General features: G+C 44.9%; 1 protein-coding gene and 1 long non-coding RNA gene across 4 annotated transcripts; one reads left to right on the forward strand and one right to left on the reverse strand.

The window, feature by feature from the left end:
- Positions 1 to 14,463: 14,463 nt before the first annotated feature.
- LOC132413556 (uncharacterized) lies at positions 14,464 to 35,694 on the forward strand. Its single transcript, XR_009516761.1, has 3 exons — positions 14,464 to 14,953; positions 34,080 to 34,302; positions 34,791 to 35,694. It is a non-coding gene; the product is annotated as an uncharacterized lncRNA (long non-coding RNA).
- An 8,327-nt stretch (positions 35,695 to 44,021) lies between these two features.
- HMGB1 (high mobility group box 1) lies at positions 44,022 to 49,736 on the reverse strand. Of its 3 annotated transcripts, none has more exons than XM_059995971.1 (5): positions 49,610 to 49,736; positions 46,717 to 46,880; positions 46,350 to 46,495; positions 45,689 to 45,863; positions 44,022 to 44,660 (listed from the first exon to the last, which is right to left on the reverse strand). In XM_059995971.1, exons 2-5 carry the CDS (start codon positions 46,864 to 46,866, stop codon positions 44,484 to 44,486), a joined length of 648 nt encoding a protein of 215 aa, XP_059851954.1. In that variant the 5' UTR covers positions 46,867 to 46,880; positions 49,610 to 49,736; the 3' UTR covers positions 44,022 to 44,483. The 3 variants fall into 3 exon arrangements, with proteins under 3 accessions (XP_059851954.1, XP_059851953.1, XP_059851951.1); XM_059995970.1 differs by lacking the exon at positions 49,610 to 49,736 and adding an exon at positions 48,929 to 49,074; XM_059995968.2 differs by lacking the exon at positions 49,610 to 49,736 and adding an exon at positions 47,120 to 47,816.
- Between the last annotated feature and the right edge of the window lie 22,092 nt (positions 49,737 to 71,828).

Here is a 71,828-nt window from a genome sequence, read left to right on the forward strand (position 1 = left end):
CAAAAATACATTTTGTACTTTTAAAACTTTTTATTTTGAACTAACTTTAGACTCACGGAACAGTTGCAAAAATAGTACAGAGATTTCCGTATATCCCTTTTTGTGATCTGAATGAGGTGTCCCCCGGAACCCCCAAATTCATATGTTGAAACCCTATTGCCCAATGTGATGGTATTACGAGATGAGGTTTGGGGAGGTGCTTAGGTCATGAGGGACCCTCATGAATGAAATTAGTACCTTATAAAAGAGGCTCGAGAGCTCCCTATCGCCCCTAAGACACAGCAAGAAGGCAGCATTTATGAACCAGGAAGCGGGCTGTCACCACAGACTCTGTCGGCACCATGATTTTGCATTTCCAACCTCCAAAATGGTAAGAAAGAAATGTCTGTTGTTATAAGCCACCCCGTCTGTGGCATTTTGTTATAGCAGACAGTACAGACTAAACGCTCCTCATCCACCTTCCCCGAGTGTTAACATCTTACAGACCCATACTGCAATTGTCGAACCCGTCACTCGCAAAGCCTACGGGGGTCCCTGAGGAAAATAAGATGGCATCTAGGTGATAAGGTCTAAACGCTTCTTTTGCGCTTAGTGTAGTTTCACTTGCCTGTAGGGGGCCACGTGCAGAGGCCTCGCACCCAATGAGTCGCATTACGGCTCCCAGCGTAGCACGGCCCCATCCGACACTTCAGCCGCAGGCCGTGTGCAAAAGCACCCCATAAGACACCGCGATTCAAGATGGCGCAGTCGGGCCGTGTGCAGAGAGGCTGCACCCAGCATAGGAACCGGAGCCGGAGCAGTACAGCTGCGCATGCGCCTGTCCTGCAATAACCCCGCCCCCTCCCTGCCGCCGGAGACCTTATAAAGCAGCCCCGCCCACGACCTGTCCCGGGAGCACATCCTCTAGAGCCTAAGATCCCACCTCCACGTTCCTCGATCACAGAATAAAATTTTCCACAGCATCTGAACTGAACTGGGTCTTGTTTTATTGGCTCAAACAACACCAGCCAGGAGAACCCTTGTTGGGGACCGATGTGAGACAGCCAATAACAAAACCGGGAAATTAATATCAGTGCAGTACTGTTATCCAAACTAAAGGCCCCAGTTTTCAACTAATGTCCCTTTTCTGCTCCGGGATCCTATCCAGGATCCCAAACTGCATTTAGTTATTTCTCCTCAGTCCCCTGAATCTGTGACAGCACCTCAGCCTGCTCTTGACTTTTATGATCTTGACGCTTTTGAAGAATATTGATCAGTTTTTTTGTCAAGTCTCTCAATTTTGGTTTCTCTGATGTTTTTTCAAGTTGCCCGAACGTTATACATTTTTGGCAAGAATGACACAGAAATGATGTTGTACTCCCCCCCCCCCCAAAAAAACATATCAAACAGAAGTTTCACGAAACCCTATCTTTGCTATGTAAGATACACGCTGACATTTTCTATTACTGTTTGAAATGCTGGTTTCACAACCTTATTGCTTCACAACCGTCTAATGGGTCAGAAAACATCGCCCTAGGCCAGCTCATGTCTGAGCCCTTCTCCTCCCACTGGTTCTTTCTTGAACCTCTTCCCTTTCCCTGCCTCCGTGGCACCGCACTGACTGAGTTTTCTTTCTTCCTCACTGACCAGCTCTTTCCTCTTCCCTGTAAGTTTTGGACTTTTCGTCCCACCCCCATCCCCGTGTCCTAGATGGTGGTGATGCGTGTACAACACTGTGAATGTTCTACCTGAACATATGTCACTAGACTTATTTCCTCTGTGAGCTGACCCACTCCTTCCATTGCGGCTCCACACAGGTGAGCCCACCCCTGCTCTCCCACCTGTGTTTCAGGCTCTGCCTTCCCGCTGCCTCCAGGAATTTCCACGTGGGTGTCCTGCCCTCACATCAACGGGACCAAAATAACATTTACTCAGCACTCTCTCCCTCACAGACTGGATCCCCTTCCCTCCAGCCTATGCCTGTCAGCGTTACACCCTCATTCCTGCTTACTTATTGGCAAGAAGCCCGGCTTTCACTGTCTGGCACCGGGACTGCCACCCAGCCGGCTCCTTTATTCTCCATTTCCTAATCCAGGGGTTCTCAAACTTTAGGGAACACCACAATCACCTAGAGGGCTTGTTAAAAACTGATTGCTGGGGCCCACCCCCAGAGACCGTAATTCAGTGTCTAGGGTGGGACCCCCAAATTTGCATTTCTAACGAGTTCCCAGGAGAGGGGGTGCCGCTTTGAGAACCACGTTCTAACCATCCCAAGTAGGAATTCCAGACTCATTTGGCACTTCCGGGACTGCAGGGAACCATTGGCGGCGCGCACTATTCCACCTGCCCAGCCCAGCCAGGAGCAGCCCACCCTAAGCCACTGTTTTCTCGACATGGAAGGCCTAATCCATCCCCTTGCCTTGCAAGGACTCAAATCTCCCTCATTCTGAGGGGATTCGCTCCAGACCAGCAGCCCCAAGATTTTTTTCTTCTCCAGCCTTCGTGGAGTTGTTTCTCTTAGGACTCGGTGGCAAGGAAAGTGGCGATTACAATCGCAAGGTTAGTCCTGCCTCTCCAACTAGGTCCCAGGCTCATAGTAAGTCGTTCTTCCTCTGTGCTCACTTCAGTTTGTTTGCTTCTCTCATTGTGATTTCGAGTACATCCCGTTTTCACCTTGCACACCCTCCCATACACGCGCAGGCACACGCACGTACACACACACACACAGAGGTACAGGCACTGGTTTAGGGCTCTGCCTGAAGCAGAGCGTGGGCAACTGCTTGCCCGAGAGCCGTCTGGCTAGCCTCCGTGAACTTGAAAGAAACCGAGTGAGGCCTTGCCCTGCCTTTCAAGGACCCGCTGATTGCGGACGGCGGCTCTCGGGTTCTCTCCGCCCGGGAGCTCTGGGAACAGTCGGTGCGAGGGGCCTGGGTGGCGGGAGACGTCGACAGGAACCGAGGGAGGGGGACATTTGGCCAGCCCTACACGGGAACAGATGTCTTTTAAAATCTTTCGGAGGGCGTCCAAAGAAGAGATCACGTTGAGCCCTTGGAGGTGGAATCAAGACCTGGCTCGCGAAGGACACAAACGTCCCGTGCCGCGCGGACCCTCCCCAGCTCGCCGGCTAGCTGGCTCCCGGGGCGCAGCCTGCTCGGCGAAGGGCGGGAGCCGCAGTGCCGCGTCCCGCCGGCAGGGGTCTCCGTCCTGGCTCCGGAGCCTATTAGGAACTCACCAAATGGAGGCGTGGGGGAGGGAGCGCGGCGGGGCGGCGAGCCGCGCCTCCCACTGCCGCCGCCGCCGCAGTTCTTCAGTCCTCACCTTTGAGACACTTGGTGGCCGCGCGGATCCGGCAGGAGTCGGAGGAGTGGCCTTGTCACGTGGGGGAGGAAATGCCTTCCTCGCCTCCCAACCTGCCGGCTCTGGTTCTGGGACTTTTCTGGCGTGATGAGCGAGGCCGGGAACGCCCGCTCACCTCGGCAACCCCAGGCCGGCGGTCCGTGCAGGACCGTGACCCTGGGAGGTTTCGTCCCAGGTTTCTCCTCACCTTCCCAGAGAGCGGTAGGAAAAGGGCTGCTACCCCAACATGTTTGCCCTTCAGGGCGATTCCGTTTCCTAACGTGCCTCTTTTGAAAGAGGTCCATTTAGTCTGTAATAACAGCAGCCGAGTAGGCACAAGTCGGGCCGGTAGCGATCACTTGATTGTTTTAACAAGTGTTCGTGGGTCATCTCCGGGTGCCAGGCACTGTACCCCGAGATTCAACGGTGAGCAAGGACTCAGACCCTGTCCTCACTACCCGGACCGCCAAAGAACTGAGTTTTCAGGTAACCAGATGGGCTTCTGGTGCCCATTACTTGAACACCCAAGACCACATGGAGGAAGAAAACCCTCCCTCAAACCCAAGCGCGCAGTCTGTGCCACCGTTCGAAGCGGGTTAGTGCAGGCTTGCGTTAACTTTTTGGACCTTTTCACTTCATTTAACAGTAACGTGCAAAAAACCTTCACTGACGGCTGCGTTCCTTCGGGGCTGGGCCGAGCTAGGTGCTGGGGATACAATGGTGAACAAGATGTGTCCCTGTCCTGGGGAGCGCGCAGCCCAGTGCAGGCAGTAGGCGGGTAAAGCATAAACAAGAAATTGCAGTGTGGCTGGGACCCTGGTCCGCTAGTTGTCTGGATTCAACTGATTTATTCTATAGGGCACAAGAGGAACCAGGAGAGAGAGAGGTCCTGCCCACACTGCTGGGTGAGACCCAAAGGCCAGCCCCAATGATGTAGAGTCCCTTAGGAAAGCCACCCTCTGGTGCCGATGCCCAGGGAAACATCAGTCGTCCTATATCCCAGGACCAAGTAACAGGAGCATCCTCGTTTCTGACCCTGGGGTTGCTCTGGCTTCACTGATCTCATTTCCCTTCAAATTCACTTCCTGGGAAGTTCCTCAGGAACTAGTATTCAGCAACCACATACTCCGCTTCCCATCTCATGAAACCGTGCTCTAGAATCTGGCTGATGCTGGGAGAGAAAGAAGGTTCACTCTTTATTTATTTATATTTTTAAATTGATTTGTTTGTTTGTTTTTTGGCTGCACCCCGCGGCCTGTGGGATCCTAGTTCCCAGACCAGGGACTGAACCCCGGGCCCTCTGCACTGAGAGCACACAGAGCCCTAACCACTGGACCGCCAAGGTTCACTCTTTATATAGCTTTCACATAGCTCAGTTTCTGCTGCTGTTGTTTTAATGTGCTGAAATGATGTTTGGGCTCTCTTGTTCGCCTTTTGAAATAAGTTTTAAAAATTCAGACTTCCAGGAAAGACTTTCTTTTCTACATATTAGGTTAACAGAACACTAGCTGTGTGGTTCCAACCTCCGACGTTTCTAGGCAGCAAAAATCTCATCGCGTAGCCAGAGAAACAGTCACAAATTCCCATGACACACTTTCAGGCCGTATCTCTCTGCTCTGGGCCTGCTTCAGGACTGTGGGAGTAAGGCAGTGCTGCAGAGATTAGCTAGGAGGCACTTGGAATCCCTCCACACTGATATTTTGTGCTTTTTCCCCCGAGTGAGGAACACAGAGGCCTCTACAAGCACTGTTATGTTTTTTTGTTTGTTTTAATTTATAAAAATACACAGACCTCTATGTTCTCTGAGCTCTGTGTTAATACACAACATTTAGTGCTATAAAAAAGAAAACTGCCTTGGTGAAAAAGCAAAGCAGAGTCTTGTTTACTCACACCAGGATAATTGCTGCCTGACTACCTAAAGTGCCCAAGCAGTTACAAAGGGATAATTCACTTCCTTTCTCCGCTGTTGAGTGCTAAAATCATTCTCCTTGGGAGAGATGCCATGTCTTATCTAGAAAGATACTCAGAAAGCAATGTTTATAATTATCTATAAGGGTGGTAAGCACATCAGACACGTGAATAAGAAAAATTAGGTACATTCTGATCATTCTTAGGATGCTCTCAGAGAATGACACACATTTCCCATGAAATCAAAGTCTTTCTCCTCTAAATCTCACATATTCTGTTCTGTGTTTCTGAAAATGGGCATCATTTCTACAAATTGAATCCCATTATCACATGCAAAACACTAAAAATGTGTTCACATAGAAAAACTATTTCAGTAGACTAAATTCAAAATTGTTTTAACGAGAAAGAGGTGGGCTGACCTGCCACAATCTCACAAAATTTGGGAATGGAAAAAAAGTCTTCAGGATTAGCGAATTCAACTTCCAAACAATATCCCTGGCAAGTAGCCTCCTCATACCTGAGGACACACGCCTAGTGGCAGGGATGCTCCCAGAGGCCCACCCTTTCCAACTCTCGGAAACAGTTCTTTACCCGGAGCCTGAGATTCCTGAAGCTCCCTTACTCAGCGCCCACTCGCCACTCTAGCCTGGCCACATGGGAAAAGCCTCGTCCACAGAGTAGCTCCTTCAGTGTCTGAGTAGCTCTCAGAGGTTTTACTCTTGTAGGTTTGCAATAGGGCCTCATTGTACTCACTGAGTCTGCTAAAAATTGCTCATTGGGCTTCCCTGGTGGCGCAGTGGTTGAGAGTCCACCTGCCGATGCAGGGGACACGGGTTTGTGCCCCGGTCCGGGAGGATCCCACGTGCCGCGGAGCGGCTGTGTCCGTGAGCCATGGCCGCTGAGCCTGCGCGTCCAGAGCCTGTGCTCCGCAATAAAAACACTGAAGGAAAAGCAAGTTCAGAGACTGGGAAAGGGGAGTGCTTCTCCCCTCAGTTGGGAGGCAAGGGAGCCCTAATGGAGGAGATGACATTTGAGCAAAGACCTGAGTGAATTGAGGTGATGAGCCATGTGAATGTGGGGAGGGGGGGGAGTGAAGGCCCTGCAATGATACATGTGTGATGTTTGAGGAATATCAGGGAGGTCAGCAAGACAGTAAGGGGAAGTGAGACAGTAAGTAGGAGGTGAGGTTTGAGAGGCAGCCAGGAGTCCTGTGGCCTCGACAGGGCCTCGCTCTGCAGGGTTGAGAGCAGGGATGTGATGTGATCTCAAGACCCTTCCCATCCTAGTTGCTGCCTTCTCTATTTTTCTGGCTGGCCAAAGTCTCTGTAAAAGGTGGTAACGCAGACTTGCCTCCAATATTCCAGGTGAGGCCTAACTTGCACAGTACAGCAGGACCATCCCCTCCTTTATTCTGGACAGAATGTTCCTATTAATACAATCTGAGACCTCTGAGATGGCGTTTTAGGAAGCAATTTATTGAGTTTGCTGTTTTCTTTTGCACATTATACTTGTTCTTTCTCTTTCTTTCTTCCCTCCATCCCAACTTGTTTTTCTTTTTCTTTTCTTCCCTCCCTCCTTTCTTTCTCTATTTTCTTCCTTCCTTCCTTCCTTTCTTCCTTCCTCCCTTCCTTCCTTCCATTTTTCCTTCCTTTCTCTTTCTTTCTTCCTTTCTTCACACTGTACTCTTAAACCACATGCCCCACCTGAGTTTCTTCCCCACCCTCACCCTCATCCCCCCCCTCCCCCGTCCTAATACCTACTGATACCATGGCGCTTAAGGAAACATCCTAGTGCCAAGTGGGAGCCTACTCTGAACAAGGTCTTTATAGACACATTTTTGTATTTGCCTCATTCTGGTTCCATTTAACATGTCAGGTTCCAAACATCCTAGACTTGTGTGGATGGCTTTTGGGTGCCCAGTGGTGGATACTTTCCTCTTAAATTCTGTCTTACTAGACTGGGTACATTGTTTCAGTTTTTTAAAATATTTTTGGACCCTGGTTCTAGCATCTTAATGTATAAGCTATTCCTCCCATCTTTGCCATCAACAGATTTCTTCAGGATGTCACTTATAACAGCATTGTATAGAGGGCAGCTGAAGATAGAGCCCTGTGGCAAGTCAATAGAGACCTCCGTCAAAGTTGGAATGGATCCGTTACCAAGACTTTTGGGAACCAGCTTCAAATCACTCTAATTTGCCCTATATCTACCCTACATCTCTTCATTAATCAACGAGGACACAATAAAAGATTTTTGTCTAAGATACTAAGACGTACACGCACCGTCTTGACCTTCCAGCCCAACCATGCTATAAAACAAAGAAATGAACTTACACCTCACAGTTCTTATTTGCTTTGCCACTTCTCTTAACAACTCTGGACTTTTCCTCCTGGCCTGAGGCTCACCTAACATCAGACACAGGCCATACCTAGAAGCTTGCTTCCTTCTTTTTTACTGTAACTGTACACTGTAGTTTTGTCTTCCTAAATGCATTATACATGTTACTGAAAAGCTGTGATCATCTGAATCATATTCTAAGTATACAATGAACAGTTCATTCCATCAATAAAGGTATTGATCATTCCCTTGATAAGTCCAATATTTCCAAAAAGGAAACTCTTTTTGAAATACAAGTATAATACTTTCTAATATAGATTTTTGTTTACCTATACTGAATTTTCTCAAAACGTATCATACCTTCCAAGACAATAATAACAGACCAGGGCTGCTGTAACTTGAATCACCCGTAAATCCAATACCTGGCACATGGTGTCCTCCTGCAAGGAAATTCTTTAGTCTCAAATCTTCAGACTCAGTAAAATAAATAGTATTTCTATTAATTGGTAGTTCATGTGAAGATAAACAAAAGCAGTTTCCATCTGGTTTTACATTGATCCTGAATTCTTTTCAAGTCAACCTTGTGCCCCTTTTGCAAACTAGATCACAAATCTCTACGAGGGCAGGGGTCATGTTTGTCTCGGCCTTTACTGCCTTCACAGAGTCAGGCACCACACCTGGAACATATATAACAAGGGCTCAATAAATGTTTCGTGAACAGATAAAATGAGCAATAAACAAATGTATGTTGACAAAAATCATACTTTATTCATAAAATGATTTTAGTTTTGCCAAGGATCAAATAGAGACATGCCCAATGCCTTCTAAAATGGAATTTTGGGGGCAAAAATCACCATCTCAGGTACATAAATAATAATAAGATTCTCGATAGCGATTCTCGCACATTCTGGTCTCAGGACTCCTTTAACACTGTTAAAAGTTATTGAGAACCCCAGAGTTTTTGCTTATATAGGATATATCCATCAACACTTACCATATTAAAAATTAAAACAAAAATTTTATATTTATTAATTCATTTAAAATAATAGCATTGACTCAAAATAGATCAACATAATGAATGTTTTGTGAAAATACATTTTACATAACAAAAATAAATTAGTGAGAAGAGTGATATTATTTTAAATTTCTGTAAATCTTTTGAATGTCTAGCTTAGTATAAGACAGCTGGATTCTCATACCTGATTTTGCATTCAATCTGTGGGCATGTTACATGACATGTAGCCTTTAGAACAGGGGTCCCCAAACCCTGGGCCAGGCTGCACAGCGGAGGTGAGCGGCCTGCGAGCGAAGCTTCATCTGTATTCACAGCGGCTCCCCATTGGTCGCATTACCGCCTGAGCTCCTCGCCCTGTCAGCATTATGGTGAGTTGTATAATTATTTCATTATATATTACAAGGCAATAATAATAGGAATAAAGTGCACAATAAATGTAATGTGCTTGAATCATCCCCAAACCATCCACCCCCCACCGGTCCGTGGAAAAATTGTCCTCCACGAAACCGGTCCTTGGTGCCAAAAAGGTTGGGGACAGCTGCTCTAGAAAACTCCACTGTGTACTCATAAGAATGAGACTAAAAGAGGCAAACAGTGTCTTGATATTATTATGAAAATAGTTTTGACCTATGGAACCCCCTTGAAAGGGTTTTGAGGACCCCAGGAGGCCCTGGACTATATTTTGAGATCCACAATTCTAGATGTTTCCACTATTCTAGATGTTTCCATCTAGATGTGATTCTAGATGCTTAAATAATAATAGCCACTCAATTCATAAATTTTCTTCTTTCTCTTGAATATTAGAAAGTTCAGAGCCAAGCTGAGTAATCAGTTCAGGCCAGGAATCAGAGTTTGTCCATCTCTGCCACTCTGCTCAACTGCAACCTGTTTGCTACTTGACTTTTACATCTTTTTAATGTTAATGGTTTTTTGTCATATTTCTTCTGTTTTTATTAGAATTTGCTCCAATCCTTTCTGGAAGTAGGTTGGATGTTTTAAAATGTAGGTATGGACTTCACTGGTGGTGCAGTGGTTAAGAATCTGCCTGCCAATGCAGGGGACACGGGTTAGAGCCCTGGTCTGGGAAGAGCCCACATGCCGCGGAGCAACTAAGCCCGTGTGCCACAACTACTGAGCCCGCGCACCTAGAGCCCGTGCTCCGCAACAAGAGAAGCCACGACAATGAGAAGCCCGCGCACCGCAACGAAGAGTAGCCCCTGCTCGCTGCAACTAGAGAAAGCCCGCACGCAGCAACGAAGACCCAAACGCAGCCAAAAATAATAAATAAATTAAAAAGAAAAAAATGCATTTTTAAAAAGTACTATTAAAAACAACAATAAATAAAAATGTAGGTATGTGTACGTGTATGTATATATTGGGTTGGCCAAAAAGTTCGTTTGGGGCTTTTGTAACATTGTGCGGAAAACCCCGAATGAACTTTTTGCCCAACCCAATATATACATATGCACATACCTATATATATCAACCATACAAATTTAATATTACACCTTTATTTCGTTCTCAGTATCTATCCAGCTACCACCCTTCAACAGGATGAAAATATATATGATAACCACATAAAAGATTAAGACATTCCTCAGGTTGATTGAATGGGCTTTCTTAGAGCCCAGAGGACAGGGGTTGAACTGCAAGGAAACAGCTCTCTAAAAAGACAGAGTTACATGATAGAGAATTAGTCACTCAAGAATTTAGGCAAATTAAGTCTCTAGAGTGTCTGATTTATCCCAGACTCCCACCTGCACCTACCACTTTTCTATACCCATGGCTAATTGGATCAAAGCTTAGGATAGTCACCCTTGGGAAATGTCTGCCCACCGCACTTCATTCTCCTGTCAGGGAGAACCGCCCCTCAGTCTGTCTTGGGGCACCCTACCTGCGGCCACCTTGTTTGGATCAGGTTGTGCACCTGCCTCAGGCTGGGCCAACCACATCCTCCCTCCTGGGAATTCGGTGTTGGGCTGAGGACGGCCAGTCGCCTGGCTAATCTCTGCAGGAGAGGAGATGTTAACGTGGTAATCACAGCAGATCATCTCCCACCCAGTCTAGCTGCCCACCAAGAAGAAGAAAGTCGATTGCAGAGCGAGAGACAGGAAGCAGAGACGAAGCTGGAGAGGGGTCCTGCCCGGGTGCCTGTCAGCCATCCGTCCGGACTTGGTGACGCACGGCTTCATCTACACACTTCAGCCAACTCACGTGGGTGACTTGCAACCCAAAGGTCTTAACTGAGGCAAAGACAAAGCCAGAAGCATCTGTGGGTTTTTCTTGACAGCCGGGTCCCTTAAAGGATCCTGGAGAGCACTGCAGGTCCTAAATACACATGCGCTCTTTGAAGGCTTCTACTGGGCAAAAACATCTTTCCATCCAAGGCCAATGAGATTAGGAAATGGCATTTCCTCCAGCTTTACATTCCCGGAGGGCAAATGTACAGATGACTGGAGTTGGCAATTGACTCTGTGGGTTAGTATTTGCTGAGGGTACACACCCAGGGACTCGAGCGACAGAATCCCCAGGCGCCAGACGGGAGGCTGTCTGTTTTGCTTCCAACCACCTGCCTGTGGTTCCTCTCAATCAGCACTCACCAGAGCCCTGACCCTCAGTGACCGGCAGGATGACCCACTTTTTAAAATGCCAGTTTTTAGCAGCTGGAAACGATAAACGTAGAGGGAGGTGAAGATGCCGGAGGATGGATTTCTCTCTGCCTGTTTTCAAAAGGTGAAAGATGCCCTGGGACTGGGGAACAGCAAGGATGTCGTGCAACAGTCGCAGAATGCTGGTGCAACTCCTGCCTCGGAGCCGCTGTGGGACCATCCGTTAGTCCACACACCTCCCTGGGCCTCGGCTTTTAGAGTCGCGAAACGAGGAGGTAGAAGTAGATGGTCTTTATATCCCTTTCATCTTCCACTTTCTATAATCTTTGTAAGCTGGAAAGATTTACACATAACTTCATCTTGATTTTATTACTTGTAGTTCATCTTCTTGTGACAGAGTCGGCAGCAGAGCCGTTGTGGAGAAGTAAGTGGCTCGCTCGCTCTCTCCGGGATGATTTAAGAGGTGCTGAAAACCCCGAGTACCTCCCTCACTGTTTTGCTCCAGCAAAGGCCTGAAGCTTCCCTGTCCCAGAGCCAGCCCTGGCATCCAAGTGCTGTCTGTCGATGGTCGTGGTGAAAAGGCAAACACCTACATTGCCCACTGTTCACGGAGCAGAGTAACCTGGACTTGCCTCTGGATTCCCTAGGAATGGGATCCAGCAGAGGCACAATGGCCGGGAAGGGTCTGGGGCCCAGGGCACGGCGGTGGCGGACACGCCCGGGCAGTCAAGGGTACAGGGGAGCCCAGGAGCAGCAAAGGCTCCAAGGCCAGATAAGGAAGCAGCTCTGAGGCAACATTACTTGCAAAGGGAGGTGGGTTGTCAGATTCATTTGACTCCCCTGATTCTCTTCTCCTCTTCAGGGTGCCTGGCAAGAAGCAGGAGATTCTCTGACCACCCTCCAGGGGTCCCTCCTCAACACAAGGAAAGCCTGCCCGCAGGCCCCCATGGGCTGTCATGAAAAAAGACTAGGGCAGCTGTCCACCTGGAGGCAATAGCCCGATTCTGCTGTGGAGCAGCTGCCCAGATCCACCGACGCCCCTCACATTGCCGGGGCGCACGCTACTGCCACAGCCAGCCTGGGCACCAGCTCCCTGCCCAAGGAGCCACAGGCCCACCACAGCACCCACCCACCCCAAAACAAGGCTTGGGTGTCAGGTTGTACCAATCCTCATATCTGGTGGCTTCAGCTCTTAGCCTGGAGAAAAGGAGAAAGGATAATCAGGAGAACTTCCTAGTGATCCTGTGGGGGATTTGGTCAATATGGGAGCTGCGTGAAGCTTAGGAATAAATGCACCATCAGCTAGCACCCTGAGGTATTATTCCACAACACAGCATCTTAAACACCGATTCCCCTGCACTGTATTGAAACATGTGTCAAACATGTTCCCTCGGACTTTCTTGGAAGGCTAGACTTGTCAAATCTTTACCTCGTTTTTGGGGTGACGGTTAGGGTGTGTTCTGGTGACTGATGAATGTGTAGATATTAAGTAGAAGTAAAAATAGCAACTGAAGCCCAAACCATCCTTAGTGGTATCTTGAAATCTTCTGAAAAGAAACTACTATCCAAGAACCTAAGTGAACCAGGTGTGTTTTGTATTTGTTGGGGATAAACAGGAAAGGGGCACACATACTTGGGGGACCACAAATGTCCCATCACCATCACTACCCATCTCCTTAGTCTCCAGAGTAAACAGTTTGTAAAATACCAAAGGGGCCAAAATCCCAGTTTTTCCCAGGGGTTCTTCATGGCCCAGCAGAACTTTCTGGGTATGTTGCAAGAGTGCGATTAAACCTTCAAGTTTAACTTCCCTTGCTGGTCTCCCCGCCCTCTCTATCGTAGATTTCCTTTGTAGAAGAATGGGAATTGGGGGATTTAAAAACTCTTATTAGATAGTCCAGCAATTTTGCACCGGGGATATGGGCCTAGGGCCCAGGGAATCTCCCTAATAAGCCACAGGGAGACTCGGGTTCACTGGAAACAACAGCTCCTTAAGCACACTCCCTCTGGAGAAAGTCTAGGAATTCAGATTCCTGCTAATGAAAGGCCTCCTCAACGTCCTGAGGGGTAGAGATGCACTGTCCCTTGTGAAATACAAGTCCCCACTGTCCCTGTTATGTCCCTTGTGAAATACAAGTCTGGAGGAATTCTGAGCACATACCTACCTGCAAATCTACCTGCCTGTGCTCCACACAAGGCATGGATTCAATCGGTGCTGAAGCTGAGCCATTTGTCTGAACCAGCAAATACTAGGCCACAGTAGAATAGGGGTTTGGAGTCAGAGAGATGTAGGCTTGAGTCCTGGGTCGGCCACTAAGAGCTGTGTGGCGGTGGCCGAGTCACCTAGCCTGTCCCTGCCTCAGTGCCCTCATGTGCAAATGGGAATAAAACAGACTCACGCGATCCGATCTGGATCTACTGAGTCTGAAGAAGTGGGAAACAAGACTGTGTGGCCTCTTTTCGGGCAGCAGAAATACCACACACTTCTTTGCCTGGGACTCCGTTGTCCGGCCCCTTGTCTTTGCACCCACCTACCTCTGCGCGGAATCCGACGATGCAGTTCCGCCCTAAAGGACCCTCCATCCCCAGCCCACCGGCGCCAACTTGCTCCCCGGCTCTCGCGCCTCCCCCTCGCCTCTCTCCCTCTCGGGCCCATTCGGCTCCCTCATTCTCTTCTCTAAAACAAAAAGTACTGCCGCTCATTAATCCGTGCTGAACTTCAAGGGCAGAATCGTCGTGAAAGTGAGCAGACAAGCGGAGGGCGCTGCCACCCGCCCCTGTGTGAATGCCGCGCTGACGGGCGCTGACGGGCCGGGCCCGAGGGCGGCCCGGGCGCTGGAGCTGCCAGCAAACTTTCCCGTCTGAATTCCAGATCGAGAGCCTGGGAACCACACTCTGCCCAGACGTGTGTGCGACGCCGAAACCAGGGAGCCGCCCGCAGCCCTGGGGGCCGGGGGAGGGGAGAGAAGGGGAAAGGGATGGGGTGGGAGGAGGCGGAGGAAGAAGGAGGTGGGAGGTGAGAGGAGGCGGGGGAAGGGAAGAGTGGGGGGAAGTTGGAGACAGGGAGGTAGGAGGAGTGGGGGAGGGGCGGGGTGGGGCAAGGAGGAGGTGGGAGAAGGAATTGGTGGGTGGGTGGGTGAGAGGGAGAGAGGGGAGGAGGGGACGAGAGGAGGAGGAGGTGGGGGGATGGGGAGGGGCGGGGCAGAGGGGGAAGGGAGGTAGGAGGGTTGGGGGGGGAGGGCGGAGGAAGGAGGAAGTGCGGGGTAAGAGGAGGGGGAGGGCGCGGAGCCCTGACGGCGGCCGGAGGACCGGCGGGCGCTGACTGCGACCACCGCTCTCGGGCAGCGGACGCGCTGCTTTGGAAGATGAGGTCAGCACCGCGGAGCTTTCCTGAAACACACCCCCCACCCCCCTAAAAAAGAAAAAAACAAGCGCAGCCCGCCCCGCCCTGGCCTGGGCAGCAGCGGCGGCGGGGGCAGCAGCACGCCGGCCGGTGGGCGCGAGGCGCGGGGGGCGCGGGGCGCGAGGGGCGCTCCCCGTGGCCGCGGCCGCTCAGTCCGGGATCTGGGCTCCGTCAGACTTCCGGGAGAGAGGAGGTTTTTCTTCTCCAAAATCCACCAGACTCCTTTGATGCGCTTTTGTTTTACAGTGGAAAACTACAATAAAAAAAACATAGCCATGAAAATAAGTGAGATTAAAACCTGCCGGCTTCACTTCCTGGAGGCTTTTTGTTGGGTCTTGAAACTAGGAGTCTTTGCGGGTCATCCTTGTAAGTGCCTTTTTAATCCGTTCACACTGATGCTTGTGCGTCTATACTGCGTTTAACATTCATTATTAGACGGGTGACGCTGTGACATTGTGTTCAGTTGATTTGATGATTTCTGCTTTGGTCGGTTGACGTTGCCTCACTTGATAACACGACATAAATGCATACACGTTGCAAAAAGAAACCCTGTCTTAAAATAGAGATGAAAATATTCCCTAAGGCGCTGCCAATACCAAAAGAGTGAAGTGTTATTTAGACCGTGGAAGTGTTAGAAACAACAGTAATTCATTGGCTGGTTCATAGTCCTGCGTAACTTAACATTTTAAATCATTAAATAATAGGGGTAAAACCCCGATTAGTTGTTCTAAACTTCCTGTTTCCGAACGTGTATCATTACATCATATGAAGCGAATCGCATTATCAGCTCGGTAAGTGAGAGAGAATTTCTGCTCTGAAACAGAGCAGTTTTAATGCTTAAGTACCAAGAAGTTCTTCTTAGGAAATCTCCAAATGCAGTCAATTAATATTAAACAGATGCAGGGACTTCCCTGGTGGTCCAGTAAAGACTACCCGCTCCCAATGCAGGGGGCCAGGGTTCGATCCCTGGTCAGGGAACTAAATCCCGCATGCCGCAACTAAGACCCGGCACAGCCAAATAAATAAATATTAAAAAATAAAATTAAATTAAAAAAATAAAGCAGACGCAGTAGGGGGTGCATACTAAAACTGAAGGCTCTTCCCCCCGGAGAATTTACTCCATTTTCCTTTAAAATGAGCCAGCGAATCATTAACTTTAAATTGGCCAATGCCAATGGAAGATCACGCCAAAACCAGAATGAGGCATCCCAACATGGTAAGTAAACAGAAAGGCCCAATTCAGTTTACAAAAATTTGGCCTTCAGGCTGTGTCTCGTACACCTGCACGCAGTCAAAGACGATGTGATGCACATTTTACCACATTAAACCAGCAGCAGTGATAGGGTGTACCTTCACGTAAACAGGATGCACAGACGCACGTTTCACGGAACTATTAATATCCCAGTTACTCCATGTAGCTTAAGTCTCTGGGAGGGAGCTCCAGACCAGAGGTTGTAGACTGGCGCTGCATGGGCCCGTCCTTGTTTTCCAGACCTGTTTGTTTGCCCTTTGAAGTGTGTTTTAAACTTTTGAATTCGTTAGCTATATTTAAAAATCAGGCGACTTCCCTGGTGGTGCAGTGGTTAAGAATCTGCCTGCCAATGCAGGAGACACGGGTTCGAGCCCTGGGCCGGGAAGATCCCACATGCCGCGGAGCAACTAAGCCCACGAGCCACAACTACTGACCCTCGCGTCGCAACGACTGAAGCCCGGGCACCTAGAGCCTGTGCTCCGCAACCAGAGAAGCTACCACAGTGAGAAGCCCGTGCACCGCAACGAAGAGTAGCCCCTGCTCACAGCAACTACAGAAAGCCCACGCTCAGCAATTAAGACCCAATGCAGCCAAAAATAAACAAATACATTTTTTAAAATAAATAAAATGAAAAATAAAAATCAGGATATTTCACAGGGAAAGCTGGACTTTTGGCTTCTCTTCTTTGGCTGCATTGGGTCTTTGTTGCTGCTCACGGGCTTTCTCTAGTTGCGGCGAGCGGGGCCTACTCTTCATTGCGGTGCGCCCGCTTCTCATTGCGGTGGCTTTTCTCGTTGCGGAGCACGGGCTCTAGGCACGCGGGCTTCAATAGTTCTGGCTCTGGGCTCTAGAGCACAGGCTCAGTAGTTGTGGCGCATGGGCTTAGTTGCTCCGCGGCATGTGGGATCTTCCCGGACCAGGGATCGAACATGGTCTCCTGCACTGGCAGGCGGATTCTTAACCACTGCACCGCCAGGCAAGTCCCTTGGGCTCTCTTTGAAATCTGAGAAGACTTGGAGCAGAGCGGCAGTGTCAGTTGTAACGGTCTACACCTCCCCTGTTGTCCTCTTAAGGTATTTGTCTGTCCTATGCGCAAGTTTTCTGCCCCAGACAAATCACTTCATCTGGTGTTTGGCCTTTTTATAAGGATTATTAAAGTCACAGATGGTTTAGACACTCTCTGTCTAGACCTAATGCATGTATAATTAAAACCTCAAATCTTGATTTCCAGAAATTCACCTTGACAGATTCAACCAGTGAGAAACTGAGTCTGCGTACATTCCCTAAAGACAGGCGCTATGGAATGTCCGGATTCCCTCCATTCTGCATTTGCCCAAGATGCAGCAAGACATAGGGGTGCCTGTGGTCTCAGGAATTAAGCAGACCTGGTTTGGATTCCCACTAGGTACTTGCTGTGCAGTGTTAGGCAAGTTATTTACTATCCTTGAGCTTGTTTCCTTAAAAATAGATATAATAAAACTACCCCTTTGAATTATTGAATATTAAGTAGTTATATGTGAAAAGCATGTTAAACAGTCCCTGGTCCTTAGGAACCACCCAAAATATTAATTTCTCATGCCCTTGGGATTTCAGTTACTAATGCGGATATTTGAGAGAGAATTCTTACTAGATCTTTTTTCTTGTCTGCGAAATCCTACTTTAGTAGAATCCAAACTTTGGTGTGTGTAAGAGACTTACCTGGATACTTGATTACAGTGCTAGTTTCTGGGTCCCTCTTCTAAGGTATAGGAAGTCTCAAGTAGGGCCCTGGGGTTTGACATTTTAACATTTAATTCTGGGGCACGAGTCCTCAGCCCTCACTCTGACAGTCCCCGTTCCAGACTTGGCCCTGGTCATTCAAGGGAGTGAGGCAGAGACAGAGGAAGGCCTGCGCCGAGTCCCAGGCTGGTCCTGGCAGCTTGCTGATCCCAAGGCTGGACTGGATGCCTCCCTGGATCCCCATGGCCAGTTCCTGGATCCACAGGCATTTACTGAGCACCTGCTGGAAAGTGCCCTGAGCGGGTGCCAGGCACGCAAAGTCAGGCCTGGCATTTGGGTCCCAGTTTCTGCCTTTCCTACCGTCCAGCATTTAATACCGTACCAAATGGCTGTATTCCCAAAGACACTCCTTGATCTCATCAGCGCCCCTCTCCCCCCACCCCCCCACCCGGAACCATGCTTTCCCAAGTCACACTGCAGCGACTTCTGCATTATACAAGGACACTTAGCATAGCACTGCTTAGGTGCTCATTAGATATATGTGGAATTTAATTTCCTTGGACAAATATGTCTTCTGAAACTTAGTTTATGTTCATTCACTCATCAAATATTTATAAGCCAGGAACTGTTCCAGAAGCTGGGGATAACTGTCATGAACAAAATGTAAAAATCTCTGCCCACGTGGAACTTCTATTCCAGTTGGGGAAGAAAGGCCATATCAACAACCTGCTTTGAATTCTTGTATATTGGGTTGTTATCTCTACCCGGACATTTGCTGCAATCTTGTTTGCTCTAACTGCTACCTCAGTTACCTGCCAAATGGCCTTCTTTCCCAACCCTGGTCTACACAACCCTTACTCAGCGGCGATTCTATCTGAGGCCAAAGAGCAAACCAGTTATCTTACTGGTTTGAAGAAGTGTCTGCATATCTCCTCTAGGCTTTAACCAAGATCAGCCATTCATTTCCAAATGACAGAAGCTTCCACAATAAATGCAACTTGTAGATTCTCGTACAGAATATTAGGGAGAAGACTTGATAGGAACCGAGTGACTCTGCTGTCCCACTGTTTGGTCCTGTTATAATATTGCTTTTCTTTTTAAGCTTCTTAGCTATTAAGCCAAATATAAAAGTAACTCTGACTACTTTGCATTCATATTCTGTAGCTTCATTTGAGTAGACTTCTAATAATTTATCAGTAATATAATCTTACCTTTAAATATGTGATTTTGTGGGGTACATTTTGCTGCGTTCTTACTGAGCGCTTTGTATTTTTCTGGGTCTAATACTTGTTATAGAGAAATACAAGACCAATTGTGTTATAAAAATGAGAGAGGATTTCAGTATTCCAAGTAGTCTACAAAGTGAGTTACACCTGAAAATTCAGGTAAAGAAGTATAATTTTTTTTTTTTTTTTTGCGGTACACGGGCCTCTCACTGCTGTGGCCTCTCCCGTCGCGGAGCACAGGCTCTGGACGTGCAGGCTCAGCGGCCATGGCTCACGGGCCCAGCCGCTCCGCGGCATGTGGGATCTTCCCGGACCGGGGCACGAACCCGTGTCCCCTGCATCGGCAGGCGGACTCTCAACCACTGCGCCATCAGGGAAGCCCTAAGGAAGTATAATTTTAACTTCTTCTCTAAAGGGGTAACTTTTCGTGAAAATGCCCCTAAATGTATTATTTCTGTCTCTTTGCATGTGTATATTTTTATATCTGACCTCACACTATGATCATCTTTGGCTCTCAGTTGCATACGTTCGATCATTTCCTGAGTCTATATGACTTCCTGTTGAGAAATATGAACTGGGTCAATGGAAAGTCTTTGGGAAACAAACTCAGACACCCAGGATTCCCCTTTGTCCTGTGAAATGCAAGATAAGCAATTTGATTTGGACATAATATCATTCTTTAGTCAGGCAACTGATGAATAAGCAGGTAGAATTAAAACATGCTGGACCATGGACGGTCACGCTAGCGAGTGGGCCAGTTGCTGTGCTTCGCACAATTTCAGACTGCTCCGTCAGAACTTCAGTTGAGAGTCTGTGTATATGCACTATTGAAAGTGGCCATTAGGGACGTCCCTGGTGGTCCAGTGGTTAAGACTTGGCCTTCCAATGCAGGGGGTGCAGGTTTGATCCCTGGTTGGGGAGCTAAGATCCCACATGCCTCACGCCCAAAAAACAAAACATAAAACAGAAGCCATATTGTAACAAATTCAATAAAGACTTTAAAAATGTTCCAAATGAAAAAAAAAAAATCTTAAAAGAAAGTGGGCATTAAGAGATGCAACTACGGGCTTCCCTGGTGGTGCAGTGGTTGAGAGTCTGCCTGCCGATGCAGGGGACACGGGTTTGTGCCCTGGTCCAGGAAGATCCCACATGCTGCGGAGCAGCTGGGCCCGTGAGCCATGGCCGCTGAGCCTGAGTGTCTGGAGCCTGTGCTCCGCAATGCGAGAGACCACAGCAGTGAGAGGCCCATGGACCGCAAAAAAAAAAAAAAAAAAAGAGATGCAACTACCCATCAGAACTGTTGGAGTTTTAAAGCCATGAGATCTGGCTACTCAGAATTCAGACTGTGTGTTAATATCAGGATATTAACACACAGTTGGACCAGAACCGGAAGTTTACTTAGAGAAACTGAAAGGAAAGAAATTATATGCTCCATGCCTTTCTAGTCCTTTTTTCCCCAACCAGGAGTGAGGGTTGAGAGGGAAGGTGGGATAAGGGTGAAAATTTGGAACCTGGGCCTACGCAAGCCACAATAATAATTGTGAGAAGTCCACTTTTGTTTTAATTGACGTTTCCCCTCACTGAACTGACATTTAGTGATTGAAATATCTGGAATGCACACCATAACTTGGGTGTCTTTACTTTAGGCTAAAGGTGCAGACAGCAGAAGGTAGGGCACAGGGGTCAGATGAAATTGGTAAAGGGAAAAAACAAATGCGAATTTCACAGGCAAAAGAGGTAGCTTCTCCAACTCTAGGCTGTGCTGGGCTGCTCTAAAGTGCAGCATCTTTCATCAAGCCTAGGCCTTCGTTCCCCTCAGTGACACTGTCACGTGCTCCCCGTCAGCCTTTCAGTAAGATCTTTAACAAGCGCACAGGGACCCCTGCACTTCCGTTTAGTAATTGGTGGTAGGATTTCTCCTGTAGTATAGATACGCACAGATTTGTTCACTCTCCTGCTTTTATGATGTTATTTTAGAAATTGAGCTGTCAAAGGTTGTGTTTGAACACTTTTTGAATCAGCACTCTAACTGAGGGATCAAAAGGCTTAAGCTCATGCTTTTTAATAACTGAAACCACTGTCTATAATTTTTCATATCTAAAATCTATAGATGCTAATATCAGCCTAGCTTCTTTTACTTTCAACTCGTAAAGAAAGTTTTCCTTCTTTTAAAATTTATTTATTTGTTTATTTTTGGCTGCATTGGGTCTTCGTTGCTGTGCACGGGCTTCCTCTAGTTGCGGCGAGCGGGGGCTACTCTTCGTTGTGGTGCACGGGCTTCTCATTGCACTGGCTTCTCTTGTTGCGGAGCACGGGCTCTAGGCACGAGGGGTCAGTAGTTGTGGCTCGTGGGCTGTAGAGCGCAGGCTCAGCAGTTGTGGCGCAGGGGCTTAGTTGCTCCTGTGGCATGTGGGATCTTCCCGGACCAGTGATTGAACCCGTGCCCCCTGCATTTGCAGGCGGATTCTTAACCACTGCACCACCAGGGAAGTCCCTCTCCTTCTTCTTAAGTTCCCTTTTTTACATCCAGTGGGACCAGCTCTTGTGATTATCGTCAGCAGAAAGCGATATACCACAGTGGGCAACATGAAATCGCCAAGTTGTCAAGAATTCTAGGGATTTTCTTTCTTCTCTAGTCATTGTCACAGCCAATGTCTTCTTGAAAGATGTATCTTCATTTCATTGCCACATTAGGTGGCTAAGAGTTTTCTGGTCAATTTGGTAAACTTTAGACTATCTTAGAATTTAATTAGCTCAATAAAGTGGCCAAAGGAACCTACAGATGACCACATGTACAAATATATATGAAATCAACGATACAGGCTGACTGGGGTAGGTGGGCCAGTCCTCCTGTTACTCTGGGGATGTGTGTGTGAGCTGTTTCGTTTTTGTTTTGGAGGGTGAGGGCTACTGGTGTGGGTAAATTTCCAAACTCCCCAAGAGAACATAATCAGAAAACACACAGCAGGCACGGAGAGGAGTCACACAACTGGATGAAAAGGGAACTAGAAGGAGATCGGATTGTTAAAGGAACTAGAATTGTTTCACATGCAAAGCATGAGGCAGGGGCAAGAGAACTGGAAGAACCAAGGTGGTTCCAACCAACTTCTACGATTATTCTATTGAATCGGAGAAAATATGAGCTTCAACCACAGCTGAACCTAAAAAGGGGAAACTTTTCGTTTAGCACCAATCATTGCCATGCATTGATTAATAACATTAGCTGGCGTAAGGGTAGCGTGGAAGAAGCTTGTTCGGTCACCCACTGTACTCCCTTCAGCCTCTACCATTTTGTCTCCAGTACAAGCATCTAGGTAAAGACAGAAAAAAGTGGCTATTTGGAAAGTCAGCTTTCACCCAAACATACGAAATTTTTTAAGTGTTTTATTTTATTTTAAATTTTTAAAAATTAATTAGTTAATTTATTTTTTGGCCGCGTTGGGTCTTCATTGCTGTGCACGGGCTTTCTCTAGTTGCAGTGAGCAGAGGCTACTCTTCATTGCAGTGCGCTGGCTTCTCATTGTGGTGGCTTCTCTTGTTGCGGAGCACGGGCTCTAGGCCCGCGGGCTTCGGTAGTTGTGGCACGTGGGCTCAGTAGTTGTGGCTCGCGGGCTGTAGAGCACAGGCTCAGTAGTTGTGGCACACAGGCTTAGTTGCTCCACGGCATGTGGGATCTTCCCAGACTAGGGATCGAATCTGTGTCCCCTGCATTGGCAGGCAGATTCTTAACCACTGTGCCACCAGGGAAGTCCCAAGAAAAATTTTAAAATGTCAAGTGGGCTTAGATGTTGGTCTTGCCACTCGGGGGCATTTTTCTTGCAGTTGGGATGGGGGTGGGACAGTCATGAGGGCCCTCACCTGCTCCATGAAATCCACTTCAAAAGCTGAAGCTATCTTTCAAATAGACTTTTCTAGCTTCCTAATAACCCAACTGTAGATTTATCATGAGATAAATTTTCTACAAACTTTTCTGAATAGTTTTATTTTCACTTCGTGGTCTTGGGAGCAGTGAGTAGACACTAAATGATTTCCCCCCTTCATCTACATGTCGACCATTTAGAAACACAGACTAAGAGACTTCCAAAATGAATACATAGCTCCTGCTGTTTAAATAGCCAACCTTCAAACTGATTCAGGAACCACCCAGGCAGGCACTCTGGGTCCCCGTGTGACTCCGGACATGTCGCTGACCTCTCTTCAGGCTGAAGTGAAGTTAATGTTTTTCCCTCCCATCAACTCACAGCGGTGCTTTGGGGATAGAAAACTGGATGTGGCAAAGTCCAGGGCAGATTTGTAAATGCCACCGGCAAAACTAGGTGAAAGGCACTTGTCCTTTGTGCAATGCAGCTGCCGTGTAAGAGACCCAGGGCTCACTGTCTTCCTGGCTTGGGAACACACAGATCCGTCTTTCTAGAATTCAAAACGGAAGGTGGCATGACACGGTGGAAGTTTTTTTGTTGTTTTTTTTTCCTTTAATTAATTAATTAATTTATTTATTTTTGGCTGCATTGCAGTGGCTACCAGAGGTGAATGGAAAAGTTTAAAGGGCGTTTGGGTTTCTGTTGGGTTGGTTGGTTTTTTGGCCTCGCCAGTGTAGCCAGATCATTTGGGAGACATAATTTAGAAAGCGCCAATGCCTTTCTCCAGATTAAGGTTCTCTTCGATTCCCATGGAAACTTCGGAGAAACAGACATTTAATTTGCTTATTATTCTTTCATGAATTTATCCAGCAAACTTCACGGAGCGCCTACGATGTCCAAAGGCACTGCATTTAGTGCGGGACATACAGCACAGAGGAGACCAGAACCCGAGTTCAGGAGCCTCCAGCCTGTTCTCCAGGTTCTGCAGGTGTGGTTTCAGGCAAATTTGCCTAACTGGACCCTCCATTCTGAACATCAGAATCAGAGACAAGGGATTTCTTGAACTTATCAATAACCAATGCTCACCAACCATGCTGTCTAGATACAAGAGATTCCTGTGACTTATTTTCAAAGACTTCATTTAAAAATATACTTGGAAAACAAAACAGCAGACTTTTTAATTCTAAAATGAGGTGGTGTTACTTGGCACCTGTATATGTTTGTGTATTTACAACAGCAGAGCAGGAAAGGGGAGGTTGAGGGGAGGCCTGCTGGGGCCGCTTCAGTTCATCATCTTAGAATCGTAATCCCTCTTCTCTGCATTTGAGAGGCTTAGGAGGCCGTCACCCACGAGAGGCCAAGGAAGCATCCAGCTGTAATGGCTTCACACGGTGTAATCAGACAGACTTGTTTTTTCAGAGGAGAAAAAGCCTTCCAGATAATGAGACTGGACACAGCCTGGATGTGGAGGTAAAAGTCCAGTCTTGAAATGACCCCTCTGATATTTGCCTTGGGCTCTGGGCAGTCACCTTACATCTTTGGGCTGCAGTGTCCTCACTTGTAAAACGAGGGCACTGTGCTGGGTGACACCTGACTGCCCTTCCCATTCTAACCTCCTATGATCTGTGATAAAGGTGGCACCGTGCAGTGTGTTTTGTGATTTTAATTCATTGATTAGGCATTTCATCAATGGCCAAAGTTGCTTCAATGCTGAGATTAGAATAATTATGGTGAGGCTTCAGGGTTAATAATTAACTAAAATAACGGAGCCATTTCACACCTCTGCCAGTGCTCTCCTTTCCAACTCTCAACAAAAGAACAAATAAACAGCAAACAGCAATGAATTAATTCACAAGCAAAGATTATTTCTGGCAATTGGAAAAGTTGGACACTTCTCTGTTTATACATACCCCTTATATACATAAATAGGTATATACATTTTTTTAAATGAATTTATTTATTTATTTTTATTTTTGGCTGCACTGTGTCTTCGTTGCTGTGTGCAGGCTTTCTCTAGTTGTGGCGAGCGGGGGCTACTCGTGCTTGCAGTGCGCGGGCTTCTCATTGCAGTGGCTTCTCTTATCGTGGAGCACAGGCTCTAGGCGCGCAGGCTTCAGTAGTTGTGGCACGCGGGCTCAGTAGTTGTAGCTCGGGGGCTCTAGAGCGCAGGCTCGGTCATTGTGGCGCTTAGTTGCTCTGCATGTGGGATCCTCCTAGACCAGGGCTTGAACCCATGTCCCCTGCATTGGCAGGCGGACTCCCAACCACTGCACCACCAAGGAAGCCTGGTGTATACATTTTAAGTGTGTATGTATATGCTACCATTTGTCATTAAATGTGCATATTCCCGAATAATAAGATTATATAACGAATATTCATTGAGCACATACCATAGGCTGAGCACTGTTGAAGACTTTATTTACATTTTTAATTTATTTTGGCTACACCGTGCTGCTCGCGGGATCTTAGTTCTCTGACCAGGTATTGAACCCGTGCCCTGGCATTGAAAGCGCCGAGCCTTAACTGCTGGACTGCCAGGGAATTCCCCATTTACATTGTCAATAACTTCTTTTCATTAATTTCTTCTGTTTTCAGTCTTAACACCCACAATTGATTTCTCAAAATATGGAAGTTTGTGAAGGTTATTGCAAACATCTTGTCTGGCAGGCATAACTGTTAGGGTGTAAAGAAATGATATTTCATAAAAAGGACTCCAATTTGTCTGAACTTTTGGGCAAAGCCTCGCTGGAAAGGCACGCATTTGATCACGTTTATGTCTGGGGGTGGGGATTCTGCCTCGAAATGACTCTCTTTTGGAGAGAGAGGGAAAATCTTGGAGTTTATGGAGAGTGGAAAACATTTGCATCCCTAGTGAGATCAGAAAAAAAAATCTCAGTGAGGCTCAAGGGAACTTTTCCTGGCAATGAGGGTTATATTTGATAAGTTACTATGATATTTGAATCACAGCTTCTGGAAACAGGTTATAAAATAAATTTTCACAGAACTGAGACAGTTCCGGTGCAGGTCTTTCTGTCCGGCCCATACACAGTCCATAGTAGTACTGAAACTTCACAGGATCACGAATTTCTATACTATCTGCCCATGCAGCGTTCCCAAAGCAGTGATGAAACATTCAGTAGCATAAGGGATGTGTTTTATATTATGATGATTATAATTTTACATGTTTTCCCAAAATGTACAAATATGAAATGTGCTATGTTCTACTCATATGCTTGCATATGGAAAACAGAAATAAAAATTGTTTACTTTGGCTACAACAAATGTCATTCTCTTGCTTAGTGGCTTTTGATATCCTTCAGCCAAACCAAACATGCAGCTTCTCAAGATACCAGAATCTGTATTTAATACAATAATGTTTCTCACTCCCAGCCTCCCTCTCCCTCTCTCTCTCTTTTTTAATGACTCCGTTGTTAAATAAGAAACGGATAATGTCAACTTTCCCAATAGCACCACTAGTATTTGTTGCTGTTTCATAAGTAACTTAGAAAAGCGACTGAAGCATAAAGAAACTCAATTATTTATTACAGTATTTTCCTCTCCTGGATATCATGATAATCTTCAATATTAATGCCTTCCTTACAAGTGTAAGGTTAGGAAATTGAAGTCAGTGGGTTCAATTGATCAATTATAAAATTATGAAATGTGTTCAGGTGAATAGTTGATTTTATCATCCAACCAAAATAGTGCCTCATTTCTTGCACGCATTATCTAAATATTTATCTAATATGTGTTGATGTATTCTTAATTGCTGTAATACTGTTTTTAAATGATTCGCTTTGAGAGTCATACGCAGTTTGATTCAGTTCTCCTTAGTCAAGTGCGAGCTTAGCCATCACAAATTCAGTGACTACTGTGGGGTGGGCAAGACGGCCAGGATGAGCAGTGCCCCCGGTAATGAAAACCAGTGGTCAGAACCCCACCTTGCCAGAGCTGGTAATCTGGGCAGTTTACAGGTTAACGCAAAACCTACGGTTAGTAGAGACGTGTCCCACGTGGATGTTGTCTGGGAGTTTGTGCGTTGGGCATTCAGAGTAAGTTGGAAGAAACACTGGTTCTAATACGCTTCTCTTCAGGCAAACATGAAAGGGTTTAGGCAGAGATCATGAAGCAAATGAATAACAACAAAAAAGCATAGGAGACGCCTTGCCTGGTTCAGTTACCGCCTCTGTGCGGCATTCCACATAAAATCTGCACAGGTAACCCTGATTTCTCACCTGCTTGCCCAGGGAACATCTTGATTCAAGGAGTATGAAAATACCTGAAGTTTTTCAGCTGAAGCCTGAAGTCGTCGTCATTACATGAGGATCACCTCTTCGCGTGTTTTCTGGAATTAGGGACACTAATGTCATCCTCTTGATTCCTGTGGAATTTTTATGGACCCTGTCCCTTACTGTCCATTTCAACTGCCACACTCTGACCCAGCCTCCCAACTCCAACAGCCCTGGAAACCAGCAGCACACTCTGCTACATCGCTGGTTTTAACCCTGCCCGTCTCCTGCTTCAGAACACACAGTGGCTTCTGCTGCTTCAGCAACTGTGCCCTCCCTGTGACCCCTTGCTCTCTCCGACTCACGAGCACCTCTTCTGTTCCTGAGCTAATCTATTTATTATCTCCCTCTGTGCTTGGCTTATAAATCCTGAGCCCAAGCCTTACCATTTGCTAGTTTCCTTCCAAATTTGCATTTCCTTCCCCTCCCACCTCCCCCATCCCCTTAAGCCACGCCCACTGTTTCTTTTGCATTTAAGACTGTGTTGCTTTGTATCTTCTCCTCTTGGGGGCATATCTGTGATGGGGGCATAAGGTTTTTTTTTTTTAATTTTTATTGGGGTGTAATTGATTTACAATCTTCTGTTCATTTCAGGTATACAGCAATGTGAATCTGTTATACAAATCCATATACCCACTCTTTTTTAGATTCTTTTCCCTTGTAGGCCGTTACAGAGTATTGAGTAGGGTTCCCTGTGCTATACAGTAGGACCTTAGTAGTTCTCTATTTTATATATAGTAGTGTGTATGTGTCAATCCCAATCTCCCAGTTTATGGGCACAAGGTCTTGAGTGGCCCCTCCCCCTCCCCCTCGAAGAGTAGGTACCCAGTGAGTGGATAAAGGCATGCGTGAATGAATGTTGGGATGGTAGAGGCTGCTCCAGTGCTAAAGTGGCATTGCTTTTCAGTATAGAAAAAGCTAGGACTATTTTTCCAGCACACAATAAAGAAAATGCTGCATTGAAGCAAATGAATATATCTCCATATGATGGAGAGTGCAGTAGGAATTACTTTTTTTTTTTTTTTTTTTTTTGCGCGGTACGCGGGCCTCTCACTGCTGTGGGCTCTCCTGTTGCAGAGCACAGGCTCCGGACGCGCAAGCTCAGCGGCCGTGGCTCACGGGCCCAGCCGCTCTGCGGCACGTGGGACCTTCCCGGACCGGGGCACGAACCCGCGTCCCCTGCATCGGCAGGCGGACTCTCAACCACTGCGCCACCAGGGAAGCCCAGGAATTACTTTTTAAATGATGTTTGGAAGTAGAAGAAGCTGAAAAGATAGTGGAGAAATGAATGCGACAAATATCTCCCAACAGACAAGGAAGGGGATATACATTTGTGATGGGAGATACCGTACTGCCGCCTTCACACACCCACACACTGTGTGACTTTGGAGTAGGATCAGAAAAGTCAAATTCCACGGTCCCCAAACAGTAGGCATGACTAACTGATGAATAGGTTAGTCCAAAAGACAGCTTCCAACTGCCCACCGACCCTACCCCCAATTAAAGTAACTTCTAGAAATAAATTCTTCTTCAAATTGAATTATCTATGCAAAGGATTCGTTATTAATAAACTACATCAGGGTTTGGCAAACTATCCATGGGCCAAATCCAGCCCACCTCCAGTTTTGGTAACTAAAATTTTCTTGGAACACAGCCCACCCCTTCATTTTTGTATTGTCCATGGCTGCATCCCACTCTAAGGACCCAGTTGAGTAGTTGTGACAGAGACCCTGTGACCCGCAAAATAAAAAATGGCCCTTCAGGGGAAAAGTTTGCCAGTCCTTGACCTACATGATCAAAGGATATAGTAATTTGGTCGGATGTGCCCATCCTTCCCACCAGGGGCAGACCTGGGGCCTGGAATCTGGTTGGCTGGCTAAGGGAGCAGTAACCTCTGGTTACCAAGTAGAGTAACCAACTTGTCCTGGTTTTCTGGGGACTGTCATGGTTTTAAAACTGAGTCCCATGTTCTGGGCAAACCAGGACAGTTGACCACCCTGACATGTAGTGAATAGCTTATGGGGTCTGGGGCAGACTGACTTGGGTTCAAACCCCATTTTTATGACTTCCCACTGTGCAGCCTTAAGTTACTTCATCAATTACCCTATCTGTGAATTGGGATTGATTCTATTTTGAGGAGATATTGTAAGGATTAAAGGAAATTATGCACAGAAAGAGCCTAGCACAGAATAGGCACTTACTAAATATTCATTCCCTTCCTACACTTTAGACCATTATAAGCTAATTTTCTTATCCAATCTTTAGTCAAAATTCCTTTTTTTCATAAAATAATCAGAAGGGAAACTTTAAAATACCATTCTTTTTTAAACAAAAAAAATTTATTTAATTGGTTGCTCCGGGTCTTAGTTGCAGCACGTGGGCTCCTTAGTTGTGGCATGTGAACTCTTACTTGCAGCATGCATGTGGGATCTAGTTCCCTGACCAGGGATCAAACCCCAGCCCCCTGCATGGGGAGCGTGCAGTCTTATCCTCTGTGCCACGAGGGAAGTCCCTAAAATACTGTTCTTATCCCCTGTATTTTCTAATGATGCTATTTCTTTGCCCCTTACAAATAAATACCCAAATTAATAAATAACTTGTATTGCAGTGGGGGAAGTAGCCCATCCACGTAAAATTGCCTGATTTTCAACTTGATAACTGTTTTATGTTTTAAACATAAACACTTGGAGACAAGTGGTGGTTGAATTTTGTTTTATCCAGTTAGGGATACATCCCAGGAAGGTCTGCTGTCTCCAGCTACTTCAAGTAGCTTGTGATAGGAGTTCCCTGGCGGTCCAGTGGTTAGGACTGGGTGCTTTCACTGCGGGGCCCGGGTTCAAATCCCTGGTCCAGGAACTAAGATCCCGCAAGCCTCTCGGCGCAGCCAAAAAAAAAAAGTAGCTTGTGATGCCTCAGGTCCATGACCAGATCCAGAACCTCTGGGGAACAAGGTTCAGGGACTTTTTCTTATCTAGCATTTTGTGCCTCCGACAGAAAATATTGACAGGAAGTTGACAGAGGCTGTCAGTGCTACCTCACTCATGATTCATCTGATGGATCACTATGACCGAAGCGCTACATGGACGAACACGCTCATTAATTTTTTAAAGAGGCTAATTATACACAGACAGTGGTGTCCAAATCTGATAGCAACCTACATGCTGTCAAAAGTCCCCAGGACAGGGCTTCCCTAGTGGCGCAGTGGTTGAGAGTCCGCCTGCCGATGTAGGGGACACGGGTTCGTGTCTCGGTCCGGGAGGATCCTACATGCCGCGGAGCGGCTGGGCCCGTGAGCCATGGCCGCTGAGCCTGCGTGTCCGGAGCCTGTGCTCCGCAACGGGAGAGGCCACAACAGTGAGAGGCCCGTGTACCGCAAAAAAAAAAAAAAAAAAGAATAAAAATGTCCCCAGGACAAGATCAAAGGGACAAGAGAACATTAATGTCATCCGAACTATCAGCATTTTGATTTAGTAACCCGTTGGTTAGCAAGTGTGCAGGATGGAATTAAATAATGTGTACTCCTGTAGTAGTTTATATTCCCAATTACACTTAAAATCCTAGTTGGTCCCCAACAAATTCAATTTCCATTAGCCTGTAGCTATAGGACTTTGAGAAATCAAATGTTTTACTGAATGAATTGGTCAGATCTGTCCAAATCTATCAGCATTTTTATTTAATATCCAGTTTCTTAGCAAAGGTACAGAATGGAATTAAATAAGGTGAACTTCTGTGGTAATGTACAATCTAAAAACTTCCAAATACCTACACAATCGTAGCTGATTTCCAACAAATTCAATTCACTTGAGGCTGTGGCCATGTGATTTTAATGAATCAAACTTTTTAACCAAATTAATTGGTCAACTCGGTCAAAGCTTATAAATTCCGTGAATATATAAGTCAGTCGATTGGCTGATTTGAATGTCTAATGCAGCAAAATGAGTCAAATTATTAGCTCAGAATACAGACTGCTTTAATTTTATTTGAACTGTAAACATCTGCTTGCCTTTCTGATTAGGACACCACCAAAAATTTGGCTGTACATTAGAATCTCCTGGGGAGCTTTCAAAATTTCCAAAGCCCAGGCCACACCCCAGATCAGTTAAATCAGAATCCCTGTGGGTGAGACCCAGGCATCAGTCCCTTTGTAATCTCCCCAGGTGATTGGGAACCACTGGCAGCAAATTCAAATAATTAGGAATAAAGCCACTTCTAGTATGTTTTGCATTAAGGTGGAAACCCAAATTGGAGGAGAAAAGAATGAGACTTTGTAATAACATAATAGTAATTATAATAAGCTAATAATTTATCATGTAATTTGTTACTGTTATGTAAAAAGTAATAGCTCACTATTTATTGAGTTCTAACCAAGTGCCAAGCATTGTGTCACATTTTACATGGATTATTTTATTAAATTCTCACACATTGCCCTGAAGCCTTATGAAGTCAATTATTGTGCCCATTTTACAAATGGGTAAATCAAGGCACCAGAGGTTAAATATCTGTCCAAGGACACGCATGTAGCAAGTGGTCAGGTGAGGGCTGGCACAAAGCAGCGTGAGTCTAAAGTCTGTGCTTGAACTATTTTTGAAAATCAGTGACTGGAAACTCAGTGCTTTATAGGTCGTTGGACGTCACGCTCTTATTTCTTTGGGGCATTGTTTTTGTTTTCTTCTTCCACTTTTCTCTGTTTCTGGATGCAAAGGCCTCACCAAACGGTACACAAAAGCAATTTCTGATGCCCCTGGGAGAGAGGTAGGCCTGGGTTGACGCATATAATAGGCAGAGGAGTTAATATTCCACATTAAGAGCTCCTTCTCTCTCAGGGGAGACTCTGGCAGACTAAAGCACTCTCAGGCAGCAGAAAGGAACCCTGAAACAAAACGCCCACCTGAGGGGAACAGACATATTTGCTACAGCATGTTTAAAAGTTAATTGAAAAAGGGTAAGAATATAATGGGGCTTCCCATTCACGGCACATCTGGTTACTTCACAAAATCTTCAGCGTTGACCTGTCATCCTGTATGGGTTTGGTTTAAAAGTTTTTTGGGTTTTTGTTTTTGTTTTTTGGAGGTAGTCCTCCCAAGTAACATGTATTCAGTACCAGCTGAAATCTTAACATTTTTGGTTGCACAATGAAAAACAACATAAAAAGAAGAAAGAAAGATGAAAATACGATATAATGTCACGGTCATTTGCAGCCGTTTCCTGTGACAGTTAGGGTGCCGTACACTCATTTCTGAACTGTGTCTTGTCTCTCCTTTGCTGAGAATGAAGCTAAAACTGCCCCGAGAAGCTCCCCCAGGACCGAGGCCGACCGTCAGAGCAGAATCTGGGCCAGTCTCAGCAGCTGTGTGTGTGTTTTAGTTTTATTTTTTTCAGCCCACTTACCTCGGGAGAGCAGGTTTTCTCCATCCGAAGACTCCCTGACCCCAGCACCTCCGGCCCCGGGTGGGGCTCTGGTTGCAGCCTCCAGGCCACTGCCCGGGTGGGACCGGGCCTGCGACACCAGCCAGGCTCCAGCCACCCTGCTAGGACACCTGGGCCTAGGAAGGGACCGGAACTCCCCTCCACCACCAGGCAGGGGCTGGGGGGAAGTGACCCCTGTCCCCGTGGAAGGCCGGCTCCCAGCAGCCCCCTGCTGCCAGCTGCACCCCCGTCAAACGTGCGCCCACCTTCGAGAAGGGTGAGTGCCCTGGGCACCAACTGCGCTCTGCTTCCCTGATATCACCTCCCACTTGCCTTTGGGGAGAACTGCGCGGGGCTGGGGGCCACCAGGACCTCTTCCCCTTTCTGAGTGTGGGCAAAGCAAGGGGTCCGTTTTAACTTCCTTTTAGGCTTCCTTCTTTCAAGACGAACTTGCAGGACTTCCCTGGCGGTCCAGTGGTTAGGACTCTGCGCTTTCACTGCCTGTGGGCCCGGGGTTCAGTGCCTGGTACGGGAGCTAAGATCCCCGAAAGCCACGGCGGGGGCGTGGTGGGGGGGAAGGATAAAGACGAACTTGCCATGGTGCTTTCTAAATAAGACCTATGTTTGCAAGTTCAGGAGTGTGGCCAGAGGAGAATGTGAGTCTTGTAACTAGCAGGAAACTCAGGAGAAAAATATTTTAAGGCGATGATGTCAAAAGACTGAACAAACCCGAGGGGAAGGCCAGGCACTGAGTTCCCGGAGGGCCTGGACTGGCTTCCCGGCCCCCGGGAATCGGCCCTGCTCATCGGGGCCCGTCCCCTCTCACCTCGCGCGGAGGAGGGGATCAGTGGTGCGGGCCGCTCCCGGCCGCCGCCGTGGAGAGAAGTAACAAACGTTGCACGGGCACGCGATCGTTGTTCGTCCCTCACCCCGGGCGCACCAGCGAGGCGGTAGAGGGCACCCTCCGCGCCGGCCACGGGGCCTCAGTGGGCGCGGGTTCTGCTCGGCGGCTGCGGGTGCGGGGAGGCCGGGCCCGCGAGGCGGCGGCTGGCGCGCTTCCCGGCGGCTCCCGGCCGCAGCTGGCCGTGCTATTTGCATCGTCCACATCCTGAGAGCCGAGACCAGGCCTCTCCCTGGAGCAACTGGGAAAACGCGAGGCCCGGCAGGGCCTTCCCGGATCGGGGAGAGGCCGGGAAGTTGGGAAAGAGCGGCCTGCAGGGTCCCGAGGAGTTGGGGCTGCCCGGGGTTGGGGGGTGCTGAGCTTCAGGGCCCCGGAAAGAGGGCGAGCAGGCAGGCAACTAACCGAGCTGGAAAATGAGCGAACTTTTTTGCTACATCTCCTGGAAAGAGATCTTTCCAGACGGCCCCCCGTGTCGCCCACCTCCATCACTCAGCCTTTACCACATTACCCTGAGCAGCATTTTTTAAAAAATAAATTCATTTATTTTATTTTTGGCTGCGTTGGGCCTTCGTTGCGGTGCGCGGGCTTCTCATTGCGGTGGCTTCTCTTGTTGCGGAGCACGAAATCAGTAGTTGTGGCTCATGGGCTCTAGAGCCCAGGTTCAGCAGTTATGGCGCACGGGCTTAGCTGCTCCACGGCATGTGGAATTTTCCCGGACCAGGGCTCGAACCCATGTCCCCTGCACTGGCAAGTGGATTCTTAACCACTGTGCCACCAGGGAAGCCCCGCAATGCTCTTTCTTCTGTGTTTGTTTACTTGTTCATGTTTGCCTCCTCCAGGAACATGTGGGCTCCTAGACACTCGTCCAGGCAGCCCTGGGTCTGTTCTGTTGATCGCTGGGTCTCCAGTGCCAAGCAGGGTGCCTGGCTCCTTTGCAAGTGAATGAACGGACCCTGAAGGAGAAGCTGCCTCCTAATCAGTGAAGGAGCTGGATTTCTCAGCTTTCCGTTCTTAGGCGGCGTTGTCATCAACCTGTGGAGAGAAACCGGATTTATCTGGGGGGTAAGGAAATTCATTCTCCCTGGCTTTATATATTTTCCAATCCACAGTGTCGGATCGGCTAAATATTAGTGGTCTTTAGTTTCTTTATGTGATGTATACCACTTGTCACTGTTTAATGTAATCTTATGTCATTTAAAGGTTAAGTTATAGGGTATAGAAAGCGACAATAATATAATCTTAAGCACAATCATTCAGAGGAAGATTTCCCCCTAAAACTTGGTTAAAATAAATTGGAGAAAGACGCAGTTCAATTCATTCAACAAATTTGACTTTGCGACAGATCCAACGTAGTCTGTTGTATTTAATAAGAATTCAGCCCATAAAGGGAGATTTAATGACATTAATGAAATTAGCTTTATGTATTAATGGAACTGAAGGAGTCAACTCTAAAAGCAAATGTTCTCTAAACCTAAATATTTTATACTCAAGAAAATCTGCTGGGGACTTCCCTGGTGGCGCAGTGGTTAAGAATCCACCTGCCAATGTAGGGGACGGGGCTTTGATCCCTGGTTTTGGAAGATCCCACATGCCGCGGAGCAACTAAGCCGGCGAGCCACAACTACTGAGCCCCTGCGCCACAACTACTGAAGCCCGTGCGCCACAACTACTGAAGCCCGCGCGCCACAACTACTGAAGCCCGTGTGCCTAGAGCCTGTGCTCCACAGCAAGACAAGCCACCACCACGAGAAGTCCACGCACCACAACGAAGAGTAGCCCCCGCTCGCCGCAACTAGAGGAAGCCCGCACGCAGCAACGAAGACCCAACGCAGCCAAAAATAAATAAATAATTAATTAGAAAAAAGAATTGAAAGACTTCTTTGTACTGGGTGAAAACTTAGATTTCAAACCTAATTTTGATCAGCTTTATCACGAATACATTTTCCTAGTTTATTCCTTAAAAATCTTTCTCAGAGTCTCTCCTCTTCTCTCTCTGAAGTGATACCAGATGGGTTTTATTTTATGTTTTTAGCTAAAATTGGATCCTGGGAAAGAATGAATCTAGAGTAGATGATAGGAAGATGACTGTCAACTGACAATTTCCATTACCTACCTAACTGCCTTTCTCCCTGGAATTAAAGAGACCAGAAACTTTATGGAGACCCACATTCCCAAACCCTTGGGAGGAAGAATAACAGTTTTAGGAATTCCTTTGTGTTTCTGAAAATTAGTAATAGCTACTCCTTGTAAGTCTATTGCAGTGAAATCACAGCCAGCTGCCTATCTCTAGAAAAAAAAGCTTCCAGATTTCCTTTCCCTGGAATGTGGCTCCAGAGAGGCTGTTCCATTTCAAAGGAGGTGCTTTGATTGGGTGCTCAGTAGGTCCCTCAATAAGGCAATGTCAACCGCTGTAAACAGAGTTCCCTAGAACAGGTCCTCCATACCCAGTCACCTGGGAGCTCCTGCTGAAGCTTTGGGTCAGTTACCCTGCCATCCATGCTAGCTGCCATCCTTGGCCCAGGTGTTGTCCACTAACTTGCCAAAGCATGACTGGAACATCATCAAACTCCCAAACAGTATCCCAGGCTCCTGGGTAAGTCCACTCATTTATCATATGCTTTACTCTTGGTCTACAGATTTAAATAAAAAGAAGTAAAGCATGTATTAAATTCTGACATCAGCATTTATTCATTTTTTTGGTCATCCTTTTGTCCTATTTGATGGTGGAGGCATGAAAGCTAGTAAAGACATATTTTGAGGTTAACTTCTGTTTGCACTAGCAGTTTCTTAATAATTTTCCCATTTAAAAAGAGAGATTTATAATAAAACAAAATAGAAATGTTTCTATGATTTTTTAAGTGAGGTTTTAAACATTACTATTAATAATAGCCTACTAAGACTCCTTGGTCTTAAAGGTGAGAAAAAGTTAGATTTGGCCTAAAAATGAAGACATAGCAAAAAACAATAACAATAAAACTGTACCTCTGTTGTTGTTTTTTTCAAGTCAGTTTGATTCTTAACTATAATTCTTTAAAAACCCTCAAGACCTTAACATTTAAAGAAAACTTCAAGTATTATATTTATAATAACATATCTCTTACCTAATTAAAAAAAATAAAATCAGTATTATTTCTAATGGTTCATTATAATGATCTGTAAAAGCTCAGTGTATATAAATTCATGACATAAAGTTTTGCAATGTTGACCTCTAAAATTTAGGTCCTTAAAAAAAATGAGAAATTTACACTGCTTTTCAGGTTTGATCTATATAGTGTAAAATCCAGTACTCATCAGTGTATGAAATAGGTCCCTATGGGACTGACTAGAAGATAAGTTTTTTTATAATTAATCCAATTTCATGTTGACCTGTTGGCCACCATTTGATAAGACATGTACTCCCCAGAACTGTAGACTATCTTGGTCTTAAATCATATGCGAAAACACAGTTAACCTTATTTAAAGAAAAAAATTCTGATACAAATGACTAATAAGTTTTGGAAATCATGTAGATTATTATGAAGAACAATAATACAATGAAATGAAAAGCAAGAAAGCTCTAATGCTTTTGCAAAAGTTTCAAAGTTTTTTCACCCATTCCAATTCATCTACACGTTCTCTTTTTGCAGTGCTGCAATTACTTGTATATAAAAGCTCTTTCTGTTAATCTTCAACCTGAAAAGTAGTAAAATAACAAGCATAAAGGGGAATGGACATTTCAACCCAATGGCTCTCCAGTTTTTTCAAGCTTTTCATCTGCTCTCTTTTGAAGGTTTATCCCTTTCACGATTTCCCCCACTGCTATAGGCTCAAACCTTTATGAAATCTTAGAAATCATGACCCTACATATCCCTTATATGTAAAATTGTCTCAATAGCCTTTTAAAAAGTTACTACATTTGGATGAAAACTTGCTGAAGGCAGCTTGGTAGCACTCACCAAATTCATCGTTTCACTTCAATCAAAAACTGACTTCAGGGCTTCCCTGGTGGCGCAGTGGTTGAGAGTCCGCCTGCCGATGCAGGGGACACGGGTTCGTGCCCCGGTCCGGGAAGATCCCACATGGCGCGGAGCGGCTGGGCCCGTGAGCCATGGCCGCTGAGCCTGCGCGTCCGGAGCCTGTGCTCTGCAACGGGAAAGGCCACAACAGTGAGAGGCCTGCGTACAGCAAAAAAAAAAAAAAAAAAAACTGACTTCAATTTTGGCCATTTCACTTTGAGGAATATATTTATAACCTAACAAAATAATCATGGACACAGAAGTATGGGTATAAGGAAAGTCTAGTCATCTTAGCCTTGTTCATAATATTAAAAAAAAAATCCATAAACAACAACAAGGTCCTACCGTATAGCACAGGGAATGATATTTCAATATCCTGTGATAAACCATAATGGAAAAGAATATGAAAAAGAATGAATATATATGTATAACTGAATCACTTTGCTGTACAGCAGAAATTACCACAACATTGTAAATCAACTATGCTTCAATAAAACTAATTAAAAAATCAGAAACTACACAAATGTCTAATAAGATGGGATCGACAAGATAATTTATGGTATTTTACATTTATTCAGTGGACTAACGTGCAGGCAGTAAAAACGATTCAGTGCAGGGCAGAATAAGAATATATGATGACATAAAGTTTTGTTTAAGATAGACTGTTAGCAGTAAAAGTAGTTTTCAAGTAGAGTGTTGGTAAATATATTGCCATTTTTTGTAAAGCGGACATGTATATACAACAACCAAAAGACAATCTAACTTAAAAATCAGCAAAGGACTTGAGTTAGCTCTCCAAAAAGGTATGCAAATGGCCAATGAGCACATGAAAAGAGGCTCAGTATCATTAGTCATTAGGGTAATGCAAACCAAAACCACAGCGAGATACTACTTCACACCCACCCACTGCAATGGCTATTATTTTTTTTTTTTAAAAAAGGGAAATAGGAAGTGCTGGTGAGGTTGTGGAAAAATTGGAATGCTTATACATTGCTAGAGGGAATATAAAATGATTCAGTTGCTGTGGAAGGGTCATCTTAGCCATTGTGGTCCCTCAAAAAGTTAAACACAGAATTACCATATGATCCAGTAATTCCATTCCTAGATATGTACCCCAAAGAACTGAAAATAGGGAGTCAAATACTTGTACATGCACGTTCATAGCAGCACTAGTCAAGTGTCCATCAATGAATGAATAAGTGAATTGTGAGATATATACACACACACACACACACACACACACACACACGCACTGGACTATTACTCAGCCACGAAAAGGAATGAAGTATGATACATACCACAGTGTGAATGAACCTTGAAAACATTATGCTAAGTGAAAGAAGCCAGACGCAAAAGGTCACATACTGTATGATTCCATTTATGCGAAATAGCCACAGTAGGTAAATCCATGGAGATGATGCAGATTGGTTGTTGCCAAGGGCTAAGGGGGAAGGGCAGAATTAATGGGTATAGGACTTCCTTTTGGGGTGATGAAAATGTTTGGAACTAGAGGCGGTGGTTGCACAACACTGTCAATGTACTAAATGCCATTGAATTGTTAATTTTAAAATGGTTTTTTGTTATGTGAATCTCACCTCAGATTAAAAAATTATATATCTATATACACATATAATTTATATATTAATCAAATATATATCTGTATATATATATCATATTATATATATAAAACGAGAAGAGCACACAATATGTTAGTAGTTTTCCTGACTAATAGAATTGTAGATTTTTGTTTCCCTGCTTATTTGTTTTCTTTCAATGAACGCAAATTTCATTCACAATAATGGTAAACAAGTTTTTCAAAAGTGATTGTACTGTATTGCTATCCTTCCACTTCTGGAAGTTCATGCTGCAATTCTAAGGACACACAAGCAGTACACATTCTTCTGGCGCTTCCCAGCCTGTTAGAATCAGGTAGCTTATCACTTTCTAAATGATTGGCAGTATTTTAGTTTTGTTTTGTCAGCAAGTGTCCTGAGTCCAAGTAAACCTAAGGAGGAAGGCCAGAGAGGAATCACAGTGATGGCGGCGTGTGCTGACCTGCTCGAATATCCACAATTGTAGCCGAGGCAGGAGGACCCAGGCAGGAAGGTGAGGGCTAGGGAGGAAGCCTTCCAGCCCCTAGTTACTGTCCTTACAGAGAAGGGGAAGGAACTCGAAAGTTTTCTGCACCTGCTGCGAGCCTGGCACTGCTAGATCGTTGTGATGCTGCTTTTGGTCTTTGAGTGAGCCTCTGAGTCTTGATGGGCCTTTGCCCACTGCTCTGTGAAAATGCATAGGCGGGACTGCCTTAGAGCCTAGAGCCTTTTACCTCTAATGCGCTAGGACCCTACACTGGTGCCTTACTTTATTCTGTTGTCAGTCCCCAAAGCAATGGTACCTCTTGTTCCTCTTGTAAAAACAAACAAAGTCTGTCTGGTCCTTCTCAGCCTGAGTGCGCCTAGCCCACTCCCTATGCCCAAGTCCCAGCCAGGCAGACTCCAGATGGCAGAGCAAGACCTGAGCTTCCCTGAAATTTAGGCTGGGGAGTGGGGAAGAGGCTGCCGAGTCCTTGCTCTGAGTAGCCTGCAAGTTCTTACCCTTCACACCTTTGCGGGCATTACACTGAGTACTCTCTTACCCTCAACCGATAATTCTTTTGCTTTAGGACTTTCAATTTACTTACCTGGTTATGTTCAGAACACTTTATAGGATGATCCGTAGTTGAAACCCAGTGAACAAAAATATGGTAAAGGCTGAAACTAGAGATTCTATGTACCTCTAAGGAACTAAGTTTAATTCCACTTTAAAGCCTATTAATACAGTTGCAGTTATAAATGCGTTTGGGGTATGCCCTTTACCTAAAGTACCATCTCCAGCAAGGAGGTGAAGCAGTGGTCAGTTTTATTCCATTTAAGGCAGATCCTCTGTATCCATTCCTTTTTTACAAATAACTATCTCCTAATGCCCAGAATCCAGCCCACACAATCCTTGACTAGTTTCCAAAACCGTTGGCTGTAGCTTCTGTAAAGATTGACACACAATCTCTGCTAGAAAAAGCCCTCCCCAGATAAAGCTACTGGATTGAAGATGCCAAAATAGGAAGTTCCTCATTTTCACACAATGGATTACTTAAACATTTAGTTACTGCAGTAAGTTTATAGAGAAATAATTTGTTAGAGTAGTTTAAATAGTCAATAGTCAACCCAAGGGTCTTTCAGTTCTAATTCTACCTTCTTGTGTTATAAATGGCAGTATTTCAGTATTTTAATTTATCTTTTAAAAATGGACACTTCTTTCATGGAGCCAAAGAAATAGCCATTAAAAACCTGATTTATTATATCTTAAAAATCATTGTTAAAACGTTTCACAATAAGGATAGTCTTGGGGGAGGGGTCAATTTTTCAATATCTGCTAAAATTTTAAATGCACCTATCTGTTGACTCAGCAATTCTACTTCAAGGTATCTAGACCTACACAAGCCTAACAAAAATGTACGCAGACGTTCATTGCAGTATTGTTAGGAATAGCAAAAAATAGGAAGCAACATGAATGACCGTCAGTAAAAGTATGATCAAATATATCATGGGGTATCTATCATCCCATGAAATGTCACTTGTTTGAATTGTGTGACTAAAGAGAAAAAAAAAGTACATCATAAAAATTTACAAGAATCTCTTTAATCCCTTTTCACTGATTTTCTCACCACTACTTTCAGTCTCCACATACCTCACACCACAACTTAAAGGTCTATCATTATCCCTCATCTTATTCCAGATCTATATTACCACTTCCTTTTTCAGCAGGTGACCGATAAATACAGAAGGTTCAAACCAATGGACATGCCTAGAGACCTAAGTGATTAAATTTCCTGCTGGTAGATATGATTTCAGACTGAAACCCACTGGAAGGTGGGGCTATATATTCTGGAGTGTGGCTTGTTAAGTTATGCTTGTCATTCTTTGTCCTGTGCCACGGTGTATCGTTAAATAGCAGCATTCCTAGAACAGGGCCACATTTTGCCTTATTACTGCAGGGAGCAACTTGGCTTAGACCCAGGGAACTTCCCAGGTTCCGGCGAGCGTTAGCACTGCTGTTCACGTCTTTGCTATGAGGGGGACGAGAAATGAACCAGCTTGCATCTTTTGTTGCACAGGTATCCAAACCGTTTCCTGGCTTTTACATTGTTTTAAAAGCATTTCAAGAGTCATTTTAAAATGACAAAGCACAAATATGAAAAAATTTAAAAATAACCTACCACAACTTATTAAGCAAGCTAATTACTGGCCAATGGTTCACACTTGAGCAGCAGTTAATCCTGATTTAAGCTGTATTGAATTTGTGCAAATTTACAGTGATACCATCGTTCGCAAAAAGTAGCTGGCTGGTACTGAAAAAGAGCTATTTCAGGCCCTTTCAGAAGGCCTGTTGTACCAAGCAGACCTAGATTTGAACTTCTGTCACAGTTTGTGATGCCAAGCAAGGGAGTTGGCCACACTTTCCATTCAAAAATTTCCATCTTGTCTTCCCAGTGCAGTTTTCAACATAGCCAGATACTACCCTACCGTCTAAGCAGTACTTACAATCCCCCAGGCAGCGAGGGAAGTATTTGAACAGCTTCTGTCACACAGGCACTTTCCATCATTATCATTTAAGTCTTACCCCTGTGGTGCACAGCACACACACAAGATTTTTTTTCAGATTTCACTCTTAGAAAATTAATGAAAACAGAGCAAGTATCAACACCTGATGGAAGATCATGAGAACGATTACAGGCACTAACCAGCAACAGCTCCCAACCTTTAGGAGACAATTACTTTGGTTAAGTGTTAATCAGTATGCCGATTTTATATCAAGTTTTAAAATGCAGATGACTTAATACTAAAGTTTATACTGTTTAATCTTTTGATGTTAAGAAAATCTTTATACCCCATAGTGCTGTAACTATTTCTAGACATTAAAATAGTTCCTATGCATTAACTTAAAAAAAAATCTGTTATGCCTCCCACCTCCATTTACTTGAGTTTTGAACATCCAAGTTTCAGGGTATACTGTTGAAATAGTAAACAGAGCTAGTATGTTTTCAGATTGAAAAGGGGTTTTGTCCATGTCTTCCTGTCAAGATCTGAATCCAGTTAACCCAAAAAAACCTGTTCCCGCTCTCAACATCTCAACGGTAGCTGTCACAAGACACCCACTGAAGTTCCTTGAGGCAGAATTCATTTTAACTGGATCACCTACTAGCAATAAACAATGATTCTTTAGCTACAGCAAACTTCCATGTAAATGAGAGATAACTACTTGTTCCCCTTGACTAAAAAACCTGATAAATTTTGACACACTTTCAGCCCCTCTACTGCGGTCCTCTCCTTTAGCTTAGAAAACTTAAGTTTAGATTTATAATCACTATTCCTGCTTTTTACTTACATGTGCCTTGCTTTAGAAAACGATCTTGTTTATTTAATCCAATACTCTGAAAGCAAAATTAGTTTTTCCTGATTTATGTAAACAGCAGCCTATGAGAACACATGGAATGTTTCACAAAAATCTTTTTTTATCAGCCCATTAACCTATTTACAAGGGTAAAGTGAGTATTTTTTAAGGGATAAACTTTGCCCGCCCTTACACTTATTTAAATGATGTTGCTAAGAGGTATTAACTGAGAATAAGATTAAAATATGTATATAACAAAACCTTAAAATCTTAAGTGAAAGCCATTTAACTAATATTTAAAACCTCTGCAATTATTAGTTTATTAGTATCATCCAGGACTCAGATGTTCAGTATTCCTCCTGAAATTACATAAAACAAATGCAAATGGAAAGAATCCAAGTCAAAATTATATAACAAAACAGCACTCCATCACAAAAGCGTGTAAAATTACAAGAACGCTATTTTAAAACACTGGCACTTTAAGAGAACGATAATCTCAAAAACCACAAAATTGCCAAATTGTTCCCTAAACTGTTAAGCAGATAAACATATGACCCTGATGAATGAGCTTGAGTTTTGTAGAGAAAAATCAAATTCAAATAAATCAGGTAATTCACACTGAAATACAAAGCTTGTCTTCCTCCCTCATGTCTACTTCATTTATAAAGGGGCAAACCACAATATAGGAAAATATACCCAATTTAAAATGTGGTATACAATTTTAAAAGTTGGCCCATTAAAAATACCTTTAATGGAGGATCTCAAGTTTCCTAAACAATCCATATTTAGATAAATAGGAGAAGACATTTACAGCCAGCACTTTTTCTCCAGAGCCTTTGTTGGGACTAATTATCAACAACAACAAAAAAACGTAATATGGCAGTCTTGTATTTTAAGCTCACGCTTTTGGGGATACATTCTCAGTCTTAAACGTGGGAACTGCAAATATAACTGCCATTACATGGTAATGGGAGTTAAAGGATGTAGAGTCCTCATGTAAAGATCAGAACATACTTTTCTATTAGTCCTTCAAGGACAGACTTTCAAAATGTTTGATTCTAATAATCCCGTGCTGTGAGTAGATTGGTTACTCTTCACTTTGTAAATGAACCTGGGCTATGTGACATCTGATATCAACCGATCAAGATTTGAGTTTCAGTTATGGATGAAAACTGTCTCAATTAAACTTTTATTACCCTCATCATGAGTATGCAGGGTGTGTACACAAAAGCTTTTTATCAGCTAACTATACGAAAGATAAACACTGTAATAATTCGTGTGATCCAAAATGGGCAAAAGCAAAAGACTAGCTTCCCCTTAGGAAGAAAATTTTCAGACCTATGAAAAGGACAACAATACTAATAAAAAAAATTGTATTTACTTAGAAGCATTCAGAATGTCAACAAAACAGCTGCAACTTTTCTTTTTTTTTTGCAATTACAGAGTGGTATTCAGTTAACAGAACAACAATTATTTCGTATAAGCTGCATCAGAGACAACTGAAGATGAAAAAACTACCATCCCCATATATAACTAATTTGTGCTGTGCACCAACAAGAACCTGCTTTAAATTTCCATGCCAATTTACAACCCCCATACTGTACCAGGCAAGGTTAGTGGCTATTGAAAATACCACCAGGACAGGGCTATCTAAAGACACATTCGGTAGTGTGTTAACTATACAAAAAAAGACACTGTACAGTTTAAAAACAAATCTTACACAGCCTTACATTTCAATTTTTTTCTTTAAAAGGAGTGAGTTGTGTACAGGGGGGTTAAATGCTTTATAGACAAGAAAAAAAAAACTGCGCTAGAACCAACTTATTCATCATCATCATCTTCTTCTTCCTCTTCATCCTCTTCATCCTCCTCCTCCTCCTCATCCTCTTCATCTTCCTCATCTTCCTCCTCTTCCTTCTTTTTCTTGCTTTTTTCAGCCTTGACGACTCCCTTTTTTGCTGCATCAGGCTTCCCTTTAGCTCGGTATGCAGCAATATCCTTCCAAAATAAAGGCAGGAAGAAAGTGGTTGGAAAGACAAAACAGTTAAGGAGAGAAATAAAAGTAACATGGCAAAACTTTATGAAAAAACAAGGACTCAGATACACTAAAATAACACATTATCTGCACTCACATCTGTGGACTTTCAGAAACACACGTAAAAATATTATAATTGTAAATAATCCGTAACTCATGGAATGACACGGTTTGACATTAGCATTGTTATGCCTCACTGAAGTACAACCATGTACCACATCCCAAGTTCAGTTTATTAAAACTAGAATGTAGAGACTGATTAAAGGGTAGACACTGCCACCTTCTGAATGCAAAAACGCATTCTACAGGTTTATACTGTCAGACCCTAATCCATAGTAGAAAATCTTGTCTTAAAAAAAAAAAAAGTTATTTGCCACTGAGCATGCAATTAGGTTAAGAAACATCTAGAAATAGATACATTTCTCCAAAATGACTAAATACGCTAAACTCTAACTTTACTTTTAATATTTCAATTCAAAGTATAGAGGCTACAGCTTTTTCTTATTTTATTATATCAATTTACTATACAGATCAACAAACTCATAACTTTCTAAGTTTTTTTTTTTAAATCTAAGGGAGGGAAAACATAAATGTTTCAGGGTGTTTATGAACAATACAGGTTACGTTACTTGGTCCAGCCTATTTTTATGTTGTGTGCCTGATCATTTAAAATACTTAAATCATCTGACTCAAAGTGACTACCAAAATCTTCATAAATCTGGATACCGGAGAATAACAAAACCACCCGAGTCAAATAATGTTAAGTCAAACAACACTAACAATTTATTTGATCTTCTACATTCTTTAAAACATGGAAAGGGACTTAAGAGTACAGCCAATGGCACGCTGAATAGCTGTTATACTTAAAACTGCATTACACCTCCAACTCTTAGGAATCATAATAGGAGATTAAGATGCAGTACCAAGGACAGTCATCCATCTAACACCTGGCACACCCTTTCATCAGGACACCAAGCCAATCCATACTTACCTTTTCGTACTTTTCCTTCAGTTTAGCAGCCTTCTTCTCATAAGGCTGCTTGTCATCTGCAGCAGTGTTATTCCACATCTCTCCCAGTTTCTTTGCAACATCACCAATGGATAGGCCAGGATGTTCTCCTTTGATTTTTGGACGATACTCAGAACAAAACAAGAAAAAGGCCGAACTAAAAAGAGAGATTTAATTTTAGAATTGTAGGTTTACTAACAACTGTGTTGTATTGCTGTATAAAAGCTGCTTCTAATTTCTACCACATATTTCACAGGATATAAATATTATGAAACGCTAAATATCCCTCATTAAATTTAATTTACACAATGATCTAACTTATGACACCACTAGCGGAACATACACTATTTATTAGCGTTCCAAAAGAACATTCTGCAAATTACTCTCAGACTGATGGTATTTCTCAGGAAAGAAAAGAATTAAAATTACACTTAGGAGATATATTGGGTGAAGGAGGCCAGAATCCAATTCCACTGCTCTAACTAAAACTGCCATCCAACAGGAATTTTATTTACAAAATTTAAACATACCAATGTGAGTTAGCGAAGAAACTCTGATTACGGACTCCACAAGGTGGCTTGCTAAATTTGTCTGATTCTACTGCAAAACACTCCTTGAAAATAAAAACGGGCAAGATACTTACGGAGGCCTCTTGGGTGCATTGGGATCCTTGAACTTCTTTTTTGTCTCCCCTTTAGGAGGGATATAAGTTTTCATTTCTCTTTCATAACGGGCCTTGTCCGCCTTTGCCATGTCTTCAAACTTTCCTTTCTCTTTAGCAGACATGGTCTATAAAATAATAACTCGTAAACTTAACTCGACAACGAAGTTTTAACAAGTTGTACTCTTAAGTATTAAAATGAACAAAACCAGTGTCCTTTGCTGAACATTTAGCAGCCTGTTCCAACACCACCACTCGCATGATGCAAACTGCACCGAGGCTTTTTAAAAATCCCCATTTGGACTTCACCCTTTAGTACCTCCTTAGTATTTGTGTTAAGCCCTCTTACCTTCCACCTCTCTGAGCACTTCTTAGAAAACTCTGAGAAGTTGACAGAAGCATCTGGGTGCTTCTTCTTGTGCTCCTCCCGGCAAGTTTGCACAAAGAATGCATATGATGACATTTTGCCTCTCGGCTTCTTAGGATCTCCTTTGCCCATGCTTAATTATTTTTCTAAAAAATAAATGAAAGTGTAATGTTAACAATGCAATTCACGGCATTTAAGAGCACTCTAACTCCTTGGGGAGGGAATGAAAAGCAAGGCACTGGTTGTTTAACCCGGCAGTGGCATTAACCCCTCATAATACCAGAGAAAATGGCAGTGATAGTCAATTCCTAGAAAAGGCTACACCAGGCGAAAACCGGTCCTTGAGTGTGATCTCCAAAAAGTGGACACACAGTGGTATACTCACACGGCGCTTGTTACTTCGCTGCCTGTATCTGTTCTGGGTGAATACCCAACCGGTCATTTAAAAGAAACGAAGAATTAAATGCAAAAAAACCCGTTTTCAATCAACAAAACCAAAGGTCAGAAAAGCGACGCTGCCGATTCACGGCTCTGCGCTACGTAAGGAACAAATAGGTGAGAGCCAAAGCGGGCAGACCTCTCCGGATCGCGGGCCAAGTCCGCGGCTCACCTAAAGCTGTCCCAGGGATCACTGTAAATACTCTCGGCATAAAAGTTTGCCGGGGGGAGGGAGCGGGAGGCCCGCTCGGGCCCGGGCTGGGGGATGGCGGCGCTATCTGCGCGGCTGCCACCGCCAGGCAGCTTCCTTTGCTATCGGCTTGGCCCCGAGACGCATTTCGGTTCTGACTAAACACGTCCGGTCTGAAGTTTCTTCGAGTAAACAAGGATGAGGGACAAAAGCCACTCCTGCTCGCTGCTCGGGCTGCCCCCCGCCCCCACCAGGGCAGTATTTTTTTTTTCCGAGCCGTGGAAGTCGGGGCGACGCGCGGGGCGGGCGCCGCACACCTTCCCGCCACCGGCCCCCCCCGGGCCGCCCGCCCACTGCGGGGCCGCGAGGGGAGGCCGCCCGGGACGGCGGGGCCGCGGCTCGGCCTCCGGGCCCGGCTCCCCGCCCCGCGCGGCGCCGCCACGTGCGCCCGGCCGCCCGCCGCTCGCGCAGGCCTGCCGGCCTCCCCCATTTTGTCGGCTCGGCGGAGGGAGCAGCCCCGCTCGAAATGGGGGCTGGCTCCGCCCGCGGCCGCCGGGGCCGGCGCGCACGGAATGGCCGCTGCGCGTCTTCCCCGCCTGCGCCGCCGCCGCCGCCGCGAGGGCGAGCGCGAGCGAGAATATGGCTCCTTCCCTTTGTGTGTGTGTGTGTGTGTGTGTATATGTGTGTGTGTCTGTCTGTGTGTGTGTGTGCGCGAGTGAGTGTGTGAGAGTGTGAGTGCGAGCGCAGGCGGGCGGGGTGCGCGCCGCGCTCTGGCGCACACACTCGGCCATGACGGCCGGGGGGAGGGGCGGGGGGCGCGCAGCCGGACCCTCCCCCCGCCCGCCGCCCGCGGGGGGGCCGCCCCGGGAGGCGCCCCCGGCCCGCCGCTCCCCTTCTCCCTCCGCGCGGGCCGCGCGCCCCGCCGCCCCCGCACGGGCGACGCGGGGCTGTGAGAAGACGAAAAAAAAAGTTGCCTCGGAACTGCTGCGCCCAGCTCCCCCGCCCGCGCCCGCCCGCCTTGTTTTCTCTCCAGCCAGCAGCGCCGGGCCGAGTCAGCCATGTTCCAGCGAGCGCCGCGGCGCCGCTCCCCCCGCCGCCGGGCCGCCGCCGCCGCCGCCGCGCCCGGGCACTGGCTCGGGCTCGGGCTCAGGCCGGCGGGCCCGGCCCCGCGCCGCCGCCCCCGGCCCCGGCCCCGCGCCGCCGCCGCCCGCCCGCCCGCAGCGCCCGCCGCCCGCGCTTGCCCGCCGCCGGCGCCCGGCTCTGCGGCGGCCAATGCAGCCGTGAAGCGCCGCCCGCCCGCCCGGCGGCCCGCCGCCCCCCGCGCACGCCGGCCGCCCGAACGCTCGGCCCGGGGGCCGAAAACACGTTAAAAAATTTTTTTAATGAAAAAAAAATTTTTTGCGCCAGTCAGCGCGGACGCCGCCGGGGGTGGAAACTCGCGGGGCTCGGGGCTCGCGGCGCCTCCGGCGGCCCGGGGGCCGGGGCTCCGGCGCGCGGCCGGGCTCCCGGCGCCCGAGGGGAGGCTCGCTCCGTGCGCAGTTCCCCCCACGGTCCCCCCTCATTTGCCTTTGTGTGGATCCTGACCCGCCGGCTCCCGGCCGCGGGGATCCGGCCGCCGCGCGGGCTGGGGAGCTGCCGGAGGCGCTCTCCCCGCCGCGGCGCTGCCCCAGACTCACCCTCCGCGAGGCACAGAGTCGCCCAGTGCCCGTCCGGCTCTCACTTGCCCCGGCGCTGTCTCTATGGAGCTCAATGTACTGCAATGGCTGTGAGAGCGGGAGCCAGACGCAGCCTCCTCACTCTCTCCGCTCTGTAACATTACTCTCCAGCCAGCGCGGCTCCTATTGGCTACCGCCAACTCACGGGGCTCGCTCATTGGCCCGATACCTCCCATTGTCCTGACCAGAGCCCGTTTGCTATTGGCTGTCTCCGGGGACACGTCATCAAGGATTGAAACAGCGCGCAAATCTGAATGTGTGTGTATGCCGGGCAAAGAGGCTGAGGCGGGAGAGGCAGAGGCAGAGGCAGCAGCTGCTACGGGAAAGCAGAGCTCTATGGTGTATGTGTGCATGTGTCTAACCCAAGCCAGCCCCACGCCCGAGCGGCCGCCCGAGCGAAAAGGACCTGACTTTTCCACAAGTGTCTCCAGCTCCTCAGGCAAAAGAGACACCCACAGGCCTCCCCCCCCTTCTCACCCCAAACTCACTTCCAAAGCCGTTAAGATAAGAGGCCCCAGACTTTTTAACAGACCTTCAAAAGTGAGAGCGACACGATGAGATCACGGCCCCTGAAAACCGGGGTTTCTGCTCGTGCAGAGGGGCGAAGGCAGCCAAGATTCGAGCTCCTCAGCAACACATGGTTGCATTACACTCTAGATCTCTGGGAAGGCAGGGCTTTTCCTATAAGAAAGTGACACGATCCAGTCAGCCGGCTTTAAAACACCCCTTTTCTGGGCTCCTAAACCCGTACCGTCAGGCTTGCTGAGCAGCTGAAACCTTGACTCACCGAACAGGCATTTAGTTTCACCCTTTTTCTTGGTTTGATCGAGTTTCACAGCTCGTCTAGAACTTTTTATTTAAATACAAAGCACGGTCTCAACTTCCTGGAAATCAAATGATTATTCCATGTAATTAAAGCACACAGCCACTTCGTTTTGATATGGGGTACTCTAGCAGGAAATGTTCGCGAGGGCCTGCTAGAATTAGCAAATTCATTAGAGACCACCTTTTTAACTGTTGGGCTGTTTTATTTGACTCGGTGTGGATTACTGTTATAATCAAACGAATCCTTGTGATGCTATCTTTCCCTCCCATCACACCACTTAGTGCATCCATGTAACTGCTCTAGGATTACAGGAGTTGTAGGTATATTGTTACCCGGAGGATTAGATAGAGGCAGAGAGTGTGTTTCTCTAACTCACCAAGCTGGCGGTATTAACAGCCATACTTATTATGTCTGTAAAGAAAAATCTGCTAGCTATAATAGCCAGTTCTGAAGACTCTACGGTTATATCAGCCCTTTATGAAACTATTATCTATTCCTCTGTAGCCTGAGCAGACCACACCCCTATTCAGTTATAACAGACTTCCCTTTTTTTCACTCTCTGATGGTATGTTTATACACTTCTAAACCCACCAGCCAATTCCTCCAAATGTAACACACCAAAGTTAAAATCACTCATTTTACTATGTTAATTTTATTTCATATATCCAGTCTAAGCATCCATAACATAATGTATTTGCTCAAATTTATTGAGCTATTTGAGAATAGACTTAGAGATAACCTCTCCTGTCCTTTGATGTTAATGTTTATTCCTTTTATTAAAAAAATACATAATTGGTCTCAAGGATTATAGTCTTGGTGAATGGACAATGCATGTCATATGAACATGAAAAAGTATGATATTAAGACTATATAAACTAGTATAATGTACACTCGGCGTTTAAAAAGCAAACATCTAAAGTTAACTGTTATATTGTTACCTTCACACATATTTACTCTCCTTTACTTCCCTCTATTAATCAAATTTTATGCTTACTTTAAATCTAGGTATTTATTTCAATTGTTTTATCTTCTCGATGACTATATTACAAAATATTCATGAGAATTATCCACACTTTAGATGGCATCCGTGATATCCAAATTTGAATATTATCTGAAGATAGCACTAATCGGTATTTTCCAGGAGCAGTGTTGGGTTTGCCCTGGTACAACCACTTTTTTAGGTTCTTTTACCAGTTGTCTCTAATAGCTTACTCCTGCTAGGGTAAGTTTATGGTCACAGAACAACTCAAGAGCAATGGGTCCACACAGGTGTCTATTTCAGCAGGATGGTATGGTGAATTACAGGCACCGGATTTAAATAGACCTGGGTTCAAATCCCAGCTCTGCTACTTACTAGCTGTATGATCTCTGGCAAGGTTTTTTTTTTTGTTTTTACTCCTTTGTGCTTCCAATCTCTCAGCTATAAAATGGAAGTGATCACGGGCTTGTTGTAAAGATTAAACTTTTTCTTCAAAGGTTTAAAATTATGTTATGCAGACCTCTTCAAACCCATGACTTAGAAAACATCAAGTGCAGTTAGTTAGCCTTGAGTTTTTCTTCATATTTTAATTTTATATGAGGGCAGTGGTTGCAAATTAAGTTGTGTTTTTTTTTTTTTAATTTTAGCCTCAGACAGCACTAAATCCTCATCCGGTCTAGTGATGGTGCCTTCAGTTATTCCCAAGTATAACAGAGGCCCTGTCACAGACCATTAAAACCTGCACTTCTAGGCACATTTCTCTTATTTGCTTTTTGTAATACAAAGGGAGGAACATAAAAAGGAGAGAAACTTTTTAAGTGAACTCTACAACTTCTAGCTCTAACCCTGCAACCTTAACCTAACCTGCAACCTTAACCCAACCCTGAACTTACGTTCGCTTATTTTATTATATTAGACCCTCTCCTTCTTCAACATGAATCATTAGCCACAAATTGGCATATATTTTACTTTAGGGTTATTGGGTGTTTTAATCCCAACTTACGAAGTTATCTAATTCAAAAAGCCTGAACACTCTCTCCCATGCCCAATTTAGCCGACTAAATTACAGATCGTCACGAATATGGGTTATACCCCTCCTGGAGCCTGCCTCTAGGATAGGAGAAGCGCCTCTCTTCTGGAATCTCAAAATATTCTGTACGTTAATTACTGTGCTCACAATTGTAATTATCCAGTTATATGTCTGTTTGTCCCACGGCAATGCACCCCTTAAAGGCAGGAATCCTATCTTTGCAACCCAAGCACCTAGCAGGGTGCCTGGCATACAGCAAGCAGTAAATAAAGTCTGTTGAATAAATGATTTAACAGCTGAAAGCGTACTTACTGCAAATTATTGTTTTAATCTTCCTCTTCCATCTTTGGCGATAAACATTGGGGTATTTCTAAATCAGAAGGCATGAAAATAGAACAATAAGTAAATGTTAGGATTAATATTGAGGAGAGATGTCAACTGCACCTCATTCTTATAACTTAAAAAGAGGAAGATGGAGTTGGGGGCTAGGGGCAATCGCAAAGAAAGACAAACGCATATATTTGTAGTTATTTACCAGCTCCCAACTAGGCCAAGGTTATTCCTAGTTGGATACAGTGAACTACGGCAAGCCAAATAAGAATTTATCACAGAAAACTGCAAGAATGTCTGCCCAAAGGTTGTTTCCAGTGGGCCTTTGAAACAACTCTAACGTAAAAAAATACAAAAAGCAGACAGGGGGCTGTAAGTCTTTGGCTGGAGGATATTGATTCCTCCTCATGCAATGAAGCCTAAAGTCAAGTTATATGAATTCTCTGTTGTCTCTCCTTCCTAAAAAGGGCCAGTTTCTGAAAAGGAATAGAAATTGTAAACCGAAATGTCTGACGAGGCCAACCACACTAAGGGTCCTGTACACTTAAAACCTTCTTCTTCTTCTTTCTTTTTTTGGATGCTGACAATAAAGGAGAGGAATTCAGGTAGAGAAAAGTGTACAGGTTGTGACCTAGGACACTGAGTCCCACCCCTCAATCTACCACGTGTGCCCTCGGGTAGCCACTAAGGTCTGTGCTCATTTCCCCAACTCTTGCTTAGAGGTAGCGATGCTTCATCTCACTTGCAAGGACATCACAGGATTAAACAGACGGGCACAAAGAGAGACCCGAGGAAGGCAGAGAGGTGGTGTTATTATATCTGTCAGCGCGTGGGGAAGGGGAACCTTGTCCTGGGCTGCTTAAGTACTTCTGCCTGGGCCTGAGTCTTCTGTGCCAATGTGGCTTGCAGGTGGGGAAATCAGTGGCTTCAGCTGTGGGCAGCACTGATGGCTGAGGCAAAGAAAACGGTATGGGAGTGATTTTTTTTTTCCTGGGCTGCGCTCTGCAGCTTGCGGGATCCCGGTTCCCTGACCAGGGATTGAACCCCAGCTCTCCACAGTGAAAGCACAGAGTCCTAACCACTGGACCACCAGGGAATTCCCGGAAGCAAATTTATACCAATAATATCTCTAGAATTGTAATATTTCACTGGTGAGTAAGGAAGAAAAATTACCTTTTCTTAATAAGGTTCCTGTTCTCTGGTTAACCAAAGAATGGTACACATGAAGAGGGGGACACCCATTAGTAAAAGCTTTTATAAAATGGTGATCTAAATTCAGAAAAGATCAGTGTTTTACGTCTTGATCTCAAGAGCCACGTCAACAGGCCAAATTCAGGTGCCATAAACCTTAAAAACAAATGTCTTAGCTCACCTGCTAGGATGGCTACGATCGAAAAGACAGACATGGGGAGCATGAGTGAAAAATGGAGAAATTGGTGGCATCATACACTGCTGGTGGGAATGTAAAATGGGGCAGCCGATTTGGAAAACAGTCCGCCAGTTCCTCCCAAGGTTAAACATAGAGTTACCACATGACCCAGCAATTCCACTCCTAGGTATGTACCCAAGAGAAATAAAAACATGTCCACACAAAAACCTGCACATAAATGTTCATAGCAGTATTATTTGTAATAGTCAGAAAGCAACCCAAATGTTCATCAACTGTTGAGGGGATGAATAAAATGTAGTGTATCTTTGTGATTGAATATTATTCGTCGATAGACTGGAATGAAGTAGTGACACATGGTACAACATGGATGAACCTTGAAAACATTAGGATAAGTGAAAGAAGCCAGACACACACAAAAAACCCCACACATTGTAAGATTCCATTTATATGAAATGTCCAGAAGAGGAAATTTATAAAGACGGAAAGTAGATTAGGGGTAGCCAGGGGTGGAGGATGGGGGGAAGGGGGGGTAACTGCTGGTGGGTGTGGAGCTTGTTTTAAGAAGATGAAAATGATTTAAAATTAGATCATAGTCATGGTTGCGCAACTCTGAAGACACCAAAAATCATCAGCTCGTACGTATGTGAATTATCTCTCGATAAAGCTGTCTTTTAAAAAACGAATTAATGTTTTATGAAACAAACACAGAAAGGGACGACGGATCGCTACCCACTTGCTAATTTTGCCCCGTACTTTCCTGTTGCCTCTGGTGTTTAACACCTCCTGAAAACGATGCTCTTCCTCTTCATTCGGTGGAAATTTCTTCTATTAGTGGAGTTATATAGTCTGTGCTTAAAGTGTGTTTTTGCTACAAAATTATGTTAAAAGAGCACTCTCCAGGTGTACCTTGGGCGGTTTCCCACGAGCGCCTGAGGTGACTGTACTGTTGGCTGAGCCATGAAGTGTTAGGTCAGACGGTGCAAACTGGCAGGCCTCTGGCTTACGTGACCCTCAGATGTGCCATTTGGTTAACATGGTGTTTTTAAAAAGTTGGATTTTTTTTTTCACATTAAAAAAAATCCAGATATTTGGCTTCTTTTGAAAAATCAGAGATCCGATAACCTTGGCTCCATGGCTGGGCAGGGTGACGACGCTGTTGAGTGAACAGGGGCCGCCTCCCTCAGCGGAGGTGTGTTCTGTCTTCTGCGCAGCCCCACTGTTCCCTAAGCATCTGGCCTGCCGTCTTGCCTGCCTGCCTCCTGTGGACATCTGAGTTTTGCCAGTCCTGAGTTGGGTCCTTAGAATTTCAGGACTACGACCTGCGATTCTGAAACGTTCTTCCTCAGAGACTCTTTTCGTAGGAAACACTTATTATCATCACACAGAACACAGAGTGGGAAACTGAACTAGAGGGATCCCTCAGGTGAGGAACAGAGCATTTTTGGTGCTGTCACAGGTAGCATGTACTCCTGATGTGAAACAGAGAGTCTGGCTGTGCTGCAGACAAAAGTAAGCTTTATTTATCATGTCTCTCCTATATGCTGAGCACTTTACACAGATAATTTTGTTTGGTCCTCACGGTGATCCTATAGGCCAGGACGCTTACCTCTCTTCTACAAATAATTCTAAGGAGCTCAGAGAGATCCCTTAAGTTGTCCAAGGTCACACTGCTAGTGAGAGAGTAATAGTAAACCCAGTTCTGACTCCAAAGCTGAAGTTTTCTCCACTAAGCCGCATGACCTTGCAGTTATTAGCCTAGCTAATAAAATAAAAAATGATCACATTTTCCCACCTAAATGTAACCCATATCCTCAAGGGAATCTGACGTGAGTTTACAGCCTCAACTCTCAAGATTTCTGAATAGGACACATACATTTTGCATATATAAAACTTGAAAAAATTTATGGGAATTCCCTGGTGGTCCAGTGGTTAGGACTCCGAGCTCTCACTGCCAAGGTTCGATCCCTGGTCAGGGAACTAAGATCCTACAAGCCGCGCGGTGTGGCCAAAACAAAACAAAACAAATTTATGGGACTTCCCTGGCGGTCCAGTGGTTAAGACTTCACGCTTCCACTGCAGGGGGCGCGGGTTCGACTCCTGGTCAGGGAACTAAGATCCCACAAGCTGAGTAGTGTGGCAAAAACAACAAACTTGAAAACAGTTTCATGAAACAATACCTACCATTGTGATGGAGTCTGACATTTTTTTTTCTTAAAATCCTAAGTTTACTTTCCAACCTGCCAATGGGCTCTGCAGTTTGCAAAACATTGCATTAAAGCCCGAGTAAAGAAGCCCCGTTTCCCATCAAGGGTAACTTCAGCCCTAAGTGACAAGTGTGGGTGCTGCCAGCTGATGGGATGGGACTGAAGGGAGGAAAGGCCAGGACAGATACCTGGAATCCAGGACCTGCGGCCAGAGCTCCCGAGCACACTCAAGGAGGCTGGTGCCAAAGCTGTGGACCGTCCCAAGTCCAGAGAAACAGTCTGGAGGCAGGAGAGGGGAGTGCCTTGCTCTGCCTGGGAGACCAAGACAAAATCAGGCGCTCCTGGCCTCCAGGAAATGCAAAGAAGACATCTGAAAATCCCCCGAGGCCTAGGAGAGAAATCCTAGCAGACCTGATAAACACCTTCCTCACCTGGGTGGGGTTCACCACCTTGGATTTGTCTTTGTCAGAGGCCAGACAGCAGGAGTCTCTCTGCCAGGGGAAGCTGCATCGATGGGAAGATGGCCTCAGCTCCCCAAAAGACAGCCTTTTGTTTAAAACACAGCACCCAAAATGGCTTGTGGGCTAAATAGAGGGTGACTGCCAGCCCACACCTGTTGTTCATGAAGGTGTTAAAAAAAAATCAACAACAATGAAAAACCTGTATGCTTATTTTGAAAGGTTGCTGTTGATCCTTGTTCTAAGGTTTCCTTTTGCTTTCCAAGAACGGAAATAAGGAAGTAGGAAGGAGATAGCATGATTTAGTATACTCTAACAAAAGTACTACCAGCAAATTGATAGTCACATTGAGGAACAGAACTCTGCCTTGGAAACATTCATGGCATTTGACCAGTGATTTTGCTTCAAAGAATACTAAGAAAATAACCAGAAATAAGTAAAAGGCACAAAGATGTGAGTAAGAATATTAATTGCAGAATTATCTATAATGTGTCAACAACCCAGATGTTCAATGAGAGTGGCTTGGTTTAATAAGTTTGGGTCCATCCTCATGACGGATTATGCCACTATCAAATTGTTATGAATACTAAATTTAATGCCACGTAAAAATATTCATATTACCTTATCACGACAAAAACTATTTTCAGAAGGATCCCTGGTTTGAAAGAAAGGTGTGTATGTGAATCCAACAAAGATTGGAAGAATATACTAAAAAACGTTAATAGTGTTTATTTCAGGTGAAAGGTAGGCTTGGTTTTCTCCTTAGACTCTTCAATATTTCCTTAGTTTTCTACAATTTATGCTACTTCTAAAATTAGAAACAAAAAGTCCAATTTTTTTTTTTTTTTTTTTTTTTTTTTTTTTGCGGTATGCGGGCCTCTCCTGTTGCGGAGCACAGGCTCCGGACGCACAGGCTCAGCGGCCATGTCTCACGGGCCCAGCCGCTCCGCGGCATGTGGGATCTTCCCAGACCGGGCCACGAACCCGCGTCCCCTGCATCGGCAGGCGGACTCTCAACCACTGTGCCACCAGGGAAGCCCAACTCCAATTTTTTAAGAGAAGAAATTTGCTAATAGAAGACTGAAAGATTTAGATCATTTAAAGAAATTCAGACCTCGTCGTTACTCTAGAAATTCTTCCCTGTAAAGAGATATACACTATATATAAAAACATGCACATTTACCATGGCCCTAAAGTTAAGGTGTCTCCACTGTCATCCAAATACAACCACCCTGTTAACACAAATCAAAATCAGGTATGTGCTAGGAGGAAAAGTATCAGTGTTTACATGAAAACCTTGTTACCTCTCATCACTACTGCTGTATCTTCTTTAATCACTATTCCTTCTTTTCCCGTAATTCAGTCCTGAGTCATCTTCTCTCTGCTTCTCTGCTCTCTTAGAGACCCCCGTGACCAACTCCATGTGGAGTTTTAACCTCCATTTCTATGTAAATGACTCTAAGTTTCCCTTCCAGCCTTAGGCTCTATCCTGGACCCCACCACGTACCAGTTTCTCAAAGCTCACAGGTTTGCTCTCTAAGCCAGACCCCTTTCTGATTTCCCTACTTGCCGACTTCCCACACCAGCTCCAGTTCTAGGAGTCTAATTCTCCTTCTTCCTCTTCTCTCACATCAAATTCTGTAACATCTATGTCACAGTACTTTTGAATCAACGCCCCACACCTTTATTTTCATTTCTATTGCCCCCAACTCTAGTTCTGGCCTTTGTTATTTTGTGGTTAAGAATAGTGGCTTTGGAACCAGACACTACTAGGTTAAAATCCTGGCCTTTGCACTAGCTAGCTGTGTTACCTTGGGCAGAGTGAATTAACTTCTCTGAGGCTCAGCTGCTTTTGTAAAATGATAGTACCCCTTTCAAAGGGAAGTTGTGAGTTTAAATTAGCTCATATACATAAAGAGCTGAGCCTAGTATGCAAATTGCTTAGAGTTCTGTAAATGAGCACCAGATGTTGGCTGTTTATTTTAGATTATTTTAAAAACTGGTATTATTAATATTTTCCTAATGCATAAAGCTCCACCACTGCTTAAAAACTTTCCATTTAATTACAACATTTTCTCCCCAATTAACTACAAAATCCTCACCTGGCCTTCAAGGCCTTCCCTAGTCAGGCAGAAGGTCTCCCTTGCTTTCCCTCCCACTGCTCTCCTAATTTCCAATCAGACTGGACCTTGTACTTTCCTACTTTCGAGCTTCTGGCCACACTTTTGCTTTGTAGCGTCCTTCCCCCACCTGTGCTGCTAAAACCAACCTGTCCTTTAAAACTTCCCCAACCGTTTCCAGTTCTCAACTTGATGAGCCTTCTTTCATTTCTGAGTTCTGTCACTTTTGGTTGTACCTTTCTAATGGCTTTTATAGTGTTATAAATATAATGACAATAGATTATTATATATTTTATAACCTATATAAATATATTACATATTATGTTGTTTTACGCATCTTTGTTTCTCCAGCACTCTTTGCCCATCACAGGTACTCAGTAAATGATAGCTGAATGTCAAGGTGAGGTTCGATTTTCTGTCCACACCTATCACACCGTTGATACTCAATTTTAATAAACCATGTCTACTATTCCCTTCCCTTCATAGATTGAATCACATCCTAGCGCGACATGGAGCAAAACCCATTGTTGTGTTGTCATCTTCGTTGGCCAAAATCAGTGGATATTGGCAACTTTATGTAGTTATTAAATTCTATTCAGGTTGGCCCCTAACCTGACGATCTGGGGCAATGGTTTGATGAACTGCTGTTTTAACAGATTTTCTTTCTTGCTTTTTACTGTGTAAGGTTGCTATAGTTCAGAAGCTTGTAAATATATTTATTTTTTAAATTCCCGGATCTTATGAAAAGTCCTTAAAGTCAAAACAGTAACACCAGGTTTCTAATCGGTCGCATTCATGTGGCAGATTTTGAGGTTAACACACTTTTTTCCTGCATATTACCAGATATCACAAAAATTCATAAACTCCCCTAAAATGGTACTCCTTCTTGTGCAGCAAATTCATTTTGGCACCAAAATGGGCACCATCGAAGAATTCAACAAATTCAATCTAGGTTTTACATTTGGGTAAAACCAGTTCAGATTTGCCTGAAACCACTCCAGATTTATTGGGAGCAGTATGGGTGACAAGGATTCCCTGGGTGGAGTTGGCAGTGGTGGGACAGGGGAAGTCTAGCAAGGCGGACCTGCAAGGCCCCAGCAGGGACCGGCTCTCCTGTAACCCGCTGCTAGTGTTTCTAGCCCCAGCGCTCCGAGCTCCCTCCCTCCCCAGCCTCATTCCTCCCCGCCCGCGCCCTACTAACAGCAGTTCCTGCTTCACAAACACAGTACTTAAAGCACCTAGTTCCTGGGATTTATACTTGCCAAGTGGCTGTGAGGAACAAGTTTTTCTCAAGCCCAGGCATCAAAAGGCACTTATTTCAACACTTCAGGGAAAAACAGTAACTAAGAAAATCAATAATCTCATCTGAAGCAGAAGAATGGATTTTTGTCAGGCTATCTCTATGGTTTCCTGCCCATCTTTTAAAAGAAGCGTAATATTAGTCTCTTGAATCTTTTTTCGTCTTGTGTGTTCTTACCTTGCCTAAAGAAATGTAATCTTTTTGCAGATAGAAACTATATCCTGACCTAAATATTATATGGTAACAAGGTGTCTTTAAAAGCTACATGTTTCCTAAAGATAATTAGAAGACTCAAAGAATATCTTTACGTGGCTATAAATTCTTCAATGGCTAAAATCGAGCCTCCTATCTTTTTCAAAGGGTTTTTTTTTTTTTTTTTTTTTTTTTTTTTTTTTTTTGATGGAGCAAAAGAACACAAATGAGATTAGAGGAGGAACTGCTAGAGCCACAGAAGGAAAGAATGCCAAAGAGGGGAAGGGGGACGTCTACCAAAGTAGAAGCCAGTGTCAAAGAGTGTTCCACTCACAGATGTTCCCTGAATCTATCCAACATCTAAGAAAGTTAGCCTGAGGCGGGTTGTGAGCGCTAAACGCAAGGCTTAGATGCTATCTAAAACCAGAAAGAGTAGTAAGAAAGAATGTACATGCATATCTCCCAAAGCAGAAAGATCTGAAGAGGACTCAAGGCAGAAGACCCGCATTTTTCTACAGTGAGCTGCCGATCGCATCATAGCTTGGAACTCTAAGATTCAAGGACAGACAGGTGGAGCCGAGTCAGCCTACGAAGGGAGGGAAGCCACTGTCTTACTCATGAGCCTGGTATTCCCGCTCAGTTCAAGTATTCTTATTCTTAACGGTGCTACCAAAGACCCATACGATTGTCACAAGCCATAGGTTAACATTTGTAGTTGAGAAAGAACCGATGTTAGACACTTGAAAAAGCTTTTAGGCAAAACTTACACTTAGAAAAGTTCCCAAGTTTAATTCGGATCCCTTCCCCCTCCTCTCTTCTTTCCTTTCCTCTTCCTTTCTCTCTGTTGCCTAAGAAATTTTAAAAAACAACAACAAAAAACCCCACCCATTTAAAAGTATTTATTTATTTGTTTTTTGGCTGCGCAGCACGTGGGATGTTAGTTTTCCGACCAGGGATCGGACCTGCCCCCTCCTCCCTCCTCGCATTGGAAGCGCCGAATCCTACCCGCTGGACCGCCGGGGAAGCTCCCAAACCTTCCCATTTGTTAGCGAGCCAGTAAAGGGAAGGGCAGCGCGGGGCTTCTCCCATCAGAGTGAGAGGGCAATGATGTTCAGGGGTCAGTGTCCATGGATGGGGGTGGGGCGGAGGGCAGAAACTAATACTTACCGGGTATTTACACGTGCTAGGCACCGAAAATGCTTTTACCTCCTTGTAATTCTCGCAGCAAGTCCTTGGCGTGGGTGCTACTTTTCTTATTTTACGGAGCAGGAAATTAAGGTCGCCTAGGCTGACCCACTTAGTCTCTCTGACTCCAAAGCCCAACCCCTTTACATGACGTCCGGCGTGGATGTGTCCTTATGGTCTCTGCTTTGGCGCTAAAAACCAACAATCTCAAAAAGATACATTCCAAAGGGAGCAAAATGACAGCTGTAGCCAAAATTGTGCAGTACTGCTTCCTTCTAGGGTCTGTGTGGGAAGTGAGAAAACTCATGTTCTTTACCGATTATTGAGAAATTTCAACGGAACATTTGAGAGGTCAGAGAATCTCCTCAAGGGGTAGCGCCCCAGAACTCTTTTTTTTTTTTTAAATAAATGTATTTATTCATTTATTTATTTTTGGCTGCGTTGGGTCTTCGTTGCTGCGCGCAGGCTTTCTCTAGTTGCGGCGAGTGGGGGCTACTCTTCCTTGTGGTGTGCGGGCTTCTCACTGCAGTGGCTTCTCTTGTTGCGGAGCACGGGCTCTAGGCACACGGGCTTCAGTAGTTGTGGCGAGCGGGCTTCAGTAGTTGTGGCGCAGGGGCTCAGTGGTTGTGGCTCGCAGGCTCCAGAGCGCAGGCTCAGCAGTTGTGGCGTACGGGCTTAGTTGCTCCACGCGTGTGGGATCCTCCCGGACAGGGGCTCAGACCTGTGTCCCCTGCACAGGCAGGTGGACTCTCAACGACTGCGCCACCAGGGAAGTCCGCCCCAGCACTCTTGACCCAAAGGTGAGTGGGCCACGTAGGCACAGAAAACCCACTTCATTCTTAAAATAGTCCCTCATCATTCTGAGTCCTCCAGGATTGGGAAACTCAGCACTGCGTTAGGGTGGCCCTGAGAATCAAGGCTTCATCCAGCTTTGTACTCATCAGTAGAAACCTCTCCTGGCCCTCTCTAGCTCAGCAGCCTGGCCCAGAAACCTGAATTGCATCATTGATTCCTCCCTTTCCCTAACTGCCAAATCAACAAATCATCGAGTCCTGTGGTCTCTACCTCTTTCATTTATGTCTCTGATCCACCCACTTCCCTCCTTTCGAAGAGCACCATCTTAGCTGAACCTATGGTCTCCTGCTTGGTTTACTTCAACAACGTACCTGACGTCTCTGGGCCTTAGCCTTAGAAAACGCCAAGTGATTTTTCTAAAGTAAATAAGATAATATGATCATGATATTCCCCTACTTTAAAAATCCTTCTATGACTTCCCACTGCCTTCAAGAGAACGTTCAAACATTTTAGCAGAGCATCGTGTTCAGCATCTGCTGATAGATCCAGCCCCACGCTCTGAGCTCCCACTGTCTTGAGCCATCGGGAGGTCCTAGACTGTGTGCTTCTTCAGGTACTTACTCCTTCAATCAGGATAATTCTCCACTGACCTGCCTCCTGCCTGTCTTTCAGCTTAAACATCTCCACTCTGAGAAGCCTCCCCTGACCACCCCACTCTGAGCCCACTCCTCCCCTGGCATCCTCACCCAGGCCTGCAGCTGCCCATGTGTGTAGCCATCTCGTCTGTAAATCTCTCAAGGGCAGGGTGAGCTTTACTCACCATTTTTCTTGGCATCCAGCCTAGTGCTTGGCCTATAGGAGCCACTCAATCCATGAGTAAATGCTTAAATGTGACGGAGTGTGGAAAGTAATGAAGAGATGTGAGTCTAATCATGACTTTGCTACCAACTCCTGTATAACCTGCCACTAAAATTCACGTTAAAACAAAATGCTAATGGTACGAACTACTCTGTATAAAATAAATAAGCCACAAGGATATATTGTAGAGCACGCGGAATATAGCCAATATTTTATAATAACTATAAATGGAGTATAATCTATAAAAATTTTGAGTCACACACACACACAAAATGCTAAGTTTTCCCATCCTTCAGGTAGGATCTGCATCTCATTCCTCACCCACCATCCCCCACCAACTGCTACCCTCTCCCAGGGAGTAGGATGAGTATGAGAGTTTTTTTTCAACATTTGGAAAAATAACATAAGGACTTTCCTGGTGGCGCTGTGGATAGGACTCTGCACTCCCAATGCAGGGAGCCTGGGTTCAATCCCTGGTCAGGGAACTAGATCCTGCATGCATGCCACAGCTAAGGAGCTGGCTAGCTGCAACTAAGACCCGGTGCATCCAACTAAATAGATATAAACAAAATGTTTAAATAAAATGGAAGTGGAAATATGTGATACAACGTTCAATTCTGTAGCTGATTCTTCTTCCAGGTGATATTCAAGGGGATAAACAACCAAAAGATCTCACAAAGCTCTGTGAATGTGCAAAAAGTGGGAGATATGTACTCACGTGGCAAACAGTAAAATATTGGGGGGAAAGTTTCAAATGTTTATAAGATGATGGACTCTGAATTCCTATTTATAACACAGGAAAGGCATCTTGGGAGGGACTGTGGGCAGCCCCCCAAAGACACAAACTCAGTATGCTGCTGCTGGCCACCGGACTGGGGGGTTAACAGTAAACACCGTTATCCTGCCTTGAGTTCGGATTACTTCCTTCAGGGCTGAGGTCTCTCTTAGAGATAGGTAACAAAAATAAGAGCATCTTCAGACCTTGTTGGAAAGTTTATAAATGTAGATTTATAAAGAGAAGAAAAAGGGACTTCCCTGGTGGTCCAGTGGTTAAGAATCTGCCTTCCAGTGCAGGGGTCCCTGGTCGGGGAACTAAGATCCCACATGCCTCGGGGCAACGAAGCCCGCAGGCCACAACTAGAGAGCCGCAACAAAGACCCAATACAGCCAAAGAAAGAAAGAAAGAAAGAAAGATTAAAGAAAAAAAAAGACAATAGATCTGTAATCATGGGGTAAACCTACAAGAGTAGAAATAGAGGTATTTCCTTAAAGTTGAACCAAAGTAATGCAGGGGCAATTGTGGGGGAAATAGTATCATGCAATATTATCTTACTATTTATTTATTTATTATTTACTTTGTTGTGCTGGGTCTTAGTTGCAGCAGGTAGGCTCCTTAGTTGCAGCTCACGGGCTCCTTAGTTGTGTCATATGATATTATTTTAAATACTATTTTCTATTTACTGTACTATTCAGTAGAGTTTAAAGAAGACTCATGGTGTTTTAGAACACGGTTGTAATCCAATCCAGACCCCAATGTTTTAAAGGAAGGCCCAGAGAAGGTAAATGCCCAAGGTCATACCTTACCATATGACAGAGCTACAGAAAGAACCCACGACTCCTGACTCCAGGCCTAATAAATTCTTTCCTTTAGATTATTTAATACGAAAACACTGTGACAGATGATTGAGGCCCAAAATAGAGAAATTGGAGACAATGCCAGATAAACATACTGTTAAGGAAAACCAGAATGGCGTGTGCAGTAACCCTCAACGTTTGAGGTTGACGCAGTAGAGGGCAACCATGTTTTCTCACAAAGTAGCCCTTTGTGCCACTGTCAGAGGCAGGAGACTGGCCTGGCTGATCTGCTGAGCTAAACCCATCTGACTTGCTTACTCAGACCACCTATCCTCTGAACTCTGATGATGCACACTGCCCACAGGGGCAGTGCCCAAGATGGTTCACTCTGTTGCATTCCCTTCAAGGTTGGGTGTCCATGCCAATCCCAGCCCCTCTAGGAATGTTGAGGTCAGTGGAATTCTACCAACACTTGCAGGGTGGGGAGGGGAGACAGCTGCCAGTGGAAGTGGTATGGAGGACGGGAGGGCCGAACATCCCAGAAAAGCCGACTGCTGCCTCTGCCGGGAGCCTGGTGGTCAGAATGCTTAGTACCCTGGGAGCGGGAAATATCTGAAGTATTCCAGTTCTCCCCTCTTGGCACTGCAGAAGCAAGAGAAAATAAAGCAGGGGAACCTGTTGGACTAGACCATCAAGGCCGCTGGCTTGTTGTTGGCGGCCACCACCTGCTAGAAGGGGCCTGATGGTTCTTCCTTCTGAGCGGAGAAGAGAGTGAGGACCAGACAGACCCGAGCAAGCGAGCGCGACGCCGATTTGCCGAGATGTGTAGGGAAGCGCTTGGGCGATGCTCGCTGTGAGAGACCAAGCTTGAGCCTGGTCCTTCCGGGCTGGGGTGACCCGTACAAGTGCCCAAACAACATCGTCGTGGGGAGAAAAGGAAGCAGCTCAAACAGAGAGGGAAATACTTCGGCAGAGGTGTGCAGCTGAGGATCAGATTCCAAAAGTTTGTCTGGGGGGGGCGGGGGGGGGGAAAGAAAGAACACAAACATTCCACCTTTTGAAATGCTGGTCTTCTTTCCTCTGGGTCATTTTATGTTAATGAAAAGATGGTTCTAATGGGAAAAATGGGATACGAGGAAGAGGACAGAGAAAGATGAGTGCGGGGCTGAAGGACAGGAATGCAGATGAGTGAGAGACGTGTGGGTGCCCGTTTTGGGGAGAGATCTCGGTATCCTTTCCTCTGACAACCTGCAGAATTAGGAAGTGGCTGTTTTCAACTATGTAGAACATCTGTCCACTAATAACCTCTACCCTGAAGAGGCCTGTGTCCCCGGCTCACCAGGCCTGGGTTCTGCACTCAGTGAGGTTTTTTGTGGGTTTTTTTTGCGGTACGCGGGCCTCTCACTGTTGTGGCCTCTCCCGTTGCGGAGCACAGGCTCCGGACGCGCAGGCTCAGCCGCTCTGCGGCATGTGGGATCTTCCTGGACCGAGACACGAACCTGTGTTCCCTGCATCGGCAGGCGGACTCTCAACCACTGTGCCACCAGGGAAGCCCACTCAGTGGGTTTTGAGTTTAGCGTTTTATCTCTGTGTCTTCACCTGCAAGGAGTGGGATTAAACATTCAGCAAAGAGCAGACCACAGGAGATGGCTTTGTTGGACACACTTCTAGAGGTGATGACCAAAAGGGATGCTCTTTCCCCCACATTTTTCTCAGGGAGGGGCTGGGATTCATGTGCATTTATGCAGAAATTTGCAGAAAAAATAAGTATTCAAATTGAATTCTGACTTGGTGATTTCTAACAACCTATATATAAACTTTGTGTAACTCAATATCTAAGACATAAGGTACTTATCTTTTCATTGTAAGAGAGAAGCTAAATGACTTTTTTTCCTTCTTACCATTCCCTCCCCCCCCCCATTTTCTTTGCAAAAGCTACCATATCTATTTTATTTTATGGTCTAAAAACAGTTGTATCACAATTGGTATTCCACAAAGAGGAAACGGAAAAAATTATTAAAAAATGAAGAAAAACAGGACTGCTCGCTTAGAAAATAAGATGTATGAACCCTTAAGAATGGGAAAACACCAGCTACTATGGCAGAGAGAAGACATTTTTGCCAAATTTAGAACCCACTTGAAAATCACGGGTTCTAAGTTTAGAACTGAACTAAAAAACTTGAGCCCACATTGCATTTGGCATTCGTTAAAAAAAATTCTAAAATACTAATTAAAGGAAAAAAAATTTATTCTCTTAGTAATCCTAGAAGCTGGGAATTATTTTCAAACAAATTCTTTATTGGCTCAATAGACTGGCCTGCACTTAGAAAAGAAACATCTTTTTTCTAATTAAATTTTCCTTACAAAATAATGCTTTAAAATCAAGAGGGAAGGCACTTTGCCAAAGTCTTTAAAGAGTTACAGAATTGTTGTGTAACCTTTGGACACAAGCAAATATACCAGGTGGTCGTGCAAACTTTATGTTTATATATTAGATGGAAGTAGTTATATCTACTGCTGATAAATTAAATAAAAATGCAATAAAATTGGAAACTATCACTCTAAACAAAACAAACTCTTATTTTAATTTTCTAATTTAGATGCTAAGCTAGTAATTGCAACATCAAGAAATGGATCAGAATTGCTGCTATGGAGGTAACTATAAAAAGTTTCAGACTCAAAAGGTCCAAAGAAGTAAATCAAGAACTAGTAGTGGATAGACAGTGTTCAAAATGCATCCATTACCTTAACATGATTTCAGACAGCTAACAACTTTTCTAATTATAGAAATTATAGAAAACGTCTTATACTGTCTTACACACACACTCACTCACTCACACACATCTATAGATATAGATATATAGATAATACCTTGAGAACCTGAATTCAAATAATTAGACAAAAGGTTAAACATGAATATTCAGTGCAAATATATGCCACGGCAAACACTCAAAATCACAAACGTTGGGGAATTTTTTTTTCCTTTCTGTTTATTGCCATGGAATCTAAATACATTTTTTTTTTCTAAATACATTTTTAAGTGACTTTAGGGGCAGGTTTAGCAACTGGTGAACTTGACACTTTTTTTTCAGGAAGCTCATTAACTCAGCAGTTCAAAACCCTATAACTTTAATTTCCAGGCACTTTCAGAAACTCTTGTTGGAGGACGTAAGATTGATTCTTGAGTTGATTGACTTTATTTTTCTTACCAATTTAAGCTGTAAAAGCAAAAAAAAAAAAAAAAAAAAAAAAAAACCCCAAAACACTGCATATGTAAGTGGGAAAGGATTTGTCTAGAATATAATTTTAAATTTACTTGTTATTACATAAGCATAGGTAAGCAGACATCATGCAGTTCTCCTAATAGCACGTGTAGCTCTCATTAAGATACGGGACAGAGGTGACCATTTCTAAGATGTGTGCGGAAATCAGAATACGAACTTAGATCCCCTGGGTCCACTGGGTCACATACTTCTGAATCCATGTTCTTCAGCCATCTTTCTCTCCTTTTAAATGAGCCACTAAAACTGAATTTCATAGTCTCTTCTATTATGTCTTCAAAATTGCCCTCATATTTATTTAAAATTCTTGTTTATAATAAATTTAATATCTTGGACCAGTTTCCTTCTTTCCTCAGGTCTTGATACCTAGATAAATGGAGGGAAATAAGACAGAACCTCTGTGGTAACCGAAAGTATTTCTTGAACCTCTGTGAAGTGGGAGGAGCCCTATTCTCAGATGGTGGTTGAATCCATGTCTGTGAAGGATTTGCTTTTCTCGGAGTCTAGAGACAGAAAGGCCCACACACCTACACCAGTGCCAGGAGAACCCGGCCGGTGATCCTGGTGCCCTGGAAGATGACTTTATGTGGCATGAATAGGACCAAGAAAAAGCTGAGTAGTCTGCTGATGTCCGGATTCCTCAGTGTCTTTGCAGAGACAGCTTCCAGATCCTTAAGGTGTTTTCCAGGCATCTTCATTTCTTTCTCCTGTAAGTTTTCCCACAGAAATAACACATGAATAAGTTTAGTAAACAATTAGGGAGCCCAAATACTTGATGCCATTGTGCATTTGACCAAGTCTAAACCCAAGTTTTCGTATTTTCCTTTGCCTTATAATTGTAGGTCTTGGCTCTAATTCTAGCCCATAAGAAATATGTATTTCAATCCAGAATTTAAGAATTGAAGAGCAAACTCGATGGCGGTAGGTAGGCTTTCCTGAAGAGAGATGCTTTTCTCTGTGGGCTGGGCAAAGATGTATTGCTGATATTCAGCAAAAAAAAAAAAAAAAAAAGAAAAAAAAAGCTCCAGTATCCTATTTCAAACATCTTATTCGATACCTCCACCTGGAACAGAACAGAGACTCCAGAAAGAGACCCACATGTATATGGTCACTGATTTTCAACAAGGGTAGTAAGACAGTTCAGTGGCGGAAAGGAAAATCTTTTCAACAAATTCTGCTGAAACAACTACAGACCCACTGGGGGAAAAAATGAACAGTGACCCTTACTTCACATAATACACAAGAATTAACTCAAAAAGAGTGATAAACCTAAATGCGAAACGTAAAACTAGAAAAGGCCTAGAGTTAATCAGAGGGAAAAAAATCTACTCAATATTGAAGGAGGCAAAAGTGTCTTACAAGGGACACAGAAACAAAATTTCATGTGAAAGAAAATTGATAAACTGAACTTTATCAAAATTTAAAATTTGCTCTTAGAAAGATATTGTTAAGAAAAAGAAAAGATAAAGCATAGAATGGAAAATATTTACAATACATAAATCTGATAAAGGGCTGGTATCCAGAATATATAAAGAACTATTATGGCTCAGCAAGAAGACAACCAAGGCAATATTTTAAATGGGCAAAGATTTGAACAGACACGTCACAAAAGAAATTACATCAATGTCTGATACGCACATGAAAAAGTGGTCAACATCATTAGGCATCAGGAAAGTGCAAATCAAAACCACAATGAGATACCACTACACACCAATTAGAAAGGCTAAGGTTAAAAAGTTGATAATACCAAGTGTTGAGGAAGATGCTGAACTGCTGATAAGAATGTAAATGGTACAATCACTTTGGAAAACTAAGAGTTTCTTTTTTTTTTTAAACCAGAAATTAAAAAAAATAAATGTATCTATGTATGTAGTTTTGGCTGTGTCGGGTCTTCGTTGCTGCACGCGGGCTTTCTCTACTTGCGGCTAGTGGGGGCTACTCTTCATTGTGGTGCGCGGGTTTCTCATTGCGGTGGCTTCTTTTGTTGCAGAGCACAGGCTCTAGGCATGCAGGTTTCAGTAGTTGTGGCACGCAGGCTTCGGTAGTTGTGGCACGCAGGCTTCAGCAGTTGTGGCTCGCGGGCTCTAGAGCACAGGCTCAGTAGTTGTGGCGCGGGGGCTTAGCTGCTCTGCGGCATGTGGGATCTTCCTGGACCAGGGCTCGAACCCGTGTCCCCTGCATTGGCAGGCAGATTCTTAACCACTGCACCACCAGGGAAGTCCAAAACCAGAATTTTTTTTCAAATTTATTTATTTATTTATTTTTATTATTTGGCTGCGTTGGGTCTTCGCTGCTGCGTGTGGGCTTTCTCTAGTTGCTGCGAGTGGGGCTACTCTTCATTGCGGTGCGCGGGCTTCTCATTGTGGTGGCTTCTCTTGTTGTGGCGCACAGACTCTACGTGCGAGGGCTTCAGTAGCTGTGGCGTGTGGGCTCACTAGTTGTGGCTTGCAGGCTCTAGAGTGCAGGCTCACTAGTTGTGGCGCACGGACTTAGTTGCTCCGCGGCATGTGGGATCTTCCGGGACCAGGGATCGAACCCGTGATCCCTGCATTGGCAGGCAGATTCTTAACCACTGCACCACCAGGGAAGTCCTACTAAGAGTTTCTTAAAACGGTAAACATGCAACCCTGTCATTCAACTCCAAGGAATTCACCCAAGAGAAACGAAAACAGGTGTCTACACAAAGACTTCACTGGAATGTTCATAGTAGCTTTATTTGTAATAGCCCCAAACTAGAAACAAACCAAATGCCCAATAACTAATAAATGGATAAACAAGCTATGAAATACCCATACAGTGGAGCATCAGTTAGTAACAAAAAGGAATACCTACTGATGCAGACAATAACGTGGGTGGTTCTCAGAACCATTATGCTGTGTGAAATAAGTCAGATACAGCAAAACCACATACCATATAATTCCATCGTATAAAACTCTAGAAAATGCAAACTAACCTGTAAGTGGCAGAAATCATACCAGTCCTTGTCTGGGGGAGGGCTGGGATGATGGAAATGTTCGGTATCTTGGCTGTGACGGATTCATGGGTACATGTGGCTCTCAGAACTTTTTCAATTGTAGACTTTAAGCAGATGCAACTTATTGTGTAAAATTCAATAAAGTTGTTATTTACAAAATCTCCACCTGAATGTTCTTCAGGCCACTCAAACTTCACGTTTCTAAACTGAGCTCATAATCTTCCCCTCCCACGCCTATTTCTCTCTTTGGTTAACGTTCTCTTTCTTGGTTGATGGCCTCATCGTCTACCTGATCAGCTAAGCTAAATAGCTTGGTAACTACCTTCAGCCCTCCTCCTTCACACCTCTAAACCTTCTCAAATTTCTCTCTCTCCCTTTTTAAAAAATTCAGAAGTGTATTTTAAAAATTATGGTAAAACATACACAGCATGAAATTTACCATTTTAACCTTTTTTTTTTTTTCGTGCGGTACGCGGGCCTCTCACTGTCGTGGCCGCTCCCGTTGCGGAGCACAGGCTCCGGACGCGCAGGCTCAGCGGCCATGGCTCACGGGCCCAGCCACTCCGCGGCATGTGGGATCTTCCCGGACCGGGGCACGAACCCGTGTCCCTGCATCGGCAGGCGGACTCTCAACCACTGTGCCACCAGGGAAGCCCCATTTTAACCATTTTTATGTGTACAGCTCAATAGCATTAAGTACATTCACATTGCTGTGCAAGCATCACCACCATCCATCTCCAAAACGTTTTCATCTTCCAAAACTGAACCTCTGTCCCCGTTAAACACCAATTCCCCATTCCCCTCCTCCCCCAGCCCCTGGTAACCAGCATTCTACTTCCTGTCTCTATGAATTTGACTACTCTAGGTACTTCATGTAAGTGGAGTCTGACGGTATTCGCCCTTTGGTGACTGCTTTATTTCACTAAGCATAAAGTCTTTAAGGTTCTCCATGTTGTAGCATGTGTCAAAACTGCCTTCCTTCTTTAGGCTGCATAATATCCCACTGTATGCCTAAACCACATTTTACTGATCCATTCGTCCGTCAGTGGATGGCTGGGTCATCTGTGACTCGGAAGGTCCGCTGCTACTGAAATAATGCTCTGGGTTATTTCAGGGGTCTGTTAACTGGCCATCCTTGCCTACTTTTCTCACGCACCTTCTAATCTGCTGCCAGCGTGGTTTTTCTGTCCCTGCGCTGCTCAAAGACTTCGTGTACAATTGCAAACTAAAATGGGAACCATGGCTAATGCTGTT

Source organism: Delphinus delphis, chromosome 18 (assembly GCF_949987515.2).
Source record: "Delphinus delphis chromosome 18, mDelDel1.2, whole genome shotgun sequence".
NCBI classification, from domain to species: domain Eukaryota; kingdom Metazoa; phylum Chordata; class Mammalia; order Artiodactyla; family Delphinidae; genus Delphinus; species Delphinus delphis.

Bases quoted from the DNA above. Each gene is read 5' to 3' on its own strand.
- HMGB1 (XM_059995971.1), bottom strand. From the start codon at position 46,866: ATGGGCAAAGGAGATCCTAAGAAGCCGAGAGGCAAAATGTCATCATAT. The intron at 46,496-46,716 runs GTAAGAGGGCTT...ATTATTTTATAG, and splicing joins AGTGCTCAGAGAGGTGGAAG to ACCATGTCTGCTAAAGAGAA. The intron at 45,864-46,349 runs GTAAGTATCTTG...CTCTCTTTTTAG, and splicing joins AATGCACCCAAGAGGCCTCC to TTCGGCCTTTTTCTTGTTTT.